The sequence below is a fragment of the Pezoporus flaviventris genome, unplaced genomic scaffold, assembly GCF_033815535.1.
Source record: "Pezoporus flaviventris isolate CSIRO_AGI_PZ_B2104156 unplaced genomic scaffold, CSIRO_AGI_Pfla_v1 ptg000176l, whole genome shotgun sequence".
Classification (NCBI taxonomy): Eukaryota; Metazoa; Chordata; class Aves; order Psittaciformes; family Psittacidae; genus Pezoporus; species Pezoporus flaviventris.
Genome location: NW_026892724.1, coordinates 202,521 through 272,128, shown reverse-complemented (window position 1 = coordinate 272,128; position 69,608 = coordinate 202,521). Strand labels below are relative to the sequence as shown.

The following is a 69,608-nucleotide window of genomic DNA, read 5'->3' as shown; positions in this document are numbered from 1 at the left end:
CGCACTGCTGAAACTAGAATATCTGCATTCCCTCCTGTGCAGGAGCAGAGGAAGGTGCAGGAATCTATTTACAGTGATGTTGCACCAGCCATAGCAGATCAAACCATGTGCTTTTGGGCTGAACCTTGAAAGTGAGAAGAGGACTATGCAAGTGGGCTGCACAGAGCTGCATCTAGAGATCCATGGAGGGTTTCAGTGCTCACAAGCATCACTGTTTCTCCAAGCTGGTCTTCTCCCTACAGCACTGTACACTGAAGTACTCTTTAATCCACAGAAGGAGCGTGCACCACAAGCAGCTTCTTGTGTTTGCCTGCTGCAAAAGGTCTCATTTCTACCTTGACACTGGTACCAGGGGCAGTTTGGAACGTGGGGCTGGCTGGAGGCAGCACAATTCCCTCTTCATCTTGTCACTCGGCCCCAGCACTTCTAGCCTAGGTGAATTATTGGTTGACTAAGTAGGGATCTCAGTCCCACCTGAGAGCAAAGCTTGGCTAAGTTCCTCCTGCAATGACCTGCCTGAGCATGGTCACTCTGGAGCAGGTTTAGGCAGGGTAAGAGAAGCCAAAGCACAGAGAGACACAGCTCTGTTCATGCTGTTGGGATAAGGCCAAAGGTATCCAGAGGTCTCCAAGAGGGACATTCGTTGGTGAAAATCTTGCTGGTTAGCTCCTGAGGGTCGGCAGGGTCTTGCAGAAGAGAGCCCTGAGGTGCAGCCTTTGGGTCTGTGTTCGCACACAGATAGGAAAGTTCACCCCCTCTATGTATAGAAAGCCTAAATGTGGCGTGTGTGTCAACTGCTTTTTCTGTATGTGCTCACATACACACGGTGACAAATATAGACTGCGTTACACAGTCATCCCTTCTAGACATCCTAGACTCATGCTAATGTCTGGGTCCCGCAATAGCTGCCTCCCACAAGAGAGAAAAGCCAATTTCATCATTCCTCAAAGCGTGGCTGCATCTAACCCTGCATAACCCTCTGGCAGTGACCATCACCCAGATCTCACTGTCAACTGGGCAGCCCAAGCATTTGGTAGAAAATTCAACCCAGATAGAAGTGAGGCAGAAACGTGAAGGACATTTTGAGCTGAGAAAGCCTGGTGTGTTTTCCTCAGCCCATAATAACTGCTCAGCTTTGTATTCTGTTATTTAGCCCTTTCACTGTCATTACTTGCATTGGGCGTTGGGTCCGTTTTTAGACAAAGCTCTTTTTTCTAAGCAAGTGTTGAATGTTTAGGTCCTACACCTGGGTGGGAGCAATCCCAGGCACAGCTACAGGTTGGGCAGAGAAGAGATTCAGAGCAGCCCAAGGAGAAGGACTTGGGGGTGTTGGTTGATGAGAAAATGAACATGAGCCGGCTTCAGGGTGCGCTCGCAGCCCAGAAACCAACCGTATCCTGGGCTGCATCCAAAGGAGCGTGAGCAGCAGGTCATGGAGGTGATCCTGCCCCTCTGCTCTGCTCTTGTGAGACCTCACCTGGAGCATTGTGTGCAGTTCTGGTGTCCTCAGCATAAAAAGGACATGGAACTGTTGTAACAAGTCCAGAGGAGGCCAAGAGGATGCTCAGGGGCTGGAGAAGCTCCTGTATGGAGACAGGCTGAGAGAGCTGGGGCTGTTCAGCCTGGAGAAGAGAAGCTGCGTGGAGACCTCAGAGCAGCTTCCAGTGTCTGAAGGGGGCTACAAGGATGCTGTGGAGGTACTCTTCATTAGGGACTGTAGTGATAGGGCAAGTGCTCCAGCCCCTCATCATCCTTGTGGCCTCATCTGGACTTGCTCCAACAGCTCCATGTCCATGTCCATGTCCACGTGTGATGTTGAGGACACCAGAACTGCAGACAGTGCTGCAAGTGGGGTCTCACGAGAGCAGAGCTGGCCCTGCTTTGGGAGGGTTGGTTGGACCAGATGGCCCCCAGAAAACCCTTCCAAATGTATTCTTCTGTGATTCTGCAATTCCTAAACAAGTAAGAATGAGTTGGCCATTCAGGGTTGAACTGAAGTCCCAAGGGATTGCTTTGGGAGCAAGACAAGGCTCTGATGGACTTGGCTTTGAGTGGTTTTTTTCCCAGTAGTTCTTGCCAAAGCACTGCTGCCACTCACTGCTGCCATGCCAGAGCCCCCTCCACACAGGCCCTTCCTCAAACAGCATCTTCAGTGAAAAGCTCTGTGCATCTCCCTCCTGCTGCAGTTTAGCTCACTTGGCATAGTGAAGAGTGATGAAAATATGCCATCTCTGTAAGTTGGTCACAGTATAATTAGAAGCTTAAGGTCGGTGTATTTTTAAGATAACAGATGCAATCATCTCCATCTTTTCATTTAACAGCAGGAAGAAGCCTGCACAACTACAAGGGGAAAATCAATGACTTCTCCGGAAAATGCAGTGAATTGGATGTTGCAGACATCCCCCTGCATTAAGGCAGCACAAATCCCTGCCAAGTCAGTTCCAAGGACAGTTCCGTGTCTACCAGCTGCACATCCCTACTTGCAGCTGTGTTTCACTAAGAGGTGAAAGCCACACTGTTGTTCTCAGAGGTCTTCGGATGAGCTCTGGGAATAGGGAGCAATTTGAAGTCAGGTGGAGCACAGTTCTCTAAAGCAATGGATCTTGCGTGTCACCAAGTGGTCTCTGGCCATATAAATGCCAGGCATGTCCTCTTTTAGTTCAGAATAGAATCAGAGAAACAATTAGGTTGGAGAAGACCTCTAAGATCATCAAGTCCAACCAATAAACCTATGCCCCGACTTCTTCTGCAACCAAAGTGTCTCACATGGAGAGTTTTTAGCCTACTACATCCTCTTATGCTTCATGGCTCTTGCCTCCAGCCTTTGCTTGTTCACCTCCTGCTGCTGCAGTAAGACCTCCCCTTCTGCACCCAGAACTGCAGCTCTCATTCCTCACTTCATAAAAGCACTCATTAGATCAATACGTGGCTTTTGGACACCCCAGGGCTGTCGATGGGCTACGGCATTCTGTTTCTAAATGAAGAACAATTATTGATCAGTACAAGGGGCAAGATCATCATAAGGAGGCCCACAGCGGCTCAGGAGTCACACACTTCAGGCAAAACCAAACTACCAATCATTGTAAAAGCAGTTATTGAAGAGGCTCAAAATAGGAGCAGTACAAACGCCTTTATGGGAGGAGTACAAGTGGCTTTACAGGAAAGAAGTCATCTCCATTCAAACCATAACGCTCTCCTGGGGAAGTAACTACAGAACAACCACAGGGAGCACCTCCAGAGCATTGCTTTGATGGTTCTCATGGCCAGCACAGGCCTGGACCAGTTAACTCTGACTCTCCTGCACTGTGCAGGATGCTGTGGCACCTGGGCCTGCCGGATGACTGGAATTAGAGTGATGGGAAGCAATCATGGCCTTGCCTTCTTTTCATTTACTTCCCTCCCAGGTTCACAGCTCTGGAGTCTGACATTTTACTTGGCTGCTCATCCCCTTTTTTTACCCTCTGTTGGTGCAAAGGATGAGCTTGATGCAGGAGCATGTTTGCACTGCATAGGAAATATCCACAGTAGAGTGAATCAGAGTTTAGTAGAAGTGAGGCTCCAACGCAGCCTAGGGATGGAGAGCATGAGCAGAATTGCTACTGTCCCAAAGCAACTGGGATGTAAGGAGCTTTTTGCTATCTGTTCATGGGGGAAATCCCATGAAATACATTAGGCCTTTGTGGTTTGTCACTCCCAAGTCAGGCAGAGCAAATGTCTTGATAGAAGGCATCATTCTGATAAAGGTTTATAACATAGCTCCATGGTTCTTTACGGAACCTGTTTCTCACACCTCCTAAAGGTTTCTCACAAGCAGGTGGGGTTAATCTCAAGTAACTCTATATAATCCTCTTGGTACCCTAACCTCATGTGAGGGTTGCTCAGCTGATTGCTCTTGGATGTCCAGGTCACCCCTCAGGTTGCTTTGTTCCTGCTGACAATAAAGCAGAGCAGCTCAGACTGAGGGAGGAACCCTTGGATGCCTGCAGCCACCTGTGCTGAGAGCTTCGTTTGCACCGCTCAGAATTACCATCAGGGGCAGGATAAGGACCATCTGCATCAAAAGCAAGAGTCCCTGTGGCTGGATCTGCTCTGGCACTTGACTGCAGTTGCATAAGTTAGCTAAGACATGGGAGAGAGACACTTCCAGCCATGGGTGTTCCTCTCAGCAATGGACATGCAAGGGTTGAGCATGCTCCACTACCTGTGAACTAAGTGGGTTTGCTCTTTGGGAAGCAGCTTTGAACCCTCCTGCCAGCCAGAAAAGCAGAAGTTTGCCCTGGGGAAATGAGCCTTGCAGGATGCTCTTCAGACTGGAGGTGGCTTGTTCTGGCCACGGCCATGGTCCAGCTTTGAAGCCCATCTGAGTGTGCTGTGGGTCATTTTACTGGAGTCCTTTAAAAGAGAAAGATGTTTCTATCTCTAACACTGTGCTGGCTGGACAAGGACTGGCAGACCCAGTTCATGTTGTCCTTCGCTCCTCTGACACCTTGGCCTCTTTCAAGGGCTACAGAGAAACTCACAACCATGGGAGGTTTCTGATGATCGAGCTACAGCTTTTTGCTAGGAACTGTGGTTTGTGCTGCTTGAGGTCCATTTGATACTCTTTGTATCCCCCTCTTCTAGAAGGATGTTTGCTTTGCTCCTTGAAGAAATGCAGTGAACTACAGAACAACATCACCCGTCTCACAAGTGAGACATGCTTCATAACTGGGGGAATCCTGCTTTCACTGCAGCAGCGTTTGATGCAGCAGAGCCTCATCACTCACTTGCTTTGTTAAGTCTTGTTCCAGCTCTAATGATCATGTAACACAAACCAGGCTGGTCTTGGGCAAGCACAGCTGATTCCTACAGCCGACGGCAGAATCTGCCTGTTCGCATAGCTGCCGTCTCGAGCACATCTGAAGTGACAGCACCCAGCCTGCTCAGGAAAGCAAACCCGACACACTCAGCACAGCACAGCCTTTGTCTAACAGCAGGATTGCCTCGACTCCTCCTTGTTCCCATATCCACAGATTTCAGGGAACCTGAAGCCGAGAGTCTCTCTGCAGTTCCCCACCGCAATGATGTATCCCTGTCCCTCTTGGGGATATTCCTTGTCCGGGAAAATACCTATTCTGGAACCATTATTCCTTTAAACAGCAGGATTCAAGGGCATGGCTGGTTGCAGGCTGGGGTTTCTGCATGACTCTCTAGTCGTGCCAGAAGCTATAACGTGCTATAGTTATAACAACAGTATTGCAGGAGAAGAAGATGCTGACAAAGCAATTCCTACAGGTCCTTAACTCTCTGACCCATTGTAAGCTCCCAGGTCTCTAAATGACCAGCAAGCTGGTTGTCAGTGATCTCACTTGCACGCCTTGTTCGGATGCTGCAGGTTTCACTGCACAAGAGAAATGCCCGAGCATGCGTCTTGCAGGTTGGACTGCATGGGAGATGCCTGTTTTCCACCACAGGCCGTTTGGGATCCATGCAAAGGGGTGCGATCTTCACATGGGCACTGAGAGGAGACCCAGGAGCACCAAGGAGGGCTGGGGCTTGGAAGGGTCTGGTTTTAGTCTGCTCCTCTGCCAGGGAGATGCTGGGGACAGGTACAGTGGGGGATGCAGTTGCACTGCGGAAGTGGGGGATGAAACCAGTTGTTTTGTCTGTTCCAGAGCTCCCCTTAGCAGTGAATTCACTGAAAGGTGCCGTTAGCAGAACCCAGGGAGGGCCTAGACCTGATCAGTCCCTTCTTGGGAGAGCCTACATCTTGCTGTTCCCAGGGAGTTCAGGTGACTCATTCCGATGTAGAGGCTTAAAGCGAGTGATGCAAACCCTGCTTCATGAGCAGGCTGAAGAAGGGAGGGCTGAACAAGTGCAGATGAACAAGCAATGAGAGTGTGGCTTCAGCCGCAGCAAGGACAGCGAACAGCACCCCAGCAGGGAGGGCAGTGCTCTACCCAGGGCAGTAACAAGCAGTGTGCTAGAGCTCAGGTTAGAAAGGAAGCTGATTGTAAGCCCTGTTCCTGGCTAGAAGCAGGAATCAAAAGAGGGAAATGGTGCGATTTGTAAGGAAACTTGCTGTGGGAGAAAGCCAGAGAGCCCGGATCCTTCCATTGGGAGAACAGAAGCGTCTGCAGGCTGCTGGGCAACTGCAAAGGAGCTTTTCCTGCATCACAGGAGATCTGAAGCGTTTTCAATGGGAGCGTTTCAGGGATCAAGCATTTGCCCACTGATGCTGCATACGCATGACTGCAGCCTCTGCTCCCACAGAGAGGGGGTGATGGGTGAGTGCTGAGGCCCCAGGGCAGCCACGGTACCATTTCCTCTCACCCCCTTTTCCAGCAGGCTTTGCCATTGGGAAGGTGCTGGCTGTGTGTTAGGGCAGGGACAAAGATCACGAGGAGGAAGTGATAAGTAGAAAACCCCCTTTAGACATTTACTTGTCAATAGCTTCCCTGCTGCCCACTCTGATGTGCTTTATGGGTTTCACCTTAGTATGGATTTCACCTCAGTATGGATTATGGATAAGGTTTCACCTTAGTATGGATCCTTAGTGTGGATCCCCTTGTGCTTAATCCTTAAGCCATGTAATATAAGGCAGTCCTTACTCCGTGCGTGTGCCTTGAGTGGAGAGGGGAAGTGCATGCTCCGTGGGGCAGTGCTAGTGCTTGTCCTGTCTCCGTGCTCCCATCACAGGGCACCGTGGTCCTGGCTGAGGGGCTGGGAGCCGAGCAGTTCTACTCCTGAGGCAAAAGAAACAGCACCTGCATCTTTATATTTAAACGTTATTTTAACGCTTAGCTCTTTTTTTGCCATATTACAGGTTTCTGAGGTGTTTCATCCAGTGCCGTGAAAATGAACATCCTCATCTGTTGACCTTCATGAGCAAAGCATTTATCTGCTCTAGCTGCCTGCTAGGATTTGAGAAGTACAGTCCCAAGTTTCTTGAGCATTGTGAACTGCCTCAGTGTGGTTGGGGATGCTCAGGAGAAAACTGGATCAGACCCAAGGGAAACATCCAAAATACCTTCCTTTAATGACAGCGCCAGATACTGAAGCAATTACTGTGAAAGCCCTGGATTTAAATACGATATTAAAGTGAAAGCAGCTCCGTGGTTATAAAAAGAGAGACAGTAACACGGACATCCATGAATAGAAAGCAGCCCAGGCTCAGACGTTATCTAAGGTATGGTACAGATAGAACACAAGGAATCTGCTGTCTTTATGTCAATGTCCACCTCACAATAAAAGCAGCCTGGTTGCTTTGGCTGTCTCTCTGTTGAGAGAGCTAAAGGAAGCTCTGCCTTCCTCTGGGTGCAAGGGCTCTGCCTGCCAGGCAGCCCCAGTGGAGGAAGAGGCTGCAGGGTAATGCCACATCTGGAAGGTGCTGCTAGGGCTCTGGAGGCACAGGCACTGATGCCAGATGTTGGCCCCGTTCTGGCTGGGCAGATGGCTTTGCTTTGCTTTTGATGGAGGGGACTTTAAAACAACCAGTGTCATTAGGGGCACGTTTGTAAGCCCGCAGCTGGGTCTGAAGCATGAACTGGAAGAGGAAAGAGGGCTGATGCCCCTTCTTTGTGTTGCATGTTCTTCTAGGGGACTGGCCCTCCCCTGGCAGTTTGGCTTCAAGGAGTCTTGCTTTGAGACTAGAGACCTCCAGGGACTCCTTCCAGTTATTCCATGATTCAACCCCGTTTTCCTTACACAGGGGCTGTTTCAGAGCCTCTGACACTTGCAGCCATAGCAGCAGAGCTGAGATGCCACCACCACAGAGGACATCCCTGCTTTGTGCTCATGTGCCCTGTCACACTGCGTGGCACAGTCTCGTGTGCTGCAGCTCTTGCCTGGACAGCAATGGAACATGCCCTTCCCATGGGCTGCTTTTTCTCCCAGCTTTGAACATTTGGATTTCTCTTAGGAAAGCAAATTGTTGGGGATGTAACGGGAGTTGACAGGGACAAGTGGCTCTGTAAAGAAAATCCAAGTGTCTCGTGCTTCAGTATTCAGGGTTTTCTCCTGCTCTTCTCTCCACACACCTCATTTCATACTAGAGAAGGCAAACAACAGGCACAGGTCTGTCACTTCAATCAACAACACAAATATTTACCCAATAACATTTACATTACTGAGCACCCGGGGCAGAAGGACATTGCAATGTTGACTCGGCTTCTTTATAGCCCTTTGCTTTCTCTGCTGTAACTGATGATTGCTTTATGAGCCCAGACCTAGTGCCATGGTTTAAGCCCAGCTGACAGGTAAGTACCACATAGCCCCTCACTCACTCCCCACATCCTCAGTGGGATGGGGACGAGAATCAGGAGGAAGGTAAAGACCCTGAGCTGAGATAAGAACAGTTTCACCATTGAAAAGCAAGTAAAATATAATAGCAATAAGAATGATGATCATAGTGAAATAGAGAGGAACAAACCCCAATAAACACAAGTGATGCACAATACTGTCTCTGCTCCTTCCTGGCCTCTTGTGCCCCTTCTCACTGCAGAGCATGAGACCGAAAAGTCCTTGCTCAGGGTAAGTGCTACTGAGCAACAACTGAACCATCAGTGTGCTACCAGCGGTACTGCCAGACTAAAGCCACAACCCAGCACTGCACCAGCTACTGGGAAGAGAATCAGCTCTATCCCAGCCAAAGCCAGGTCACCCAGTCAGCAATGGATGCTATGGCAGTAACCTGTTGCCCAGGCTCTGGGTGCTCCTCTGTCAGTTCTCAACGTCTCTGCCCACGACACCCCACGCAGTCTGTGTCTCACTGAAGGGGGGGTGCAAGGGATGTGCTGCTCTGCTCCAGGACACGTTTTACCTGGGGGGATTCGGGAGTTATGATGACAGCTCACGGCAGTTTCATTTAAACCTCTACCAATCGAGTGATTCCTTGATTCCTGGTGACCTGCACCTGTGGATCTGAGCTGCCTGAAGGCAAGGACCCAAGTGCTGTTAACCTAGAGACAGGACCCCACGTATCCTGGGAGCTGAGCATGGACACTGAGAGCTGACATTCCATCTGTGTGAGAGCTGGGGAAGGCTGCCAGGGTGCATGACTGCAGAACAGCTCTGCATAGGCAGCTGTCACGCAGAATTAAACTGCTGTGTGCTGCTGGTGTGCCTGCATCTTTACCGCTGCTCGTCGGGGCATCCCCCCTGCGGAACGGAAGAAAGTTGATTTCCCCAAATCTGGTTTTCCATGGAGCTTTTTTCCCAGCACTGGGGGGACTGAGGCTCTTTACTCGGCCTGTTACAAGGTGAGCAGCAGAGCTCCTTTCCAACCCTTTCCAGTGTTTAACAGCCACTTTCCAAGAGTGAACATGAGAGCCTCAGCCAGATGAGTTTGACAGAGCTCGGCGTGTACCACTTTGCTCCTGGACATCAGCCACAGGACAAATGTGAGCCCCAGGCCATGGCCAGGACTAACTGGCAGTTCCTGAGCACCCAAGAGAAGGACCCTGCCTGGGAGCTCGCGCGTGAGGCTGCTCTCACATCATGAATCATTCAAAGCTGTTGCTATGCCAGGCGATGCTTCTGCTCTTGTTCCTCTGACTGCATGCTGCGCTTGGTCACAAGGCTGCTTACACACTAAGCAGACTTGCAGCGTGCCTCCAAGTCCACATTCCTGCTTCCATCACTCAGTGGGTTGATCTGCACCATCCTGTCCTCGCCATACTGCCAACTGAGACTGCCCAGCGCTGTAATGAATTCCCACCTTTGATTGTTTTACTCCCTTATGACAACTGAAGCTATGCAGGAGGCTGTGGGACGGGAAGGAGCTCCCGCTCTCCCTGGGTTCTAGTTGGGATTTCCCTTGCTGCATCGTGTGTCTGTTGCCCTTTCACTGTGCACAGCTAAGAGCCTGGCTTCGTGTCCTCCCTACCCGTCAGTCAGCTGAGGACGGCACTTGGATCCCTCTTTCCCTTTTCCAAGATGAGCCCCTCAGCCTCTCCTCAAGCAACGTGCTCCAGTGCCCTCATTGCCTTAGTGCCCTGCAGGGGGGTGGCTCCATCCCTCAGCCAGCACCATATGCACCCGTCAGAAAATCACCCCCCAGCCAGTGGAAGAACAGCGCTGAGAGAGGCTTCCTCTTCCCTGAGGAAGGAAATCACTGCTTACCTGCAGCAGGATTCTTCTACGTGCAAAGGCCTGTGACCACATGGAGCTGCAGTGACCAGACACAGCTCCGTGGCAGCTGGGCGTCCTCCTCAGCCGTCTGATTCAGGATGTTCAGGCAGGTTCACGTCACTCTTTGGGGAAGCCAGCTCCAGCAGAGCAGCTCCGGGCCCTGACAGGAGCTACCTCAGCAATGGTGACACAGGTTTTGTGTTTTGATACTGCAGAAGAAAGCTTTGTGAAGGCGAAAGAAACCGGGAAGTGGTGCCTGAAGAACTGACTCCATATGCCAGCATCTGCCTGTGGGATTTGGAATGTGACAAAACCATGGGATTCAGAGGGAAATGACTCATGTGGGAAGAGCGAGTGCTGTGAGTCGCCTTCTTTTTTGGGTCTTTAATTCAGGTTTTAACGTTGAAAGTGAGAGGACAGCAAATACCAAAGAGCAGGAAGGAGGAGGGACCTCCCTTGCTGCATCGGCCTTCCTTAGCCAAAGTGGGTTTCTTTGACAAGAAGCCAGCCCCTTTTGCTGTTGGTTGGGTAACCTCAGGGAAGGAGACTGCTGGGCTCAGAGGAAATAGATGTAAATTAGCAATGAGCAAATGGAGGCTGCAAACCTGGAGGGTCCTGTGTATTAGTGCTCTGGCCATAGCAGGGAGCAAAAGTGGTTGGTTTTGGGGGACTCCTTGTACCAGGATGAGATCAGCCTCCCCTGTTCCCCTCTAGTCTAGGCTTACAGCGTGAAAAGCATCCTCCCTGTGCTCCTGCCCTATCAAAAGAGCAAAAAGATAGCATATCTCAGAAAGGAATAGTTGCATTCTTCTTTCTAAGCAGGACATTCAACACAGGATATTAAATACAACACTGATTTTGACCTTATAGAGCAGGAGTGAAATGAGCTGGAGCTGTTATTAAGCAAGGGAGTGTCTGGATGATTGAAGTCAGAGGAGAACACCCAAAAGCCAGTTTTCATCCCCCAAATTCCCTTTGGTTTTCCCAGTCAGCCTAAGGAAAAGCCAGCAGGCACTTCCCTTCTCTGCATGGAGTTCCTGTTCCTGAACAGTACCTAACATCGTAATGGTCTCTTCCTCTACCGGACCCTGGAGAGGCCACATCTGGAGCACTGTGTCCAGTGCAAGAAAGGCAAGGAACTCTTGGGAAGGGTCCAGTGGAAGCCACGAGGATGCTCAGGGGTCTGGGGCATCTCTCTGATGAGCAGAGGTTGCGGAGCTGGGCCTGGTTAGCATGGAGAAGAGCCTGAGAGGAGACCCCATCAATGCACATCAATACCTCAAAGGTGGGTGCCATGAGGATGGTGCCAGCTTCATTCCCTGTGCTGAGGGGTCTGTCCTCTGGTACAGGGTCCCTGCTCCTGCTGAGTGACTGCCCTTGGGTGGCCACAGCCCATAGAGCAGCTCCTGCTCTGCTGCCAAGCTCGGCAACATTCCCTCCGGTATCTCTTGCCCTGAGGGTGGAATTCATTCCTCGGTTGGAGACAGGAGAGAGCCAACTCCTTCCCTTGAGCATTGTATCACAGCAAACACATGCTCACCCACGACAGGACACCCACATTGTTTGGAAGGAAAACAAACCAAGAGGCATCTCCTCCAGACTTTCGAAGAACATCTATTGGAGCTCCACTTGTCTCTAGGGAATTCTGGAGGCTCAAAAGACCCACCACATCTCCTCTCCCAGCCTGGAAGGGAAGTGATGCTGCAGGGAACTGGGGGGGGGTGTCCCTGTAAGATGCATGCTGTGGTGATGCATTTCAAAGAGCCCCCCTTTTCTTCTCTTTGTGAAGGGAGGCTGCAGCTTTATGACCTTCACAAAACACATTCTAAGTCCTAAGCGGCACTGGGGAATCGATGAGATGCTGCTGTTCCTGGAAGTAGCTATTGGAGGAGGTGAAGTTGGGAGCAAACCCCCTGAAATACATGGACAAAGCACGACCTCAGGGCAGCTGCAGCACTCTGGGGCTTAGTCACAAACCTCGTGAGTGTAAAGGGCATCCCGCTGGTGCAGGGTGATGCAGGCTATCCGCAGCACGAAGTGTGCAGGAATCATGAGAGGATCTGGGTTTGTTGAAACGAGTCCAATATGCAAATTGCTGCCAGAGGGAACTGGAGGCAGCTGCTTGGCAATGGCTGCTTGAAAACCTGCTGAAGGCCAAATGACACCGCAAAGGTGCCATCGCTCCTTCCAAGACCTTGGCTCTATTGGAATTGCTCCCATAGAGATGTTTTGTGGAGGGGTTGAACAAAGTTGTTGCTTCTCTGAAAAAACAAACCCCACCAGAACAGCTTTCATTTCTGAATAGAGACTAAACCCGGTTAAAACCCACTGGCTGCATCTCTCTGAAGAGCAGGAATCGGCACTCTGTGTCTCCTAGGTGTGGATGCAGGAGGTGCGCGGCTTAGAGGGGCCACGAGCCTGCGGCTGCAGGTAAGCTGACGGACAAGCCCACCCAGCCAAGCTCTCCGGCCACCTCCACGCCTGCCCCTCGGTGGTGCCCTTGCAGGGCATCACCGTTACCTCACTCTGTTATTTGTCTAAACCCCACTCGGGATCCCGGCGCCGTGGCCCGCCCGGGGGATGTGCCACGGCCCCGGGACAGGGCTCCACTCCGCCCGCCTGTGCCAGGATCACCGGCGTGGGGAGCTGCAGACTCGAGCCCCAGCCCCAGCCCGGGGCTTCCCTCGCAGGCATCGTGAGCGCCTCCGGTGCCGGTCCCCGGCTTCCCATGGGCAGAGCCGCGGCCGGCGCCGGGACTGAGCGCGGAGCCGCCGCCGGCGCGCCCGGTGCGGAGCGGAGCGGAGCTGAGCGGGACGCAGGGGCTGGAGCTGGCGCTGCGAGCCCCGCCGGGGCCGCGGGTATTTAGGGCGGGCGCCGCCAGAGCCGGGCGAGAGCGGGACGGCGGGGACCGAGGGTGAGTGCGGGGCGATGCCGGCGCCGACGGGGCGGGGAGCGGGGGCAGCCCCGGTTGAAGTTGGGTCTCCGCGGAGCTGTCGCCGCCCCGGAGCCGGTGCCGGAGCCGCGGTGGGGCGGGAGGAGGAGGCCGGGGCCTGCGGCGGCTTCGCCCCGGCTCGGTGGGTGCGGGTGGATGCGGGTCCTCGCCGGCAGCGCCCAGCCGGCTGCGGGGAAGTCGAGCGGCGGCGGACGCGGGCACCCGTCCGTAGTGCGAGGGAAGGTTCCCTTTCCTGGGCAATGCAGTTTGAGACGGGCGCTGCGGGTCTGCCCTCCAGGCACCGGGCGGTACCGGGGAAACGAAGCGACCGCTTTAAAACCGAGGTTGTTTTGTGCGGGTTGCACCGGGGAAGCTCTGGGGCACCGCGGCTGGGAGATGGGTCTGGCTGCGGTTGTCCCAGCATTACCCCACACCATTGGGGTTTGTTTGTGAGTGACCCGGCTGCCTGGCTTCGTCCTCACTCCTGTGTCAGGTACGATGGTGACTCAATGTCACCCCCATTCAGGTGCCAGCACAAAGCCGGGAGTCCTCACCCATCCATGCTCATGTCCCTGCTTGAATGCAAGCAGGATTCCCCGGGCAAAGCCCACCATTCTCTCACTTGGAGCCAATGGACTGTCACCATGCAACAAATGATGAACGTGGACCACTTCTGGGATGAGCTTTGGCACTGCAGCAAAGAGAAGGAGCCAGTCAAGGACAAGGACTGCCAGCATTGCCCTGCCATCATGAGATGGTCCTGATTCTTCCAGGATACTGCAGGAAGCAATGCATGACAAAGACTTCGAGGGGAATAACGTTTTCCAGAGACACAGTCCTTTTCCCAGCTGTAAGAATGACATAAACTCCAGGGAAGAAACTTCCTTCCCAAAACTAAGTGTCCAACTGACTTCAGAGTGATGGGAATTACTTTGCCAGTCATTGTAACTTCCTCATCACAGGAACTGTTGTCAATGGAAGCAGTGGCTGGGATCTGTGAGGTTTCTCAAGGCAAATTTGCTTTTCTTTTTCATGTTCTCCCCGAAGTTAAGGTGGCATTATAAGGAAGGATGTTGGCTGTACATCATGCGTGCTTCTCAAGTATTAAAATGAACAAACATCAGGCAAACCTCTTCTTTTTCATGTTGCCTGTAATGCGGTTTCCCATTTACTCCCAGACCCTGACAGTCTCAAGAAGCATCCTCACCAGTCATCCTTCATCTCTGATTGTTCTGGCTCCTTTGCAGCTGATGGCTGCTGCCTTGGTTTCTACAGCTGGAGAAATCTGGACAGGTCCTATATGGGAATGCTGCTTCATAGTGCCTTACAAACGTTCAGGGATCAAAGGAACAAGTGGTGTGTATCAGGGGACCTTGTGTCTGTATCCTAGGAAATGAGTGAGGCAGCAGAGGACTATAGCAAAGTTCAGTGCAGTGGGAAAGGAGGGTGGAGAATGAGTAGGGAGCGACAGTCAGAAGCCAGGGACACATGTGAACCACTGCCAGGGCTGATGCTACAGTCTGTCAGAGAACATTTTGGTACATTCTGCCCCACACATGGCGCTTCCTTCCTCCTGTCCGTGCTCTGCAATGGTGGAACCTGGGGCTCTGGTACCCCAGTGCACCCAATGACAGCTATTGTCAGCAATTGTGTACCCTTACCATCTGCAAGCTGCTCCTAATGGCTCAGTCTTCCTTGTTTCAGTTAAATCCCTCTCCTTTCAGGGGTATTAGTCACAGCCACGGGGAATGCACTGTTTCTTCCTGTTCCGCAGCAAGCTTTCATGCATATAAAGTCTGCTGAGCATCTCCCTCAGCTGTGTCCTTTCAAGCCCAGACATCCCTGCTCATTCTCTTCCCTGCTGAACGCAGGGCTCTCATTTAACCTTGTCCAAGGTGAACAGAACAAGATCTATTTGAAGTCTTCTTCCTAGTTACACACCAGTCAAGGTCTTTGCCCTTTTGCCAAGGCACAAGATCAATGGTACTGCCGACAGCGCAGGCTGGTCCTACACTACACAGAGCTTTTACCTAGCTGGTGATTCTCCATCACACAGCACAGGGCAGCTGCTCGTTTCTACCTGAACTAACTGCCTCTTGCTTGTTCCTAAGTTTAATCTTAATCCTGCTCCCTGGTGTGCTGGAAGCCCTCCAGTGTCATTTCACTGGATGAAGCATGCACTGACTTCATCACCCAAACCATTACTGACAGTCCCAGCTACCGGGCCTCCTTGTTCCCATCACGGTAGAATTGCTGTGTGCTTCTTTCTGCATGTGTAGGTTAAAGCCCTGTGTGTTCTCTGACACATCCAGCCGCCAGCTCGAGGTCATTCAAGCAAAAGCTGCTCCCAGTTTCCTCCTGAATTGCCTTCAGGACAGAGGGTGGCTGAGTTCCTTCTTCCATGAAATGTAAGCCCATGTTTCAAAGTGCACTCTGAATTGGTTTACTGGGTGAGGAAGCGCTGCCTTCTGAACCCGCTTCATTCTCTGTGTTGGCAATAAGGGGATATGCTCTGATTACGTGTCTGTAGAACAATTCTACCACCCTTTCTATGCCTTTTTAAGGCTTGACTGTTTATTTGCATACAAGGATTAGCACCCCAGTAATGCATTAAACACTTGGAAAAGTCCCTGAGTCTGCAGAGAGCACTCTGTAGGGAGTTATACAGTGATTCCCCATTCTTTCCTAAATGGGCTCCATGCTTCATGGCAGGAGACCCCTGTCTGATCTCCCATCTCTGCCCCAGCTCTCCTGCTGTCCTCCACTGTCTCCAGACCCAGGCAAGGCTGGTAGGTTCAAGCTGGACTTTGAAGTGCTTGGGGTTCCAGGCTTCCTTTGTAGGCCATGGAAAGAAACGGGCACCACCTAAACCAGGCTTCAGGACAGAAAGGAAGAAGAATCTCCATAGAGGGAGCCTGAAAGCGTGAACCACGCTTGAGATTTAACCACTCTTTAGATGTCAGATGTGCCGGGTCAGGCGTTCTGTATCCGACCATTGAGATCAGAGTCAGTGTCCCCCTTCTTGTCCTGGATTCCATGTTGCCCACATTTGGACACAGTCTGCACTGCAATCTCACAGCCCACGGTGTTTCATTTGCCCTTGCAATTCTTCTTGTTATATGACTTCAAATCATAGTGGGAAAGGAAACAAGAGAAAGAAAAAGCTTATTGGAGGTTTTGCACGTTTGTCATCACAGACTTTATGGCAGTCTAGGGAATGCCAGAGCTAAGAGCTGCAGCCCCTGCTCCCTCTGAAGGAATGATCAGTGACGTTGCGGTGTTGGATTTGCCGGCACCACTGCCCAAATCCCAACCTTTCCCTTTGACAAGTGACCACAGAACAGTTCAGGCTGGAGAGGACCGTAAGTTCACCTAATTCCAGCCCCCTGCCCTGTGAGGTGTAACAGCGGTTGTAACTTGGTAGTCAGCAACAGGTTGGAGAGCTGATGCATGTTGCTGTGTATAAAGGCAAGAGAAAACAAATATCAATACTTCCTTGAAAGCTGAGCAAACGAGAAGGTGGGAGAAGGGAGAGGAGGAGTTAAACCTCTCCAGTATTTGCTTGCCAGTTATCATCATTGCTTATTTAACATGGGAAATGTTCTGTAGGTATCGTATCTATTTATCATAGAGCACTGTTCTCTGTATCAAAAAGTAAACCCGAAGCAGGTACACCTGATTTCCTTCGAAATAGTCACCCTAAGCCTAGCATTAGAGACTGAGCTGTGCTGCATGAACCGTGCTGCAGCGAATGTATGCAGCCTCATGTATACTCCTCCAGCAACACGAACTCTTTCGCACCAGCTCCCCTTACAGTCAAGCAGAGAGATGCTCAGCACTAAAGGGCTCAGCTGCCTGCTGGGGCTGAGCAGCTCACAGGGAGTTTTCACGTGTCTCAGTGGACTGTGATGAATTCACCTCGGCTTTGGTACTTTGTGATGCAGCCCTGAAGGAGGGGGCAAGGAGAAGAAGGCAGAAAACACTGCTCACCTCACTGGTTTTATAACCAGTGCAAAATGTATACATGTAACAAGCAGAACCCAGGCAGCACTGCAGACCTCATGTAATCAAGCAAAGACTTGCTTTTCTAATCAAAAGTTCAGCAAATGTACAGTTCCTTGTATCCTGACCAACCCAAACCAGTGTTATCCATCAACAGTTGGTCCATACTTATGGTACTTGAGGTGTGTTGTTTTGATTTGTGATGAGCTGGACAACTCATGAAGTGCAACAGCCCACTGAATTCAGCTATAGTGATGCAGACAGAGCACAGGGAGGTCAGGAGGGGGCAAACTAGCTAGAGTATGACAGCTCTGCTTCTGGAAACATGGTGTGGTGTTAAAGACTTGTTTGGTGTGATGTGAAGCTCACCTGAGATCTCAGAAGCATCCTGGATAATCAGAATAACCAGTGTAACCAGTTACTTGCTGCTGCCTGAACACCGGAGAAATTCAGGTGCAAACTCAAGCTCCTGGTTTCAGGTCGGGAATAAAATCATCTTTTATTCCTAACACAGGTACCTGCAAAAATCAGGAGACAGGATCCCGTGTGAAACGGCAAGGTGGGAGGAGTAAGTGAAAACCTGAGGTGTGAGTGGAGCTGGGGGTGTGCGTGGATGCGCTGCCTGCAATCCCTGCCCGGCACCCACCCAGGAGGAATTCACCCTTTGCCCTGTGCTGAGAGAGGAACTCGCTGAGCAGTGGCCAAAGGAGAGCCTGGCCTGGGGCAGGACCCTGTGCTCTCACCCTGCTTCCTCCTGCCGAAGAAAGTGGTCCTGCAGAGCTGAGCCTTGCTCAGTCCTCCCTGCCTGGAGCACGAGACAGCGCAGGAGCTGGAGGCAGAGGTGTAGGAAATGTCCCTGCCATGCACAGCAGTGGGTGAGAACAGGGGAGCAAAGGCAGGCCCTGCACGAGGGCTGCCCGGCTTTCCTGTGGTCACGAGGGTTGCCACTTCCTAGCGATGCTCTGGGCTTCTCCCAAGAGCCGTGCTGTGCTTCCAGCTCACCCCCCTGCCCTGAGCACAAGAGCAGCACTTGCAGTGATGCCCATCCCTGTCTCCAGGGACCTGGCAGCTTGTTTTAGGGACACCTTGTTTAGTGTGGGCGATGCTGAAACCGCCTCATCATAGGAGAGCACTCACTTCTATTCTAGATTACTCTGCTTCCTTTTCAAGGAGCTGACTCCAAGAGCCACATGAGCTTGTAAGCAAGCTCCCACTGCAGCTCGCAAACCAGTCCCCCCAGTCACTCCTTCATTTCTGATGGCAATGCGGCAGCCTGTCAGTGCGCAGTGCAGCCGAAGATGACTTGATTGTATGGGGTCCATATAGATTTTATTTCCTGTCACTTTTAATCTATCTTATTTATAGCCTTTGCAGAATGCTCTGTACTTCAGGGAGCTTAATCCAAAGCCAGGAAACGTGGCTCGTTTGCAGCTTACTGATGCACGCAGACGTTATACAGATTGCACACTACATTTGACAGCTTTTCCCCCAGTTTTTACTTTCACACAGGCTTCACCTTTTCTGTGGATCCCATTCTCCTGTGCAGGGCTCCCTGTCATTGCTTTGTTTTAATCCTGGAAGCTGCATCCTGACTTGATCGGGATCTATGGACTGGCAGATTCCTACCGCTCATTCTGAATGCATTCCATTCGAACAGGGCTCCCACCTCCAAGCTGCACTCCACAGATGCTCTCATGCTGCCTTGAGTCAATTGTCCCTAAGACGCAAGAACTCGCTTCAAAATCTCCCCCTCTTGAGCTCTCCCACGAGCTGCCTGTGCGCAGTGATTCCCGTTCGCAGTGCCATCTGCTGCCTGCCAGCGCCTTTACTGCTGCTCGGGGCTGCAGCGGGAGAGAGCAGACCTGTTTTACCCAGGGCTCTACCTTGACCTCAAAGATCAGAATCGGTTGCACAAGTTGGGGAGAGCCGCTGGATTTTCAGTATTTTGCTGAACTTCAGCTCTGCTCGCAGCCAACCCTTTGCGATTCCCCTGGTTGTTACCCAGCTACGAGGGGGGGAGAATGAATTCCCCAATTCCTCTCCCTTCAGCGTGACCTTGAAACATTCAGCTCGCTAAAAGACATTCCATCTTGCTCTCCATTTTCCCTGTTCTATTCAGTGAAAGGGCAATTCTGTATTTTCATCTCAACACACTTACTGGTGTATCCATGACTTACTCCAGCGCAGATCTGCAGGGATGCACCAACGCGTTCTCACTGTGGGGTCAGCTGCACCATTCAAAGCCAGGCTGGATGTGGCTCTGAGCAGCCTGACCTAGTGGAAGATGCCCCTGCCCATTGCAGGGGAGTGGACGAGATGAGCTTTGAAGGTCCCTTCCAACCCCAACTATTCTGTGATTCTGTAATTCCATGAAATCGTTGTCTAAAAGACTCCCCCCGTTCTCCAGAAATGGCATCTGTGTTCCAGAAGGGTCAGAAATGGGTCATGACTTCCTTTACTGGATGCACATCCTTGGCCTCTCTTGGTGCAGGGCCGCAGCTCCATGTTGGCACAGCCCACACGATGGCACTGGGTCATAACTCAGCCTCCTGCTTGTGGCGTTGCCCTGCTGCAGCTTGGTTTCTCCTCCAACTTAACCAGGCTAGAGACCCTGCCCTGCTGCCTTGCCTTCACCGTGAGAGCTGAACTGCAGAGCTGAACAGCAGGCAAAACCAGGAACCAACAGAGAAGATAATGACCACAGAGAAACCAGATGAACTTTACCATCCCTGCTCACTAAAGACTATTTGGAGGATGGTTACAAGTGGAACCTTTATTTCTGGCCAAAGTGAACAACATTAAATCTTCACTGTCACACAGTGCTCAGCTAAAGAGTTCAATGCAACTCAAGATCCAAAGTGCAATGGTATCAGCAAGGCTGTTCAGTCTCTACTTAAAACTCTTTTGGCACCTGCATCTGTGGTACCAGTTTCCAAAGAGATCCGGGCAGCTGCTTATCCACAGGCCTGATGTCTGTACCTAGCCAGTTTGCAAAGGCTAGAATGAACAACAGGATCACTGTACACGTAGCAGATATGGTGGTTTGGGGAACAGGAAAAGGCCAGGCTTTTGCAAAGGTAAGTTATACCTCCGCAGTCTGTTGAAGTAATTACAAAAAGCTGATGTGTACTGAGTGAACTCAGTGCCAACCGATTTAATTACTTGGACTCTCAAGAGACTTTAAGTGATCTGGAAAGTACACGAATAGTGGGGTGCTGACATCTGCTGATGAAACAAAGCTCTTCAGGGTAATAAAGACAAGGACGGACTGTGCAGAGCTGCAAAGACCCTTAGTGAAAAGTGGAAGAAGGAAAACAAGACAGACAGATGCAAAAAGTGAGCAAAAAGTTAAAAATGCTGATGCTACCACTCATGGCTTTGGGATCATGTTAATTGGGACTGCTCTGTGGGAATGTCAGATCGGGCCATGGAATGATTAAAAAAACCCAAAGTAAATCTCAGAAATCATTAGGCAAGAAATTGAGACGAGAACAGAAACTATCATTATGCTGCAGTAAAATCAGTGGTGCGCCCACGTCTTCAACACTTTGTGGTTCTGCTCGCTCTGTCTCAAAAAGAACATATTGGAGTTGTGCAAGCATCACAAAAAGGCAGCAGGGCTGAGCCATTGTCAGAGAAAGGTGACTGGATTTGATGGACTTTGGTCACTATGGACATTGTTACGTTCAAAAGTGGAACCTTTGCTCTGTCACAAGAATGGTCATTGGGAAGATGGGTTAGCCTTCCTGGTAAAAACCCCAGGGCATTTAGTGTGAAACAGCAGACTCTTCTAGGTCCCCTTATTGGAAAAGCGCACCTCAGAAGAAAAAGTATCTTTAAAAGCAAGTTTGACTCACAGAAGGTGGTTGCTTCCAACAAAATCAAACACTCAGACCTGACAAGTGTTTCTTAGGTCAGGATTCAGGAGCTCAAGAGAGGCTGTTTGACACCAAAGTGTCAGTGTTTCATGTACATGATGCTCTTGCTCCACAGATTCCTAACCAAGTGACTCTCAGCTCTGTTTCAGATGTACTGGTTGTGAGTGACAGAGGTTTCTTCTCGACGGTTCAGAGGAGGCTGGCCGGGTGACTATCTCCTTGGAGAAGTTCACTGTCTTTTTAGCCCTCGCAGCCATTCATGGACCATATTCAGGATCTCTTTCAAGAAGGCTTGGGCCTGGCATAAGGTAAGTGACATTCTGGTACTCATGGGGGGAACTGAGTCAGAGGTCTCAAGGACAAGGGGTAACGGGTTAAAACTTAAGCGGAGGAAGTTTAGATTGGATCTAAGGAAGAAGTTCTTTACTGTGAGGGTGCTGAGGCACTGGAATGGGTTGCCCAGGTTGATGGAATGCTCCATCCCTGGCAGTGTTCAAGGCCAGGTTGGACAGAGCCTTGGGTGACCTGGTTTAGTGTGAGGTGTCCCTGCCCATGGCAGGGGGCAGGAACTGGATGATCTGAAGGTCCTTTCCAACCCAAACCAGTCTGTGATCCTATGATTCTATAAACCTGTCTTCAGATGTTTTCTTCAGGTTTGTAAAGATTTCAGGTTACACCAAGTGAATCTAAAGAAAAGCGTGGCAAGCCTGTAGGCTGTGATACCTCAGCGACCACAACTCTTCTATCCCCATTCTGCACTAAAAAATCTGCTTTCTTTTTCCAGAACCCCTTCACCAGCCTGTTCTTCCTCCTTTGAGGGAATCACTACTCCAGAAGTCATTCCAATCATTGACCATGTCAGGAGCATCTCAGTTCTTGGAACATGCTGTGAGCTTCAGTGCCAACGCATTGATTTCTGGTACCCAATACCTGACTTCAGCATTTGAAGACTGAATGTTGACGAGAAAACCCCACTGCTCTGGAGGAAGAAATGAAAACCGAGCTCTGAGCTTTTCAAAAAGAGGTCTTGATTTACAGTTCTGGCACAAATGATGGCTACAGAAGGAATGCAGACAGTATTGGTCTGTATCTTGGGTGCTCTGCTAATAAAGTGTCCCTTATCAATATCAAAAATGTGACATTCAGCTAGGAGAGAGGAAGAGAAAATACTCTTGAGGGTGGCTTTGTCCCAAGCACAGGGGCACCAATTACATGCCCACATGTTTCTTTTTCGCTGTCTCACTCTTCAGTATTTATGGATGCAGCTTTGCAGATGAGTTGAGAAAGGAGGTGTGAAGGAAAGGTAATAAAGAATGATTAAGTCACCTGCATGATGAAAATGAAAACCACCTAAATCCCCACCACTCACAGTACTTGCGTTGTGATAGTGCTTGTATTTGTCAGACACCAGAATCATGTCTGGATGATTATGTTTTGCTTTAACAATGATGTCATTGAAGTGATGTGATGGAAAATGTAACTTCGGAGAGCACCTCATCTACTGTGTAAGCTGAAGTTTTCAACAAGTTAATATTTCTTCCATGTTGGGTTCTAGTATGAGAAGTTCTATTTCAGCAGAAAAGTAAGCATCTTCCCTCAGCATCCCAGAAAGGCTACACTGGGAAGTGAGAAGTGAAATCAGAGCAGAGGATGACTCAGTATAACCACTCGGCAGAGCTCCCTCTCCAGAGCTCAGCAAACAAGTCATTAAATTCCACTGAAGCACCGCTGGCTTTGGATGAAGGGACACTGTTAGGGCTGAAGGTTTCCTTGTCGGTCCTTCTGTCCGTTCTAACTTTGGCAACGGTCCTTGCAAACGTTTTTGTTGTCATTACCATTTTTGTGACTCGAAAGCTCCACACACCTGCGAATTACCTCATCGGCTCCTTGGCGGTGACTGATCTTTTAGTGTCTGTCCTAGTAATGCCCATCAGTATTGCTTACACTGTCACCCACACATGGGCCTTTGGCCAAGTGCTGTGTGATATCTGGTTATCGTCAGACATCACGTGCTGCACAGCCTCAATCCTACACCTCTGTGTCATTGCACTGGACAGATACTGGGCTATCACAGATGCTCTGGAATATGCCAAACGCCGGACCACAGGCCGAGCAGCGCTCATGATTGCTGTGGTCTGGATGATCTCTATCAGCATTTCTGTGCCACCATTCTTCTGGAGGCAAGTGAAAGCTCCTGAAGAACTTGCAAAGTGTACTGTGAACACAGACCAAATTTCCTACACGATTTATTCCACTTGTGGAGCTTTTTACATCCCAACTGTGCTCCTCCTCATCTTGTACGGGAGAATTTACATAGCGGCTCGATCCAGGATCCTGAAGCCACCCTCATTATGTGGGAAACGCTTTACCACAGCACACCTGATAACTGGCTCTGCTGGGTCTTCCCTCTGCTCCATTAATGCCAGTCTTCATGAAGGGCACTCCCATTCAGGTGGCTCCCCAATATTTATCAATCACGTTAAAATAAAGCTCGCAGACAGCATCCTGGAAAGGAAGAGAATTTCTGCTGCACGGGAAAGGAAAGCCACCAAAACGTTAGGCATTATTCTGGGAGCTTTCATTTTCTGCTGGCTGCCTTTTTTTGTCATGTCCCTAGTGCTGCCAATCTGCCGAGATGCTTGCTGGTTTCATCCCATCCTCCTGGACTTTTTTACGTGGTTAGGTTACTTAAACTCCCTGATCAATCCAGTCATTTATACGGCTTTTAATGAAGAATTTAAACAGGCTTTCCAAAAACTAATTCATTTCAAGAAGTGCTCATCTTGAGCCTCTCCTGTCATGTTAGTGAGCCTTGTGCAATCGTGCAGCCTACCTGGAAACTTCCTGTGCTTTTATTCCTTAAGGTACAGAGCCATAATTGCCATCTCTGCTACCTACCCTGTGCTGTGCATGTAACTGGGAACTTCCTGCCCATTTGGTACTTTCTGTCTGGAATCCTCCATCCCATAACAGAACGTGTCTGTGGTCTCTGCAGTGATCATCTGTGTCTGTAAGATCAACACATGAAGTAAGCTCTGTAACAAGTGATGGAGCTCAGAGAGCTGAGTTTGTGTGATGAAACGATACCCGATTCTGCCATGCCTTTGTAACCGGATGGGAGGAAAAGGTGTGTGTAGTTGCAGGACAGTATTCCTGCTGTATTCTACTAACAATTTAGGTAGGCTGAGAAAGCCTCTGGAGAACAGGCTCTGATGTCTGCGTTTCCTATGGCACATGCCTAGCCATCTGACACTGATCAAACCTGTAACTTGGTGTGATACAGCCTGACTGAGCAGCAGGGCATAGGAGGCACAGCAGGTGTGCAAGTGCTGTGGGCATTTCACAAATACTGCATTTCCAGCTCTGCTTTGGGTGAACTGTAGAAAGAAGGTTCATTTATTTAAATCATTTTTACACATTTTATCATTAATAAAATAGCAGAAACACTACAAAATAAATAGCATGAAAACGATGGAAAAGTATTTCAATCTTGTATTTCTGGTTTTTTGGTTTTTTTTTTTGCATGCACAAACTGAAAGAGGAAATTATAGTTAGTGCCATTGTGGAGTGACTGGGACTTCAAAAAAGAGCCAGGAGGCGATGACAAGAAATGGAGAGGTAGAGAGGAGAGAATTAAGTGACACATCCAGGCCCACTACAGCCTTTCAGCCTCTCATTTACATCTCTTGCACGATCTTGCAGCTTCCTCCTGTTGCTGGTGCCTCTGCTGAGGACTGGACCATGAAGCGATTGCCCAGGAACACCCACGGCAGAATCAGAGCAGTTGTATAGTCCTCTCAGAGCGCACACTGAGGGCAATTGAAGCTGCCCTGTTTGGGACACAGCTCCTCTCCCCTCCCAGGAGCGAGCTGACACAGCTCAGCCCAGCTCAAGAATTACCTGGCCATGTCCCCCCAGTCTGCTTCCAGAGAGGATCCACAGCTCCCACTGGCAGTGGTGGTTCTCTCACCTGTGCTCACTCCTTGTGCACTGCCTGGGGACACATGAGCTGACACGGGCCACAGCCCATGTGGGCACTGTGGACACTCTCCTTTCAACTCAGAGATTATGGGGTGTTACTTATCTTTCATAGGAAGATGATCCACTACTATTCTTTGGGCTTTTCTAAGACACGGTTCAATTCAAGAGCAAACAGAATTCACAGTTCAATGCAAGAGGCCCTGTCCTTAATTAGATCAAGGGCTAATTAAAAAGGGCACATGGTCTAATATTACACCATTCTTAATGCTGGCAAATATTTGGCAAAGTGCTTCAGGAACTCATACTGGAAAAAATAGTAATATGGAACTGGCACATGAAAACACCAGCTAAGGATCACAAATGAAAGATAAATAACACCCCATCATCTCGGAGTTGAAAGGAGGAGGTTATCATGGCCCAGAGATCAATGTCCGTATTTACCATGTCATTAATGCTCTGTGGATTGCAGTCAGGACACAAATGCACTTCACAGAAGGCACATGGGGGCTGCATGATTTCTAAGTGCCTCTCTGGTGAAGTTCTTCCAATAGTGAGCACATAGGTAAGTTAAAAGACCTTTTTTTATTTGCACAGAGGTACCTATTGTGGCTGTCCCACCATAATATGGATTTTATTGAAAACACAAGAAATAGCTAAACAAAAGTCAAAGCATGTCTGCGTGTTCACTGCAGCACCCCACAATTACATTTCAGTGTGGGTTATTCCTACAGCTGGGGAAGGGGATGAGTGTTAGCAATGAGGAGTCACCATGGCTGAAGGCTGGCAAGACAATGGAAGTGGAACCTGCTCACTCCTCCCAGGACAAGCCTGAATCTTGCAATGGGAATGGAAGATGGTCATGGGCAGTGTAAGTTGAAGCAATACTGCCACGCTTACCAATGCAGAGATGGAGGAGCAAATGTTGTATGTGTAAGACTACTCCCTCTGCAGTAAACCTTAAGAGCCCATGAAGGAATGCCAGGAGGGGTGGCTGTAGGCACGGTTCCCATACAACCTCCACTATGCCAACCCGGCTACAGGTGCTCAGTAGCTCTTGTCACTCAGAGGTGAGGAATTCCCAGCAGCAGCCAGATGCTTCTGCTGAAAACTCCAATGACCAGACACATATCCCATACACTTGTCAATAGCAGGTTTTGCATTTAGGCTTCATCACCGGTGAAACAGGAGGAGGAAATGTAGGTTAATAGGTAATGAAGTCAAGAGCCCTCTCAGCAGGATTTCCTCCAAGCTGCCTTATTCACACACACACACCCTCCAGCTTCTGGTGGCAACAGACACATCTTCATGCAGTTGTGTTGCCAGCACCTTGCTACTGAGAGGGAGGCCCCTTTCCCGAAGGACCCCATAGCAGCTAGTTGCCAGTTGGGCTGCATATAGCTGATATGACCCCTTCAGCCCAACCATCCACCCCGTTTCTCACTCACTTCACACTCCACTTACCCAGTCCAAATGTCACCAACTTGGCTACAAGTAGACCGCTGGGAGACCATGTCACGACAAAGTCAAGGCTACTATCAATCAATACAACACCAAGCGCCCTCCTGTTGTCCACCCAGGCTGTTGCTTCACTGTAGAAGGTTGGTCATTGGTAAATCCCTGATGGCTGTTCCCAGTCATTTTCTTGTCCTTCACATGCTTTGAAATAGCTTCCAGAAGGATGTGCTGTCCACTCTTCAGGGACTGAGTTAAGGCTGACCAGCTGGTAGCTGCATGGATCCTCACTGCCATTCCTAACAACAAGAATGACATTTGTCCTTTCTTCAATCATCAGGAACTTTTCCCAATTACCAAGACCTTTCGAAGATGAGAGAAACCAGTCTTGAGATTACATTGGCAAGCATGCTTGGTACCCTCAAATGCATCCCTTCTGGTTCCATGTATAGGCCTAATTCAGCTGACATTTTTAAGATGTTTGCTCCAGGAAGGAGTGAAACACCCTCTAAACTCAACCGAATTTCATGACAAAGAACCCCAAGTGCTCTGTGACCAAGAGGAAGATAGCAGCAGTATGAACAGAATAAGACAACGACCTGCTTCTGATGTTGCTGCTTGTTCCTGAGTGCTTTTGTTACTAACCTTGCTATGGCTGCAGGATCCTAATGGTGGCATCCCGCTGATCCTAGGAACAAGAAACAGTTACACACAGAGAAATAACAACAAACCAAACCAAACTTACGCTGGCTGCCACACAGAGTCCTGATAATGCTGTGCCTAGCAAGCTAGACGGCAGCGCTGCCCACACAAGCATCCATCTATTCCTTCTTCCTCCTTACTGTGTTTAGGAATGTTCCTAAACCGTGTGTGGCACCTAGCATAGGCTTCAGCTCTGTCAGGAGCTTTTAGAAACCACTTCAGTGTCAGGAGGTTATCATGACTCTCACGTTATAAATACTTAAAGCCCGAATATCAGCGAATAACAGAAGAGGCTCCACTTCCATTAAAAAATAGTAATAATACGACTAAATCTGGTCTTTGCAGAGAGAAGGCAGAGATCCTGACGTGATGGAGAGCCCCGGCTCGGGGAACAGGGCCCCGCTGAGCTCTCGGAACTGGCACAGAAGCGCTCGCCCTGCCTTCGTTTTCTGCCAGCCTAACCAACGGACCCTGCCTTCCTTTTCTGCCAGCCTAACGAACGGAGCCCTGCCTTCGTTTTCTGCCAGCCTAACCAACGGACCCTGCCTTCCTTTTCTGCCAGCCTAACGAACGGACCCTGCCTTCGTTTTCTGCCAGCCTAACGAATGGACCCTGCCTTCCTTTTCCGCCAGCCTAACGAACGGAGCAGTCCCCCGGACCGGCGCACCCGGAGCAGCGCGGGCACACGAGCGGCTCCAGGAGGGAGGCGGAACCGAGGGCATCGTTCCCGGGAAGCTGCTGGCTGAGCGCAGACACCTCAGGGGGACGCACCAGAGACAGCAGGCACGGAACAGCAAGAACACCCGAGGAGCCAGCCCAGGGCCTGGGGAGCTCGCGGGTGACTCAGGCGTTTGTCACAGCCACTGCTGCTCCCCAGGAGCTTGTTTAATCCCTGCCCAGCCTCCCGGCCCTGGTGCTGGGGCACCCCGCAGCCTCCCGGTCCTGGTGCTGGGGGCACCCCGCAGCCTCCCGGCCCTGGTGCTGGGGGCACCCCGCAGCCGCCCGGCCCTGGTGCTGGGGGCACCCCGCAGCCGCCCGCCTCTCAGCTCCCCAAGCTGTGCAGCGGCTGCAGGAGCCACTTCTGTTGGTTTAAACCTGCTGCACCCCTCCGGGCTCCGCTGCCGCAGGCGCTGACAGCTTCGGCCGCTTCCCCAGGTTACGCCCGGTTTCATGGGCGCTCGTCACCTCCGCCCACACCCTGCACCCCTGGAACCGAGCCGCCTGCCCAGGAAGGGCCCTGAGGGGGGGCGGCTTTCGCTCCGCAGGATCCCGTCAGGAAGGGATCGCTGCTTCCCGGGCTGCTCCTCCCCAGCGCACCCCACCGCTGCCGTACCCCCTCCTCCAGCGCTCCCCTCTGCCCATCCCAGGCCCTGGGCTGGAGTCTTCCCCCCTCCTGGTCCCCTTGACTCTTCAGTTGGGTTCCCCCCCTTTGCTCCTATTTGTATGGCTTTTATTCAGCACCTCCCAGCCCAGCCAAGCGCCGGATCCCCTCGTTACATCCCGCATTCCACTCGTCCCTTTCTGTCCTCCTGCCTCGTGCTGACTGCGCCAAATGCCCATGAATAAACCCCAAAACACTTCCTCCTTCCCCTCCGAGCAGCCAGCGCTTCCTTCCTTCTCCTCTCTCCACTAGGTCACGTATCCCATTTCCTTCCCCGGGACAGACCTCGTCCATTCCCCAACCTCGCACCACCGAGCTCCTTCCGCCGCGGTACCCGCCCCGCGCCACAGGCACCCGTGCCCCTTCCAACGCCTCCACGTCCCCCCGGCGCTGCCGTCCCAGAGCCGCAGGGTCCCGCACCCCCTCCCTGCCGCCCCCCGCAGCCCTCAGACGGCAGCGCCCGCTCCCCCCAAGATGGCCGCCGCGCCCTCCCGTCTCCCCGCGGAGCCGCCCCGCTCCGCTGACGTCAAAGCGCCGCCCGGTCCCGCCGCCCTCCCCTCATTGTCAGCGCCCGCACCCGCCGCCGAGCCCGGAGCCCCCCGCGGGCTGCGGCTGCCCAAGCCCGGGCTGCCCCGCCGGCTGCAGCGCGCCGCGGGCGGCAGGGACGGAAGGGACGGGACGGGAGGAAGGAGCGAGGCCCGGCCGGCTCCCTCAGGTAGGCAGAGGTGGGCGACGACGGGGCGGGCGGGGGGTGCCGGGGACCGGCGGGGCGGGGAGGAATGTGAGGCATCCGCTTTGTCTCCGCGGACCCAACGCCGCCTTCCGCGCACGGGCGGGCGCCGCCGGGCCGGGGCTGACCCCGCGGAGGCTCCGCCGCCGCCGCCACAGCGCGGGTCGCCCCGGCCCGGCGGCGCCCGCAAAGGGCCTTTGGGCTCCCGCTCGGAAATGGAGCCGCCGCCGGGCTCCTTCCGACGTGACCGGAACAGCGCTTTCCTGAGCCCAGAGCGGCGCGGTCCCCGCCCGGGAAGGTCGCGGTCCCTCGGGGGCCGTTGCGAGCCGCCTCCGGGGAAGGTCGCTGGCACCGTCGGGGTTCGGCGGAGCTGAGGTCCAGAGGCGCACAACGAGGGCGATTGCTGCGGATACCCTTTTCCAGGCTCCTTTTCCATAAACTCCTTTTCCTGTTGCTTATTTTCCTCTGAATTTCTCTTTTTTTTTTTTTCTCCCCAGCCCACCCACATTTATCCCTATAAAGTTCTTTTTATCTGCGAGCTTTTCCGATGCGCTGCCTTTGTTAGTTTTTAGCTGCCTTTGCTCCCCCCCGGTCACGAGGGAATTCATTGATGGAGAATCCCAAACCCTCCTTTTTTCCCTTCATAAAACTGCTTACAAGTGCCCCTTTTGGCTTCGCCGGGTGTCCCACGTGCTGGCACGCAGAGCGAGTGGGAGACCAGACCGGTGCTGGTTGTCCTTGGTGACCGCGCTTCCATTGCAAATCTGCGCTGTTTTCCCTTCTAATGCTGCATCCGAAGCCTTTAAACCAATTAAACCCAAGTTAAAGCGACCGTCCCAACTAATTGGCACATTCACGTTAGGCGCAGGGGGATTAAGGGTTTAATTCTGTTAAAAGCACCCACAAAAATCACGGGCAGGAGTGCTCAGCCTTGCAGTGTGTCAGGGTGGTTCCCCCCTGAGCTGCCTGGGGCCGGGGGGTGAGCCCCTCTCCAAGCGGTGCCACACAGCAATGACAGTGAAAGGGGAAGTATTTTTACAGCCCTGGAGTAGTCTCAGGCATTCAGGGTTTAGGAGGAAAAAATGCGTTTCCTTACCGCATGCCTCCAGTCTCTTGGCAGTGCTGTGCATCTCCTGGTCTGCTGGAGAACGAGCAGGGGCAGTGTTCCTCAGTGCGTCTGCTCTCCGGGCAAGCCCAAAGCCAACAACTGTGTGCTCTGGGCAGTTGCCTGCCCAGCCGGTGTGTTTCGGAGGGGCAGAGCCCTCCAGGACTGTCCTGCATCCGCGGCACTTGCAGAAGCATTATTCCTCCATTGTGTTGAGTCTGTGGCAATAAGGGCAGCAGAAAACCATCATGCTGACCCCCCCCTCCCAGGGGCTCCGATCCATGGGGAGGGCTGGTGTGCAGGACCCTCCGGCACAAGGGGCTCCTTTGCCAGGTTGCTTTCTGGCTGCCCCAGGCAGTCCCCTGCACCAGGCCAGGCACTGCAGGGAGGAGGAGGCCGTGGAGTTGGTCGCTGTGTTTCGTTTGGATGTGTGGCTGCAAGGTCTGCAGTGAATCAGGGTAATGGGGTGTGGGAGAGCAACTCCAGAGTGGGCAGGTCCCCGTTAACTAACCTCCGTTCTGCTCTGAGCAGCCCTTCAGCCTCAGCTTCCTCATAGCCCTGTGGATGGTACTGTTTCTTCAGTACAGGGCAGCCTGACCAATTCCTACTTTCTAGGAAGTTAAGTTCTGGCAATGTGGGCTCTTTGCTCGCCCTCTGGCTTTCTCTGTGCTCTGAAAACAGCGCAGCTGAGAATAACTTACTGAATTTCTTCATTTAGAGTGAGTTAGGAAGTGCAGACAAAAATAGCTCTTGTTAAAAACAAATACTCTCAAATGTGGCCATTACCAGAAATGGTAATGTTTAAAAGCCTGGTATGCCTTATGATCTTGACCACGTTATTGTGTCTGTTCAGATGGGTTGGTGATTGCACCTTTGAGCATGACCTTACCTTAGGCTCACTGAGGTTATGCTCATCCTCTGTGAAACCTTTCTTTCCCACCGAAGGCTGTGGTCTGCGAGGAGCCAGATGATACGTGCCTGCTTCCTTGTGGAAGCTGTGCAAGAAGTGTGGCTGGTGTGACTGAGCCACATGACAAAAAGGACACCTTTATACAGTTGTTACATGAAAATGAAGCAAATAGTCTTTTTAGGAGGCCATTTGGATTGGAAGATTCATGTGATGGTCTAGCAGCAGTACTATGGTTTGCAGTAGCTAGTGCAATGAAGGTGATGGGAACCCTTAAAACGTATTGGAAGGGAGAGCACTAGTTGTGGTGGTTATGGCTTTGTTAGTTACAGTCTCAGTCTTTCTGCCTTGGGTAATGTTTGGATCTGCACACGTGAAATAGAAAACACAAGTGTTTTCAAATGCTCGGTGACAGCTGACAAGCAGGTGTTGCTTGCCAGCACCTCCTGCATCCTTGGTGCTGGTGGTCTGCTCCATCCTTCCATACTGTCACTCCCTCTGCTTCAGGCAGGTTGCATCTTTGGAGGGCTTTGAGTCCTTTGAATTTGATCTCCTCCCCATAGTCACCAAAGGAGGGATTCATCTCCCTGTCCATAGTGGTTTGCCAGGGTAGCAGGGGAAGGCAGCCTTCTGCTGGTGGTGGCTGTGGCCACCCACTGCAGGCACTGTGGACAATCACATGCATCCCTCTGGATTTGAGGCGTTAGAGCTGGTGACAGAATCACTTTGGTGGGAAGCCCACAAGCTGTTTGCCTTTAATTGTCCAGGTTTCGGAGCCTTCATAACCACCCTGACTTGGAGAGGGCACTGTGGGTGTGCCTTTCCCATGGACCCAGTGGGGTTTGGGTTGATTCAGCAGCCTGACAATCCGAGTGCTTTTCGATCTGATCAAATATGAGGCGTGGCATTGCATGTCAGCCACCAAAACACGGTGGTTTAGGCCTTAATCTTCTTGTGTCTCTGGCTACCTTCTTAGGTTTTGGCAATGATGTTCCCCTGCTGAGGCCCTAATCATGGCAGATAAAGGGTTATAAGGCACCGTTCAGCCCCATGTTCTTTAACCTCAGCAGGGTGGAGTAAGATACGCAGGTGCAACAGCGAACCTTACCCAAGCACAGCGCCTGTGTGCTCACAGGGGCATAAACACCGTGCACGGGCAGTTTTGTGTTTCCTTCTCTGTACAACGGAGCTGAGGCTGTTTTGGTGCTTTCTCAGAGTGGCTTGTGCAGCAGATTGAACGTTTGCACTCCTGAACGTTTGAGGTTCTCACAGGAACACGATGCAGAAAGGTGAATGCACAGTGAAGGGCTGAAAGGAGAGAGGTGGTTAGAAAAGATGAGTTCTGCTGTTATACATAGTGATCAGCTTCCACTGTGGCCTTTTGCCAGAAGAGATCTGCCAATGGTGGAATCTGCTGGCATCCACACCAAGAGCCCAAAGAGTAAAATGGGTCATTTATCTGCTTAGGAACAAGGTTTCCAAAATACACAGCTGTAAAGTGCAAGGAAACAGCAGCTGATAAGTTTGTTTCTATGTGACAGTGGGCAGATGAGAGCTGCTGCTTGCTGCTGCAACTGTCAGCTTGGAGGAGAGGTAGGGATTTCCACATCCTCTCAGTCATGGCTTTGGGAAGCACTGCGTCTGTAAGGGTGGGCTCTGTGGCTGGAGGAGGTGGGCTTGTCTTTCCACTCATCCTGGCTGCTTCTCATAGAATCCCAGCCTGATTTATGTTGGAAGGGACCTTAAAGCTCCTCCAGCCCCAACCCCTGCCCCAGGCAGGGACCCCTTCCACTGGAGCAGCTTGCTCCAAGCCCCTGTGTCCAACCTGCCCTTGAACACTGCCAGGGATGGGGCAGCCACAGCTTCTCTGGGCACCCTGTGCCAGCGCCTCAAGCACCCTCACAGGGAAGAGCTTCTGCCTAAGAGCTCAGCTCAGTCTCCCCTCTAGCAGGTTAAAGCCATTCCCCTTGGCCTGTCCCTACAGCTCCTTGTCCCAAGCCCCTCTGCAGGTTTCCTGCAGCCCCTTTAGGCACTGGAGCTGCTCTCAGGTCTCCCCTTCAGGAGCCTTCTCTTCTCCAGGCTGACCCAGCCCAGCTCTCTCAGCCTGGCTCCAGAGCAGAGCTGCTCCAGCCCTCACAGCATCTCCATGGCCTCCTCTGGATTTGCTCCAACAGCTCCATGTCCCTCTTGTGCTGCTGCCTCAGAGCTGGATCATGACTGAGGGGAGTTCTCTCCCTAAACATCATCCCCAACCATCAACCCTTTGCCCCCCATCCTCTTTAACCCTGCCCAGTTCCCAGCCTGGTTGCAAGGTTGCTTTTATGTGGCCAGGATTGAGGAGCACAGGGCTAGGAGGAGGCAGGTGAGGTGCAGAGCCATCTAAAATGACCCTAAAACTTCAGATAGAGGATCTGGTCCAAAGCCTGTGAGGTCACTTGTGCAGTGCTAGTATCCCCCGAGCACAGGAGGTATCGCTGCCTGTCTTTCTAACTCTCCACCAACTTGCTTTTATGGTGACTTTGGCCCTGCTACCTTTGCAGTCTTCCTTCTCACACAAAGCACTGCCCAGGTTTGGGCAGCAGGAGTAGGCACCATGTTCAGGGGACTTGAGTGGAAAAGTTCCTGCATTTATTAAGTCCCAGCAATTTTGGCCCTTTTGGTCCAGAGCTTCCCTGGATGGGGCAAACCTGAAGTACCTCTTCTCAAAGGCGCTTCAGGGCTGCATCATCTGGGGTCTGATCAGCTGTGTACTCAGCTTGGGGCAGCAGAGTTCACTGGACTTGTGTGTGTCAATGCATTGTGTGAGCTGGATGCTTCTGTGCCACTGCTCCTTGGCCTGCCACAGCATAACCACGAGCCACCTCATCCCCTGTGCTGCCCTGGCCCTCGGGGAGCCGCTTGTCCACAGCTCCCGGTTGTGATGTCAGGTTGCAAACTCGGTGGCTGGGGGAGTGTTGGTGAATATAAATAACATTTATATGGACTCGTGTTCCTGGGATGGATTTGTGATCCTTTGGCTCAGAAGTAGCAGGACAGATTTCGTTTGGGCACCTTGCAAACAGCGCTTGTGGCCAAGACTGGACACGCATCCTTGAGTGTGAGCTGCACAGCTCTGAGAAAGGAGGAGATGGAAACTTAGCTCTGGTAGGAGCTGGCTTTGATGGGTAACGTTACAGACCCCCTGCAGCTTGGGGCTCATGTGTGAGGCTGCATGGTAGGAGAGAAGAGCATCTGCTCCTGCAGGCAGGTGGTGTGAGAGGGCTGCACCACGCAGAGCGGTCCTCCTGGGCAGCCGGGGGCACGTCACCACTCTGGGAGGCAGCACATAGCAGGTGAGCCCAGCACTGCTCGTGTCTGCTCCAGGGGTAGAGGAACAGGCAACAGCCAGGACACTGCATTGGGTGTTCAAGTGCCACAGTAGGAAAAAGGTGGAGGAGGGACAAAGGAGCGAGCATGTTGCTGTGACGTGGTCAGACCTGTGCTTGTGCTTACAGAATGGCAGGATGGTTTGCCTTGGAAGGGACTGTAAAGATCATCTAGTTCCAAACCCTGCCACAGGCTGGGACATGATCATATTGGCTTCAAACGTAAAACAAGGGAAGATTAGGTTAGATCTAAGGAAGAAGTTCTTTACTGGGAAGGTAATGAGGTGCTGGAGTGGGTTGCCAAGGAAGCTGTGAATGCTCCATCCCTGGCAGTGTTCAAGGCCAGGCTGGACAGAGCCTTGGGTGACCTGGTTTAGTGTGAGGTGTCCCTGCCCGTGGCAGGGGGGTGGAACTGGATGATCTTAAGGTCCTTTCCAACCGTAACTATTCTATGGTTCTGTCTTAAGGTCCTTTCTGACCCTAAGTGTTCTATGATTCTATATATGTGTAGGAGTGTTCTAACTGACCTCTAAAGTGGTAGCTTCATCCTAAGGTGAAAATGTGCCTTTTTATGAGCCTGATTACGATGAGCATAAGCTCAGACAACTTTTTGATTAGCTTGACCACGTTTCTCTTTACCTTGAACCTTTACTTCTTGTGTTCTCCTCTGTTTTCTCATGTGATCCAGATGCTTGCATGAAGGTAAAGCACCTTGGGGCTGTGCAGGGTGGGTTCCTGGCAGCACAGCTCTCTGTGCTTCCTGCTGTCATCGGCTCTGCCACTCCATGCTGCATGCAGCACGCCATCGGACAGCCGGGAATGACGGATTTTGCTGCAGTGCTACACCCTCATTACGTGTTGCAGCAGAATCCGTCAGACTTTGTTTTCAGGGTCATTCTCATTGCTTTCATATAACTTACTTGTTAAATGCCTTCTCTGGGGTTTCAGCTACAACTGGCCTGTGGCTTCCACCTGGGTTGGTTTGAAAATCACAGCATGTTTCCAAAGCTGAAAGGAGGCTGCAGAGGTTCCAAGCTTGCACTGATCATCTGATTCCACTGCAGCGCTTTCAGCTGCTTGTGCCTTTGAGGTGCCTGTACCTCACGTGGGAGTGCAGTGGGTTACCTTAAAGGGAAAATCTGATGAAACTGCTTCAAGAACTTGTTGTTACATGCGATATCTTAGTGGAATTTACCAGAATAGAAAGGAGATTCCTGACCTAGGATCTGGAACATTGCTGCAAAAACAGTAATTCCTCAGGTAGTGTGAATCATTTGGAAATAAGTCTGGTTTTACTGGGGAACAATAATTCCTGTGGGATAATAGATGTGCTGCATTGTGGTGTGAATCTCAACTTGGCACGTTGAGAGATCCTAATGAATCTTCTCCCTCCACTGTTTATATACCATTCTGTGTAGATACTGTTTGGGATTGTTTTTGGTGTTGTTGAGCGTGATTAATGCCTTAGCATAAAGGTATCCTGTGTAACATGTGGATAGTGATGTTTGTGTGTGAAATTTGGCTATAGTATATTATACACTGCCTGCATATGCTCTTAACTCCTCTGGATGTTGCCTTCAGATAGCTTTTTGCACTGGGCAGAGCATAGCAACGAGCAGCACGGTTTGGAACAGGGCGTTTCTTTTTGCCTGCAATGAACTGTCACAGAGGTGCTGTGAAGGGGAGGGTGAATATTCTCAGTGTTTTGGGAAAACTGTGGCACTGTGTGTGAAGGTGAACGTGGGAGCGATGCTGTGGAGGCGGGGAGACGTCGCTTTGGGTGCTGAGTCTCTGCAGAGCGTAGACGGCAAATGAGCTCCTGAGAAATGAGTGTGAAATAGCTGGGATGGATGGATGGATGGATGGATGGATGGATGGATGGATGGATGGATGGATGGATGGATGGATGTGAGGCTGGCCAAGCAGCAACTGCTGAGTGCAGGCAAACAGTCATGCCCTGCCGACTGCCTTGGTTGCTGTGTGGCTCTCCTTGAGCCTCAGTCACCTTCCCTGCATCTCCCCCAGCAGCAGCAGTGGCAAGCCCCACTCTGTAGCTTGCTTTCCCTGACTGTCTTGCAGCAGGAACATGCTCCCAAGCCCTTACCAACAGGTCACCTCTATTCCCATTTTCCTCACTGAGCTGATTTGCAGAGTGGGGCTTTCCTTCCCCACCCCTCTCTTTCTTCTTTTTTTAGGGATCTCTTGCCTGTGTGCCTCCAGTGACCGCTGCAGCATCTGGCTGAGAGTGCTCAGTGCATTCCTTGCCTCGGAGCCCAGCCGTGCTGTGTGTGAGCTGGTGGGACACAGAGGGCACCTCTCCTCTGCAAAAGCAGGTCTGATGGCAACAAGGCGGTCAGGGTCAGCAAAGTCTTGGTGGCCCGGCAGTGCCTGCATCTGGGGCAGTGTGAGTAACAGCAGAGTGGGCAGGTCAAGGGGGAAGGTTGTTCTCTTCTGCTCAGTAGTGGTGAGGTGGTGTCTGCAGTGTTGTCAGAGGTGGATCTTCCACTGGAGCAGCTTGCTCCAAGCCCCTGTGTCCAACCTGGCCTTGAGCACTGCCAGGGATGGGGCAGCCACAGCTTCTCTGGGCACCCTGTGCCAGCGCCTCAGCACCCTCATAGGGAAAGATAGGTTCTTTATGTCTGATCTAAGTCTTACCATGTTTCAGTTTAAAACAAGTGTCCCTAGACCTGTCACTGCAGGCTGTAGTTAAAAGTCTCTCTATATCTTTCTTATAACCCCCCCCCCCCTTTACATATTGAAAGGCCACAAGAAGGTCTCCCCAGACTTCTCTTTTCCAGGCTGAACAACCCCAACTCTCTCAGTCTTTCCTCACAGGAGAAGTGTTCCAGACCTCAGACCTCTTCTGTGGCCTCCTGTAGACATGCTGTAGTCTTTCTGTGGACCCCATAGCTGGATGCAGTACTCCAGATGGGGTCTCATGAGAGAAGAGTAGAATGCAAGAATCACCTCCCTTGACCTGCTGGCCACACTTCGCGCTAATGCTGCCCAGGACACAGTTGGCTTTCTGGGCTACAAACACATGTAGCTGGTTCATCTCTAATTTCTTATCCCCCAGTACCCCCCGTCTCTTTCTCTGCAGGGCTGCTCTCGATGCATCCATCCCCCAGTCTATACTGATGCTGGGGATTGCTCTGACCAAGGTGCAGCAAATTGAAACGTGGTGAATTCTGACTGCACCTAAAGGAAAATAATCTTCCCTGCAAGCTTGGTCCAACCTGGGACCAGGGCTCCAGGCCTTGTGGTATCAGTCCTGAGCTATCTGCTCCAGCTTTTAATGTTAACCCCACCTGGAGCAGGAGCTGGATGAGGTTCTGTAACACTTGGGGTTCATTTCCACCCTCTTACTAGCAATGGCGATAGAAAATGTGGATTTCCCACTCCTTCCCTCCTCTGTAGAAAGGAACAGTGTAGTGGGGGAAGTGGTGTGGTCCTGTCTCAGTACAGCCAAGCCAGTCCTTCCTTCCTGTGAAACATCCTTCCTTCCTTCAGTCCAGGCAGTACAAGGGGGGAAAGCACACATAAATAACAGCACGATGGAGCGAAGTTAGCCAGCCATGCTTGGAGAAGGGCTGGAGGGAGACCCTCTGCTGCTCTTTGTGACTTAGGCTCTAGTTTTGCACTCTCCACGTTGTTAAACGTGCTGTAAGGAAGGCATGTGCCCTTTGCTCTGATCTTCATTTAGGATGGGATTGAGATAAATTAATGCTTGGCATTAAGCCTGCAGGTTTCCTCATTAGCATCTTGTGTAATGCTTGCAGGAGAACACGTGCTTCAAGAGCAATAGCATTTGTCTGTTTTCTGTCCAGAGTACCTCTTGTCCATTAGATACCAGTGGACTTTAAAGCGGGCTTGGCCAACAGAACTGCTTCTTTCTTGTTAATAAGAGTATTCCAAGGCTGTTGGACTTCTAGCAGTGTGAAACTGAGAATTTGGGACAAAGACCTCCCATGTAGTCATGGCACCTTTAAAGGTTGGCACCTTTAACCCTTTCATGCCCTATGGACAAGAGTCTGGTAGGAGCTGGATGAACTGGAGTTGGTGAAGAGGACAAGGGGTAACGGGTTCAAACTTAAACAGGGGAGATTTAGGTTAGACATTAGGCACAAGCTCTTCCCTGTGAGGGTGCTGAGGCGCTGGCACAGGGTGCCCAGAGAAGCTGTGGCTGCCCCATCCCTGGCAGTGTTCAAGGCCAGTTTGGACACAGGGGCTTGGAGCAAGCTGCTCTAGTGGAAGGGGTCCCTGCCCATGGCTGGGGTTGGAAGTGGATGATCTTAAAGTTCTTTCCAGCCCAGGCCATTCTCTGATTCAGGCCTGTCTGTGAGAGAAGTATGAATCAGCACCTTCCTAATGGAAATCCTGTTCCACACCACTTAGTCCCTAAACAGCTTCTTAGCTGCCTAATGGAGGCAGCTGGATGCTCAGGATGATCTTCTCCCTTGGATATTATGGCTATTCTTCTCCTGTGTAAGTGCCCACACTAGTCAAAGGAGTCACTTTATGCAAACAAATGGGGAATAACTCCATCCCATTCCTGGGAAAAGGGACCAGAAATCAGGTATCCCTCTGCCATCTCTCTGCATTAAGGAGAATAGCAGTAGTGGCTACTGGATTCCCTGGCCAGCCAGCGGACCTTGGACCTCTAGCTTATGGAGGGCACCGAGTGTTTAAGTCCCCACAGCTACGAGTGTGCTCTCATAAAGGCGAGCTCCTTAAAAGATCCAGGCTGTGATTCGTTTGTCAGTGTTGTTTTATTTACTTTTTTGATACCTGAGGCTATTGTCAGCAATAAATTGGACACAAAAGACTCCTGTTAGAGTCTTCCGATCCACCCGTCTGTCTTCATTGAATAAATCGCATTTAAGAGAGTGACATAAGCTCCCGAATACCTCCTTTCGGTTGACTTTGCGCATGCCAGTGAACCAAAAAGACAGTTTTGAAGCTGCAGGGTGGGAGCTCAGAGGGGGAAAATAATGCCTGTTGTTACAAGGGGGTGTGAGATCCCAGTGAATGTTCATGGCACAGCCAGGGGACAGGGAGAGTTTGCGCTGGGAGGCTTTGGAGAGTACTCGCAGTGTGTTAGCCAGCCAGCCTGCGGTTACCTCAGGGATGATGCTGCTGGTGCAGGGCTGCATGCTGTAACCCAAGCCACCAGCCTTCATACCAGAGGCATTTCAAATGGCTGACTGATTCCTCCCGGCCTCTTCCTGCCAGTGGTGTTAATCCCTGCTGTTCCCCAGCTGGCTGAGCAGAGGGATGCTGCTCGTCATAGAGTCATGGCATGTTAAGGGTTAGAAGGGACTTACAGATGGTCTTGTCACATCTCTCCCCTCTCTAACCAATGCTTGCATTTGCATCAAGGAGGCGTCAGATGTCAGCTTCTTGCAGCTGAACCAAGGGAAGCAGCAGCAGCAGGAGCGTGCCCTGAAGGGGGGTCCCCCCAAGCAAGAACCTTCCAGAGCCTTGGGGTAAACCTGACTGATTTTGGGTGTGCTGTCGAGTGTTTCTTCTAGCGCAGGGTTGGGGTTGTTTTGTTCAGTGGGTGGCTCGCAATGCTAATGGTTTATAAAGTGGACCTGCAAAGGAGCAGTTAAAGCTACACCTATGCTTGAATGTTGAATTTTGTCTGCTGAGGGTTATTAAGTTAAAGAGCTCTTAGTAAAGATTCATGAACGGTAAGGTTTAGACATCCGTTTGAATCTGGATGCTCGTTTTGAGTTCAGGTCCCAGTTTATTTCCTGGTGCTGCGGGGCCAGCTCGGGACGAGTTCCTGCGTGCGTGGAGCGGAAGGAAGTGTGGGGTGAAGTATGCAGAGGGGACAGGGCGCCTTTCCCGGAATGGAGCTGAAAGTGGGCTGTTTGTTTAAGCTGTTCCCAAAAGATTTTCCTTTCCTAGTGCGAAGGAGTCCTGGAGGACAGTCCTGAGCCATGGATCACCACCATCAGTGCAGCTTTAGGTTTGTGTGGTTCTTGGCACGGCTTGGCTTGGACCTTCCTGGCCAGCTCCTGGGGATGGCTCATGAGTTAGCAAGGGCTGTCCCATTTGGAGGCAGAGCAGGTTTAAGGGGGCACGGGGGGCTTGTTCCATTCTAGTTGGCCTTGGTGTGGAGGACAGACCTAAGCAAGGCTCACACATTGATAGAGGTGTACCCCTAAGTGCTGTCTTCGGTGAGCAGAATGAGAGTGCAGACTCCAAGGGCCCATTCATCCACGCACTCTTAGGCAGCAAACTGGGATCAGGGTGAAGGGTTAGACCTGTAAGATCATCAAGTCCAGCTGTTTCCCCAGGGCTTCCAAGTCCACCACTGAACCCTGTCACTTGCAGTGGTGGTGACTGCAGCCCTGCCCTGGGCAGCCTCTTCCAATGCCCGAGCACCCTCTGGGGCAGGAATTGTTCCTCAGCTCCATCTAAACCTGCCCTGGGGCAGCTTGAGGCCGTTTCCTCTTGTCCCATCCCTTGTTCCTTGGGAGCAGAGCCCAGCCCCTCCTGGCTCCATCCTCCTCTCAGGCAGTTGTAGGGAGCCATCAGGTCCCCCCTGAGCCTTCTCTTCTCCAGACTGAACCCCCCAGGTCCCTCAGCCTTTCCCCATCACACTTGGGCTCCAGGCCCTGCACCAGCCCCATTGCCCTTCTCTGGCCCCGCTCCAGCTCCTCAGTGTCTCTCTTGTAGTGAAGGGCCCAGAACCGAAGACCGGCTTATCTGACAGTGCTGCCCACTTGCTTCTTCTTGTCTGTGGAATATGCCTGAGCCCTTTTATAGCACATGCGCAGCTTTAAGAGGCTCAGTTTTGGTGACACTGATACTGTCCAAGGAGATGGACCATTCAGACAGAGAGCTAGGCTGGTTCTGTACTCAAACCATATAGAGGTAGGGCTGAGTAGGACCTTGAGGTCAGGCAGTTGGATTTCCCAGTGTCAGAGAGCTGGGAGGGATGCCAAAGGGCTGCCTTCAGTGTTCAGCAGCCCCTTGGCTACCCATGATGTTGGCACTGCAGGCCCCAAAGAAAAACTGCTTCTCCTGCTGTGTGTACAGCTCTTCCCTTACTGCTTCCAGAGCGTGACTTGCCTTCTTCACTAAAGGTGGCCTTGTAGGTGGGTGGAAGCTCACTCTCACCCCTCCATATTTGCTTTCTGCTCCGAGTCCACCCATTCTCTGTATAGGTGGCTCACTGGCCTGGGGTCAGGTTTGGTCTGGACTCTGAAGTATTTTCCCTGTGTGTCAGGATTGTTTGGGGCTTGCCATTGCTCTCAGCTTGGAGGCATCTGCATTGTCCTGGACTCCTTTCTGCTCCATCACCTGTGCTGCCCAACAGGCCCAATGGAGGGGTTGTGCTGAGATAACATAGGAGAGGAAAGATCACTGTCTGTCATGTTTCTTATATACTTCCCAATAACCATTACTAGCGGTGTTCAGTGACAGATTTTGGGCTACACAGGCCTTTGTCTGGCTTCCCACAGGAGTTCTTACCATCTCTTTATTACTGAAAAGGCTTCTCATTTTTACATGGAATCGGGGGACAATTTCAGCCACTTGTGGTTTCATATAGCCATGTGTTTCCCTATTCTGCTTATTGGAATCCATGTGTGAGGCAGTGTGAAGTGTTAATAAAGTCAAAATACCTTGGGTCTGCTGCTCCTTCAGCTCTTCACTGTGACTTTACCCAGTTTAGGAAGGGTTAAAGCAGTTACCAGCACAGCTATGGATTTCAGTATCCCAGTTCTTTTGCTATTTTCACACACTTCTGTTCTTCACGCTTCACACTTCAGCTTTGTGAGAAGCCTCCTAACCTGGGGTCAGTCTCCTTTCTCAGCGTTAGGGTGGTTAGGATTGCGTGCTGCTCTCGATGTTGAGCAGAGGCTGGTGCATTGTTCACTGGGGCTGCTACAAAACTACCTCCTTAAAAACGAACCCACGCCAAATCAGGTTGTTAAATAATCTGTTGATAGCTCTGTGTTGGGTTGTGCCGTGAGAGCAGAACACTCCCTTGGTGAAATCACGTGTGGCTGCCTCTGCAGAGCCTCTGCCTCTGAGCAAGTGTGGAGTCACAGCCCTTCTGAAGGAGCAGATGCTGACCAACGTGGAAGTGAGTGTGGAGCTCCCCGTGTCCAGCCCCAGGCCATGTAGGTGAGTTGTTGAGCCATGCACAGTCCTCTTGGGATTCCAAACACCAAGGACAGGAGCAGGTCAGATGGGTGTCAGCTTCAGGATCATAGGATTTACCAGCAGATTTGGATGCTGGCTTTGCTTGGCTTTACCTGGCAGCTCTGCCCACCTCCAGGAGCGTGCTGAAGGCTGACGTGTGGGTGAGATGAGCCCGTTCCTCACCCTTTTGGTTAAGCCGTGCTGTTGTGCCGTGTGGGATCCCAGGTTTTTACGTCTGGTTGAAGTCATAAGGCAGAGACCTGTCAATGAAGAGTCACTATCCATGGTTTCCATTTGTGCCGTGATTCTTGTTTCACCCAGTTCCTGATGCAGATCTAGCAGGACAGCTCTTTTCCTTCCTTTGTGATTACAAGCTGGGCTTGACTTTCCTGCCCAAGGCCATTACGTTTGTCCTGCATCAGAGCGCAAGTGTCTCTAGCTCAGGATTTTTGCAGTCACTGCTGTGGCAACAGATCTATCATAGAATCATAGAGTAGTTTGGGTTGGAAAGGACCTTAACATCATCCAGTTCCAACCCCTTGCCATGGACAGGGACACCTCACACTAAACCAGGTCACCCAAGGCTCCTTCCAACCTGGCCTTGAACACTGCCAGGGATGGAGCATTCCCAACCTCCCTGGGCAACCCATTCCAGTGCCTCACCACCCTCACAGTAAAGAACTTCTTCCTTAGATCCAGTCTAAACTTCCCCTGTTTCAGTTTTAACCCGTTACCCCTTGTCCTGTCACTGCAGTCCCTAATGAAGAGTCCCTCCCCAGCATCCCTATAGCCCCCCTTCAGGTACTGGAAGGCTGCTATGAGGTCTCCATGCAGCTTCTCTTCTCCAGGCTGCTTTATTTCAGTGGGAAGTCTAAACCCAAGTTGACCACAGGCCATGGTACTAGCTGTGCATTGCTGGATTGGCATCCAAACAGCGGTGCAGGCGTCAAGTGTAGCCTTTCTGGGGTCTGTATCCTGCCTTCTTCCTTCAACTCTGCTCTGTCCCTGCTTTTGAGACCTGCTGGGAGGTTGCTGACTTCCCTGCTAAGGCTGGGTGGGCACCCACACCCAGGCTGCTTGCCTGCCTGTTCTTTCAGTTCTGTCCAAGGCAGGAAACAGATGGTTCAGTAGCTGTAGTAGTTGAGGGCAGTCAGTAGCTATAGCAGCTCCCCAAGCTGCTCTTGTGATGGGGTGAGGGAGCTGAAAAGCTTTCGTTTTAGCACTTCTAAGCTTCATTGATTGGGTTCTTCCAGGAAGAAAGTTACAAAAATGACCAGTTTTCTGTGCCTCTGGGTCCATGAGCTCATTTCTTTTCTGGTTTGTAGGGATCCCTGTGAAACATCTGAATGGCTGAGCCAGGCTTTTGGCCAGGAAAGGTGACAGCAGGCAAAGGCATACTCCTGTGAAGGAGCTGGCTCGGATGTTAGGAGCATGGCATACACCCTGTGTCAAAGGGGTGCAGAAATGTACAATACCTGATATTTTTTATGCCGACAGGGGTGTATCCAAGCCAGTGTGGCTCTCGGGTGTAATGGTAGGAAGAATGTGCAGGTTACAGCTGCCTACACCTGCTGAGCAAAATAATTCAAGAGTATTTGAAGCTGATCTTACTAGGTGTGAGGTACCAGGGATGCCTCTACCACCTTTGTAGATGTTCCTGGACAGTAAATTTTGTGGGTTTATGCTTCTGGGTACTTAGCCCACTTGTAGGGTGGCACTTGTCACATATGCACCGTTAGTCCAGTGTGACCTGGGTAGGTGTTTGGGAGAGGACAATACAAGAGCTCAAGCAGATGAGAAGAGCTCTATTGGATGACAGTAAAGTTTACCTGCCCTGTATCCCATCTAGAAGTGGGCTTCCAGGAAGGAAGACTGGGACGAGGGAAGAGTGCAGTGATGCAAGCCAGAGGATTCTCCCAGCCTCCAAGTTTTGGCTCAGAGCTTTACTGAGCTAGGAGTGGGTCCCTGTCCCTGTGTGTATGACCTTGAGGGATTTTTTTTGTCCGTGAGTTTGTCTAGTTTCTGCTTTATGAACCCACAAGGACTTTTAGGTTCCGTGACATTCTGCAGCATGGAGTTCCTCAGCGTAACACAAGCAGAAGCAGAGTGCTGAAGAGAGTGAGCCCAACCAGAGATGAGCAAAGGCAGCAGGATGGAAAGGAGTGAAAACACCAGCAGGAACTGAGGGATGTTACTGTCCCAGTCTTCAGCACAAGCATGACAGAAGAGGGTGGAGAGAACAGAGCTGCTCTTGAAGGGTAAGGTTTGTGATGGCCAGATGAAGAGGTTAGAAGAGCAAGTGTAGGAGGCAAGCTTGCCATGGCAGTGTGGAAGAAAGGTGTGAAAAGAGCTTTTTCTGGGTGCTAAATATCTGAGTAAAATGAAAGGTTGAGAAGCAGAGAGAGGTAGGCTGAAGTGATGTGGGAGAGAAGAAAAGGAGTAGAGGAGAGGGCACGGTAAGTCAGACCAGGGTGCCTGTCTCCACAGCATCCTAGCTGCAGCAGGGACCAAAAGCAGCTGTTGGGGAGGAGTATGAGAATAGCTAATACACAGTATGATTCCCCCCTGCCCACTTCCAGGGACCTCCTGAGTCAGAGGACTTTGTGCTCTTTGCATTCAGTAATCTCCATACGTGTAGCCTTTCCGAGGTAGACAGCCAGGAGCCCTCAGCACTAAGCAGTATTTTTCCCTCTGGGTTCACGTTCCCCCTCTAAAACTCTAGTTTTTGTACTGCTCTTAACATTGAACCAATGTCTTCATCAATACTGCAGCATCGCTGAGGAGGCCAAGGCCCCTTTCCTCGACAGGCACAACGCTGGGGCATTACAGATAAAACCCAATGAGAACTGGGAACAAAGTCGACAGCAGTGACACACAAAACGCTGGCCTCGTGGCAGGACAGTTGGGAAACTTCAGCTGGACTGAGGCATTCCTGAAGTTTGGATCCTGTGGCATTCAGCCAGCTCATGAGCGGTTCAGGTCCAGGCAGCACCTTGATGATAGCACATGTTACGGGGGGAGAAGTGATGGTGACAGCCATGGTCCCTGAAGCCCTTCAAAGCTGAGCCTGGCAGAGGTGGGGTGGAGGGGTGAAGGACATGGAATACCTCCATGTCCAACAAATACTACAAAGGCACCACTGAGCCGGGGCTGCTTTTCCCATGCTAACTGCAGGATGCTGCCAAGTTTGTGACTCGCTGGAGAGATGCCTGCATAGTGTTTGTGAAATCAAATGAGACAGGAAAAGCTGCTTCTGAGGACAGTACAAGTAGCAGTACAGGACACTGAGGCAAAGAAGGAAAACATCTTCCTCAGCTTTGGTTCCAGTGCAGGATGAGGCATTTGTCTTGAAACAGCATGAAGAAGGCAGGAAGGTAATTCTTGAGCTCTGTGATGTGCTGAGGAGCCAAGCTGTCCCACCAACTCCTCTGCTTGCCTACAATACATGAAAATGTGGTGTTGAATTCAAATATAAATGCAAATGTAGAGCTTGTCAAAAGAGGAAACTTGTCTGTTGCATGTACCAAGCATTTTTTGATACCTGACAGATAGGAGTAGCATGCTGAGAGGCTTTGAAAGTACCAGTCCATTTTTGATCAAGAGCTCCAGAGCACTGGCTCCTTGCCATGGGGTTCTCGGGGTGAGTGTGCCTCCAGCCCCAGGGTTCTGTTTGGCACTCGTGCAGGTGGACACCACTGTGTGTTATTGGAAGGTGCTGCACCTCATCTCCAAATGCTCAGACCTGGTCTCAGTGAGCCTGGACTTGTGACTCTTTCCAGTGCAAGCCAAGCAGTGATGTCAAAGGGGAGCCAGAGGTGGGTGGTAGCAGCTTTGTGGAGAAAAGCATAATCTCTGCTGTGCACAGTAAAGCAGCAGCAACTGCCTCTGCCCAAACCCTAGTGCTCAGGGCATCTGCTGTGAGCAACTGGGGGGGACTTTTTGTGTTCTGCTGCTTTTACACTGGCACTGCCAGCTCCGTATGGAGAAGTTCCTTTTATAACGCTGGGAGCAGAGCAGCACTGGAGAGTTTGTGTGCAGTCAGAGTTGGCGTAGGGTCAGTGTGACTTGGTGATGTGCCAGACCCTTTCCAGCATCTGCAGAGCCTGCTGCAGTCTCCCACACTTGCCCTAGATGCTGTTTGGTGCCTTTGTTTTAGTCTCCTGCATCGTTGTGGTCGCTGTGGTTATTTTTGGCTGCTGTCTCATTATTTCACGTCTCTAGTCTAGCATTGTGTTAGTCAATATTCAAACCACTTCCAGATTGTTTAGCTTGTTCTGATTTTGAGAATTTCCTCTCCCTCTGCATGCAGACATTTCGTCCCTCAACATACAGACACTCCAACAAGTCACTTGGCATTTTGTCTGCAGCCCCTTACCCCACCCCATGTAAAACAACACATCGGCTGCCCCGCTTCGGCTGCCCCAGGAGGTTGTTAGGCATCTGCAGGTTTCATGTGGGGTTGATGACACATAGTGGACTCCGGCTCTTATTTAGTCTGAATGTCTTGGTTTATTTCCTTTTCCTTCTGGATTATTTTCCTCCTGTTCCCATGACTGTGTATCACTGTGTGGGGTCAAGAGCCGGGAGCTGGAAGGAGCTTATAAAAGACAAAATCCAAGTAAGAAAGATTTTTCTCTCTTTTCTCTTTATCTGACTGAAGGCTCTGGCCCCAGTTTCCTCATCTGCTGCAATTTTTGACATCCATGTCCTTTTTCTGCACAAATGGCAGAGAAATTTTGCTTTACAAATGAAGAATGACATGCTGGACTCCTCCCAGCCCATTCCGCCCTGGGGGAGGGAAGAAGAATCCAACTGATGCTCTCACCATGTTCAGCTGTGATACAGGCATGAATCGTCAGCAACATCACTGTGTTTGAGCATATGTTTACACTCCATTGCATACGTATGCAGCGCCAGAGCCCTTTAATTAAAACTGCAGATGTGTATGCACACGAGGCAGAATCCAACCAACACACTTAATACTTCAGGTGGAAGAGTATGTATGTGAACCAGAGCATGGTGTAATCAACTCTCCCCTGACCTGCTTGGCCCTCTGCAACTGGGAAGAGGAACCTCCTTGCTACCCCGGGTTGTGCTGGTGTACATCTCCAGAGTGATGAAGTGACTGTCAGCCTCCTAATGCAATCTGAACACAGTCTGGAGACATGGGTTGCCCAAGGCTCCCTTTCCCCACGTGTGTGCAAACCCTCCCAGCACTGTGCTCCGTGCAAAAATCCAGTTCCCACGGGGATTCTGAGTACTAATTTAGCTGCAAACAGAACAGGGAGGCTCTAAGCTCACCCCAGCATGTGGGGAGGTCGAGGGAGTAGTACCAGGTGTACGCCCCATCCATGAGGACATGGACAATAGCCCCACTCTGCTCCTCCCCTGAAACCAGGTCACCTGGCAGCTGAGGAATGCAAAACTCAGCCTGTGTGGATCTGACAGTGTGGAGGATCCCTAGGGCTCCAACCACGGTGGGGTAAATGGCTGTTCTTATCTCTGTGTGGAGCTGTGTTTGAATCTATTGATTTTCTGCTGCCTGGGATAAGTGCTGCTCTTTAACGGTCTTTAGGGTCTACTGGAAAAATCCCTACAGCTTCAAGAGCAAAAGAAGAAATTAATAAACCTTGGCTGTAGGCCAAGGCATTAATAATTCTCATTCATCTTTAGGACTGGGTTAAGGCTGAAACTTAACATACATGATGTGACATTGCCCTTTTGATGATGGGTACTGTGGCAGACCAGCGATGCCATCACTGGGGGCCCAGGCTTCCCCAACCATAGTGAGGGCTGTTAAGTTATCAGTATAAAAGCACAAGCAAAAAGATAAAAAAAATCCCCAAGATTAAGTGCAAAACGTGCTCTGAGATAGCAGAATCTTCTAGTTCTTGACAGACACACATGGCATCTGCCAGCATTTTTATCTTGGTGTAGCAGAGAACACAGTAGGAGTGGGTGCCAAAAGTTGTTCCCACATGGGGATGCTGGGGACATCCTGAAACCCAGAGCAGTAGACGCGGGTGGGACTCTTCCCAACAACCAGATCAGAGCAGGGAACACAACATGGGGGGTAAGATGCTTCTGTGCATCTGGAGAGGAATAGCGTCGTGGTCCTAAGGACTTCTGGCAGAGTTTATCTGTGTAGGTCTCAAGTAGTAGTCACTTAATTGCTGTTCCTGAAATAGCAGATGGTTTGCTGCCAATTCATAAAGTGTCTCAGCTAGCGCAAATGCCTCTAGCTAGAGGGTTTTTGCTCCATGCACAGCTGTGAACCGTCTCTGGTTTAGTGCAGAAGGGTGATGCAGTCCCAGGGGAAGGTTTTATCTAATGATGCTGCTGAAAAAGCGTTCTCCAGAAATCGTAGATAATGATGAGCAAAACTGAGTGTGCAGAAAACTTAAGACCACGAAGGGTCACTGAGAGTTATGGAAGTATTCTAGGAAATGTCCCAAATACTGAATTCTCGCAGCTGTTTAACGGGATGCTGTGGCCAAAACCACACAGAGGCAGAAGAGCCTTAAAAGACAATGTGTGCTAAACAGGAGGAGAATGGAATTGGTGGTAATAAATACATACTAGGAGATACATGCACTTGTGAGGGAGATTGGAAAACCCCCTGAAAAATCCATGGGGAAAAGAAGAATCAGAAGGTGCCGTTAAAATAGTGAATCCTGGTAAATTTACTGCAGTGGCTGTAAGTTACCACTCTGAACTGGTTGTGTGTTATGTTTCTCTTGTGAAATTGGGTTTGGCTTCATGTGCTACAATAAAGAACATTTTAGATCAGACAACATCTTCTCTCCCTGTAGGTATTTCCTGGCCACACATTTTGCCTTGATATTTGCTTTGTAAAATAGCTAGTTTGAGATTTCCCAGGCTTCCTACATGTCTCATCAGAAGCATTTGTTTCAAGAACTCAAATCCAAATGGGTGTTACTGTGGCTCTTGGCTTAATGCAGGGTTGCCCTTGTTGCTCAGGTGAAATCAGTGGTATCTTAGCATTTTAAAGGGTAAAAAAAGGACTCATGACCACTTTTCTGAGCTTTCCCAAACCTTTCCTCAGCTTTTACCGAACTCTGAGTTTTTAATGGCCCCAGGAGAGAGCAGGGCATCATTCCCAGGGGACACAACTGCTATCCAGCTATCCATGCCTGAGCCCATGTCTAGTTTCCCTTCATCCTCAGTGAGCAGAGTATGAGCCCTCCAGGAGTGATTCCTCCCCCGAGGAAGGTCCTGTCTCCCTGGGAAGGTGAGGTGAGGATGCTTAAGCATTGTGTAGGTGTCTCTCTTGCTCTGTGTCACTAGTTAAGCACAGTGAGATGTGTCAGACTTGGGTGTGTGAATACACAGTCCAGCGCACAGAATAACGTCATTTCTGCTGTGAGACTTCTGCTCAGTATTTCCTGCTGATACAGCCAAGAGGGTCTGCCCCTGAGCTGCAGCAGGACGTCAGCTGCTGCTGTAGATAAGGTTGCTGCTGTGTCCATTTAAGCTTTTTCAGTGTTTCCAGGCCTTCAGAGCTTTTGATCACACTTTATCAGTGACTCAGATGGCTCTGGTTAACCGAGCTGTCCTTATTGCATTTGCCACTGCCGCAGGTTTGGGGTTTTTTTGCTATTTCTGAAAGTTATCATCCTATTTTCTTCCTGTTTTTGTTCTTTTCTTTTTCTAAAAATGTAAAATAGAGCTGGAATGAGAACTGCTCACTTTGCAAAAAGAGAGAAATCTGAAGTCCATACATCCCCCGTCAGATTGTTCAGTACCTTTACAAGCTGAGCAAGTTACTGCCTTACCAGATTTAGCAAGTCTCGTTTAAGAGGGACTTTATCTATTAATAATTAGTATCGGTAATAGTAAGTAATTAATATCAATTAACATTAATAACAGTCCCAGTGTTCACCTCCTGCACCATTCCTTTTGCTTCTTTGATATCAGTGACAGGCTGGAGAAGAGCAGTCATGAGCACCCAGGGTGACTTAGGTTACCCCTAGAAGCCTCTGGTCAAAGCTCTCACTCAAAAGCATGAGACACTTAAAGCAGACACTGCATCCAAGGTCATGGTTTGTATTGGTCTGTTCACCTCAATCTTGAATAGATGCACTTCATTTTTAATACTGATGTGTTTAGGTTCTGTTGCAGGCACTGGGGTTAATTCTGGCTATGCCAGGAATTTTAAAGAGCCTTCTGCTAGAAGACTTCTCGTGGATACTTCCTCTCAACATACTTGTTTGTAGAAGCTGCTGCTGTGTGTCTCCTTTTTCTCATTAGATTAGGTCAAGCCTCTTTCATCTCTTCTAGTAAATTTTATCAGCTGGGGAAGTACTGAGGAGTTCCAGGGCTGCCTCTGGTAGAGCTTTGGGTACCTCCATGGACAGAGCTCCCACAGCCTCTCTGGGACCCTGTGCCAGTGTCTGACCACCCTCATGGGGATGAGGAAGAGTCCTCATATCTACTTGGAAGTTTTCTTCTTGCAGCTTTTGCTTCTTTCACTGTGTGCCTCTGTCTTCTCTACCCCTCCCGTTCGGCAGTGCAGGCAGCAAAAGGTCTTTGCCTTCTCTTCTACAGGCCGAGTAAACCCAGTTCTTTAGTGTCTCCTTGTACGTCCCCACAGTCATTGCAGTGGCATCTGCTGGACTCAGCACAGTGCGTCTGTGCCTTTCTCGTAGCGGGCAGGCCCAAACTGGACACTGCACTTGAGATGCAGCCTCACAAGAGCCCATCAGAGAGGAAGGATCACCTGGCTCAAGGTGCTGGCTGCACGGGAGGGCGCACTGCTGACCTCCCTTCAGCTTTCATCCTCCAGGACTCCCCACATCATCTTCTGTGGAGCTGCTTTGTAGCCACCATCCTGGTGACACAGGAGCCAGATTCGGAGTCATTTTTGCTGAGGCTGCTGTCTACCCCTTCCTCCAGCCTTTCAGGGTCCCCCTGAACTGCAGCCATGCCCTCCAGTGTATCAGCCATCCTTCAGCCATTCTGAAGAAGAGGAAGGAAAGGGAAGAGCAGCCCCTCTGCCCACCTGACTGTGGAGGTAGCTCTCCATTCCCCCCTCTTCCCAGGGAAGCAGGCTCTGGAGCTTTCTGAGCAACGTGATCTCTCTGTGGCAAAGAGCTACCCCCTTCCCACTTGGAAGCGAGCCCATTCTCGCTTCCCAGCCAGCGAAGTGGCACCAGGTTAACCATTAACTCCCTATTCCCAGGCCTGCTGGCACAGGGCTGTGTTTCCTGGGCACATTGGAGCTGCTCTCTTTGGCCTTCCTGGTGATGCCCTGGTGATGTTGTGGCATGGGCAACACAAGGGAGGGTGGCACCGGAGCGGGATGTGGGGATGGTGGGGATGGAGGGGACAGGCACAAGGCCAAGGCCAGGCACAGCACCACTGAGGCTCCTCTTGGTGTGGGGACAAGCAGACAGGTTGTCACCCTGACAAGAGGGAAGATCCTTCAAGAGGGGTGGTGGGGAGCCTGGTGTGCGCAGTGGTACCCGCTGGCAGCTGGCACCATCTCCTCCCCACATCCTGCTCTGTGCTTCTTTGCCCTATGAAGTGGGAAGCTCCAGAGTGTTTCCTCTGCAGGGAGCTCCACGAAAACGCTGGAGGCTGCAGTTTCCTCCTCCCCTCAAGTTTGCTGTGGTCCTGGTGTACACTGGGATGTGCCTCAGGCCCTGGATGGTGCTAATTCTGAGTGCCAGAGAGGGACTCCCAGCAGCCATTCTGCCATCCCTGGAGACACCCAAGGCCAGGCTGGATGTGGCTCTGAGCAGCCTGATCTGGTTGAAGATGTCCCTGCTCACTGCAGGAGGGTTGGGCTGGGTGGCCTCTGGAGGTCCAATCCAACCCAATCCATTCTATGATTCTGGTGCACTCAGGTCTCCCTCCCGGCTGCTCCCTGCCAAGCACAGAGGGTTTTTTTACTCCATGGGGTGCGTCAGAGCGTGCCTGGGTGTTCGATCGCCGCTCGCTCAGTGGCAGCAAGGAGCAGTGGTGGAACCGCTCGCAACTGCTCATCTCCTGGGGGGGCAGGGGGGTGGCAGCCAAGGGCAACGACAGCTTTTGAAACAGGAGGGAGAACCTTGGAACTCCACTGGCCCTGGTCCTGTGAGGACAAAGCAGGTGAAGAGCTTTGCTGAGCAGCCTGTGCTGCAGGAGGAATGCTGGCAGCAATGAACAGTGCCCACTGGCATGGCTCATCCCCACCGTCTGTGAGCTAGGGGTGAGGGGGCTCACCCCCATCTCAGTGGCCACCAAACGGAGGGGGGTTGCATTTTCTGTGTTCCAGGTCTTGTTTATGGTTCCTGAGTCTTCATCTCTAAGGCGTCTTCAGGAGACAGTGCTGAATAGAGAGGTGTCTGCTGCACAGCCTTGTCTGTGAGCAGGGACCTGAGTCTTGCACATGCATAGAATGGTTTGGGTTGGAAAGGACCTTAAGATCATCCAGTTCCAACCCCCTGCCATGGGCAGGGACACCTCACACTAAACCATCTCACCCAAGGCTCTGTCCAGCCTGGCCTTGAACACTGCCAGGAATGGAGCATTCACAACTTCCCTGGGCAACCCATTCCAGTGCCTCAGCACCCTCACAGTAAAGAACTTCTTCCTTAGATCCAGTCTAAACTTCCCCTGTTTCAGTTTTAACCCGTTACCCCTTGTCCCACCACTACAGTCCCTGGTGAAGAGCCCCTCTCCAGCATCCTTGTACCCCCCTTCAGACACTGGAAGCTGCTCTGAGGTCTCCACGCAGCTTCTCTTCTCCAGGCTGAGCAGCCCCAACTCTCTCAGCCTGTCTCCATACAGGAGCTTCTCCAGCCCCTGAGCATCCTCATGGCCTCCTCTGGACTTGTTCCAACAGTTCCATGTCCTTTTTATGTTGAAGACACCAGAACTGCACACAATGCTCCAGGTGAGGTCTCACAAGAGCAGAGCAGAGGGGCAGGATCACCTCCATGACCTGCTGCTCACGCTCCCTTTGATGCAGCCGAGGACACAGTTGGTTTCTGGGCTGCCTCAACTTCCACAACCCAAGACCTGCATGTGGGCAGCGTGTGCTGCCTGTTGAGCCCTGGGGTGAGGGTCTGCTCTTTGCTGTGTGCAGGCCGGCAGTGGAGGGCACTTCCTTCCCTCAGCGGCTGGGAAGAGGCTATTTTTGGAAATCCTGTATAAGCAAAGCAAACGGACTGGGGCGCTTCTCTGCAGTTTCTTTTCCCCTAATTCAGCACTCGGAAACGTATTTAATTAAAAAGTTATTTATGGAAGCCGTTATAGTTAACTTATCCAGTGAGAACATTCCCATTCCGAGCTCTTACTGTGATGTTAACCGTGCTTTCTTTCAGGGTGAGACTGCCTCTGTCCAAAGAAAGGGGAACACAGCAGGAATACACAAGGTGCTCAGGACCACGCCGTTCAGCCAGACAAAGCAAAGCCTTCACCTGAAAGGAGTAAAAAAGAAACATGGCAGAGTTCACAGGTCACAAGGAAACCTCAAATCGGCACCTGCGGTTCAGACTGCAGAGTCTCAGCCGCCGCCTCGATGAGCTGGAGGAAGCAACCAAAAACCTGCAGAAAGCAGAGGATGAGCTGCTGGACCTCCAGGACAAAGTTATCCAGGCGGAAGGCAGCAACTCCAGCATGCTGGCCGATGTTGAGGCCCTGCGGAAACGAGTGCTGAAGATTGAAGGCAAGGATGAAGAGATCAGGAAGGCTGAGGAGCTTTGCCGGTTAATGAAAGAAAAGCTTGAGGAGGAAGAGAGCCTCACCCGAGAGCTGAAGTCAGAAATCGAGCACCTGCAGAGGAGAATGGCAGAGCTGGAGAAGCTGGAGGAGGCCTTCAGCAGGAGCAAGAACGACTGCACGCAGCTGTGTCTGAGCCTCAACGAAGAGAAGAACTTGACCAAAAAGATATCGACGGAACTGGAAGTGCTCCGAGTGAAAGTGAAAGAGCTGGAGGCATCTGAGGACAGGCTGGATAAAAGCGAGCAGAGCTTGACGGGCGAGTTAGAAAAACTGAAATCCTTAGCGCTGAGCTTTATCACGGAAAGAAAACACTTCAATGAAAGGGAAAAGCAGAACGAAAAAATCATCCAGGAGCTAACGCAGAAACTAGAACAAAACAATAAGCTAAATAGGGCGGATCAAACCAGGAATGCGTCCAACTTGCTAGAAAGGTCATCAAACAACCTGCTAGACAGAAATGACTTGAGGATTGAAGATGACTTGACTTCGGCGTTGCCCTCTAAGGAGACCAGGAGGAAGGGAAGCGTGGATTACCTGAAACACGTCGAAAATGAAACCAGGAATAAGTCGGAAAACCAAAAGAATAAAAATCAGGAGGACAACAAAGTGAAAGATCTCACCCAAGAAATTGAGAAACTTAAAACTCAGATAAAACGTTTTGAATCTTTAGAAGAAGAGCTTAAAAAAATGAGAGCCAAAAATAATGACCTCCAAGACAGTTACTTGAGTGAGCAGAATAAAAACAAGCTCTTAGCGGGTCAGCTGGAGGAAATAAAACTGCAAATAAAGAAACAGAAAGATCTGGAGAATGGAGAGGTAGAAAATGAAGATACAAGCTTTGCTAGCAGGGGAAAACATGACAGACCTAAATACAGGGGTGTCATAGCTGATTTGACAGCTGCCAAGCACAAGCCAAGGGAGCTCTCGCCGCAGCAGCGCCGGGAAAGAGCAAGGAACAGAGATTTCTCTGTCAGCAATGACAGCTATGCCCACGGTGGGAAGCAGGTGCCCAGTCCAAGCTTAACAAGCAGAAAAGCAGGCAAAGCCTCTGGTGCCTCTGCCCTTTCAGACACTGCCGCCACAGACACAAAAAGACTGGAAGAGAAATCTTCAGTTTCCACTTTTTCTTCTGGTCAGAAGGAAGGCTGCGTCCCTCAGAACGAGGGGAAGAGAGCGAAAGAGCAGCCCTCTGTCCTGAGCCGATACCCTCCTGCTGCACAGGAGCAGAAGTCTTGGAAAGCACCTTCCAGAGCTGTCGGTGACCCAGGCCTGCGATCCAAAGCTGAGAGGCCACCTCAGGTGCTCCGTGGCAACGGAGCCGACGCACGGGATGAGAAGTCAAACAAAGGAGAATCGGTGGCTTCTTTGGCCGAGAAGCTGAAAACAAGTCAGGCAGAAGTCAGTGACTGCTCGGGGGACGCACAGCTCGCCAGGGGTAACCACATGTCTGCCAATGGCACAGGTTCTGCATACAAGTACCAGCTCTCCTCCCACGTGTCAGCATCTGACTCTAAAGTAGAAGCAGCGAACGCTCCTGCTGCATCGCACAGACAGCCTTCGGAGGGGAGGGCTAGAAGAGCCGTCATCTCCCAGGAAAAAGAATTTGCAGACACGTCCCTTGAATGCGCGAAGCCTTCAACGCTAACAAAGTGTTCGCATCGCTCCAGGAGTCAGGAGGACGTGCTGCAGATCGTCACAGGGCTCGAGAAAGAAGACACGGAGCAGTCTTCAACTGCAGTGACGGATCGTGTAAATGCTTGTTTAAAAATGGACCCCAAAGCCACCCAGAGTAGCCAAGAAAAGCTTAATTCAGATGAGGAATTGGGAAGGAGCAAAAAAACGCAGTCAGATTTTGAGACAAGAAGGAAAGTAAGTTCCAAGCAGTTCTGCAATTCCAGGGGAGTTTTTAGAGCATCGCTTTTTGAAAATGACAAAACCACTGTCAATGATGAAGACCCCACCAAGTGTATAAAACCACCCGATGCCAGCACTGGAGGACTTAAATCTAGAAGGTCGTTCAGCCCAAGAGAAGCTCTGAGATCAAAAGCTGTCATTAAACCTGCAATTGTTGAAAAGGATATGAAGGCAGTGATGGGAGGAACCGTTTCTGAGGCTGAGTCCGAAAAGCAAAAGTCTGTTTTTAAACCAGTAACAAATAAAATGACAAGCAGCATCACAATCTTCCCTTCTGAGCCAACAGCTCCAAGAGCCAGTGCAGATGCAGCAGCAAAGGAAAGACATGTTACCACCAGCAACATCAGAGTTGCTCCAAATGAACCTTCCCCAGTAGCAAACAATCTCCCCACGCCCGTTGAGATATCGATCAGTAAAAGTGCTCTGAAATCATCTGAGGCAGACAGAACTGGAGAGGCAGCGCCGAGAAGCAAAGCAGAAACAGTGGTGTCCAGAAGCAGCATTATGATAAAGACTTCTGAGCTCAGCGAGAGGAGCACTGAGCCACCCTCAGAGACAATCAGCTGGAAGAGCCATGGCTCTTCAGATGCAGTTTCATGTGAAACAAAGCATGTCACTGTGAGGAGTTCCTGGAGAACAAGACAAGGCTTACATTCCCTGGAGCACCCTCAGCCCAAAGGGGAGACAAGTGCAGCTTCCAGTACCACAGGCAGGTGTATGTCCTCAGTGGACCTCTCGGAAATGGAAGGGAACAATGCAAGAGCAAACGTCCTGGAGCAGACCTCAGCAAGGACCAGCGCCACGGCTGATTCCTGGAGTGCCCCTGAACTGGGATCCCGAAGGACCAAAAGTAACTTAAGTGCATCTGAACTGCTAACACGCAGGAGCTGTGCAAGTGATCCTCCAGCAGCTGCTGCTTGGCACCGGACCACACTACCTGTAAGTACCCTGAGTTAAACACTCTTGTCTGTCAGCTGGTGAGGTTTTCCAAGCTGCCTGTTGGTCGCAGGGTGCCTGATTTGACATTCTCACAGCTTATTTCCTGAAGTGCTTCCATCTTCCGGCTCCGCTGTCTTCAGTGAAGTATCTCCTATGTGAAGGACCTCATTTAGACTTCTTGACATTAGATCCATCTGACTGGATCTTGTAATGCCGTATGAATAACTATCTAGTAGCATTTGGTCTTGCCAGAAAACATAGTTACATGCAGGACATGGTATGCTTTTCAGAGTGGCTTTGCATGGCACTTTCAACTTGAAGTAGTAATGAAAAGATTATGGAAAAGAGCAGATTTTAATAGAGTTGTGCCTCAGGCAGAGCTGTAGCTCTAATGACAGCTGTAGACATGCAGCTCCTTTTGGTAAGAGCTGCATGGTTTCTCCATGTGAAACCAGACTCTGGTCTGGAAATGCTTCCCAGGCATCTCCTAAACAGATGGGTGCTGGCTGGTTACACAGGGCTGCTTCCTCCTCGGTCTGTATCAACATGCCACCTGGAAAGAAGCAAGAGGCATGGGGATGGCTGTGCTCTTTTCCTGTTCCGTTGGCTGGAACCAGTGAGGGGAGTCCCTCAAAGCAGGGCTGGCACACACACACACACAGTTGGAGCTGTACGTGCCACCGGAGCCACAGGCTCCAGCATATTTCAGCTGAGCTCAGGGGCACCAAGTGCCCCTCCAGGCCATTAAGCCCCATGCCAGCTCCTGCTGCAGCTCCTGCCTCTGCTCTTCACTTAGAGCTGCTCTAAGCAGCTGCTGCCACTGGCAGTCTGCAGGAGGAGCCCGGTGAAGCCATCTGAAAGGGCTGCTGGTAGAGGGGACAGATTCATAACCCAGTGCCTCTGGCCCTGACAAAGATGAGCTGGTGGAGATGTGAAGGAAGTTTTACATTTGCAGAACTTCTCTTCCACTTCTCTGGCAATGAGAAGCACAGAAGAATTTGCTCCATTGCTTTGTAGAGTCTATTGCCTGAGGTGTTACAAAGCACAGGTTGCCCTTCCAGCTACATTTGGACACAGAAGACATCATTTCTCTGGCCAGGGTCACTCGTGGTCACGGGCAGTCTGTAATTCCTTCGTGAATCCCGGCAGAGCTGACATGATTGAGGTTGTCCTTTTGCCTAATGGCAGCTTATGTGTTTGGGAAATGGGAGATCATCCCTGAGCCTCCCTTTATCCAGGAGCTGGAATTCCCAGCAGCCGCACCATTGGGCCTCTCAGCTGAAGAGGTCATCACTTGCAGCAGAGCTCACATAGGGTCAGCCATAGAGCCTGACAGCGTGGGCTCTCACGTTTCTGTCCCATCTTCCCCCTAGGGCAGCCCACCCAGGGCAGTGTAGCTCTGCAGTACCTGATACAGGTGGTCTGGAGGTCACTGTCCCGTCAAATGTGCCTACAGCGGCAGCTGAAGGGTACCTGGCAGGGCAGCCTGATCTCTGTGTGGTCATCCTGGGTATCAGGGTTAGCTGGCTTCCCTGTCTGCAGTGGCGAGCAGTCAGGAAGGTGACTGCGTGGATAGTTCATGCAGGGCTGGTGAGTACGGAGCTGGGCATCTCTCTGTATCACCCTGACACCATAGTCACAAATGTGAACCCTTGGTCATAAATTAAGTATATTTTTAACTTGTAAATGAGGAGCAGGAGGTTACCCTGAAAGACTGCAGATACACAGAGCAGATACACCAAATTTTATGTATTTGGGCAGCTCAAACTATTGCATGTGCCCTTGAAAAAAAACACCAAAGCATCGACATTTGAGGAGCATCTTCAGGGTTAGGATATGCCTCATATCACAAGCAGCTTGTTTCTGCTGGGATCTGAGTTGCAGTTAAAGATGCAGCTATTGCTCTGGCAGAAGGCTTGGCACTGATCTATGCTGACTTTGCACATTTAGCTTTCCTGTAAAGGCATCACTGTCACCTCTTCCCAGCCCCGCTGTCCAAAGTCTGAGGTTGCCTTAAGAATCCTATCTGGAAGCTGCGCTGGTTTTGCCAAAATACATCTTCCTCCCCTCCATGAAACACGATGTCTGATGCCAGGAGGTAACAGCAGCTCTTTGCAGCGCTTGGGCTATAGGAGCAGCAGCTCTTTGAAGCAATGCTTTGGGAGACCCAAAGGCAGTAGCTGCTGATGGCTGGATGCTGCAGCCTGAGGACCAGCTCCCTCTAGTGCCTGCAGCCAGGCTCGCGTAAAAGACTGGAGGAAACGCAAGACCTCAAGCTGTAAATCAGCTAAAACCCTAAAGGTAGGCTTGTCTTCAAACGAGGCCATGCTCACCTGTTTGGGGTGGCTGGGTCCCATGGAAAGGTCTCCCTGACAGTATCCAGCGATGTGCTGCCTCTTGCCCCTTCTCTCCTCTGCTTTATAAAGTGCATCCATCACCATTTCACCCTTGCTGACTCCATGTGAGCATCTATTTAAGCAGCTAACCACAGTCTGTTCAGAGCAGCTTCCAAGGGCTTGTCAGTGACCAGCTGATTGTTCTTTGGGGTGCCATGAAGCACACCATGCTCCACGATGACCCAGGCCTGGGGCAGTACCTGGAGGTACTGGTCTGCAGCAGCAACACATGGAGGGTGGCCATCCTGATGGCCCTGCCTCAGCTCTTTACCTATGAAACTCTTTGAGACCAGTGTATCTGGGTTGATAGTCACAAATTGAGACTGTTTGACAGCTGAGATGGACTGACACTGTCAGATGCCCAAGGGCGTGGAGCTCATATATGCTCAACCAGTGGCTTCACCTCTTCTCACCTGTATCAGAAATAGTGGTGCCTAGCCCTTGCTAAGCTGTCCAGGTCCATCAGTCACAGAACCCCAGACTGGTTTGGGTTGGAAGGGACCCTAAAGCTTGTCCAGCTCCAACCCCTGCCACGGGCAGGGACCCCTTCCACTGGAGCAGCTTGCTCCAAGCCCCTGTGTCCAACCTGGCCTTGAACACTGCCAGGGATGGGGCAGCCACAGCTTCTCTGGGCACCCTGTGCCAGCGCCTCAGCACCCTCACAGGGAAGAGCTTCTGCCTAAGAGCTCATCTCAGTCTCCCCTCGGGCAGGTTCAAGCCATTCCCCTTGGCCTGTCCCTACAGGCCCTTGTCCCAAGCCCCTCTCCAGCTTTCCTGCAGCCCCTTCAGGCACTGGAGCTGCTCTGAGGTCTCCCCTTCAGGAGCCTTCTCTTCTCCAGGCTGAAGCAGCCCAGCTCTCACCAAGCAGATCCCTAAAGGCTGAAGCCTGCTCTCCTGCAGTCCAGGGCAGTGACCTTGCTGCACACCCTTCTTGCTGCCCTAAGAATCTCAAACTCCCCCATTTTATGGTCACTCCAGTCAAGGCTGCCCTCTAGCTTCACACTCCCCACCAGCCCCTCCCTGCTGGTGAGGACAAGGTCCAGCATAGCCCTGCTTCCTGATGCTTGGAGATCAAAGTTGTCATCAACAACTCCAGCAACCTCCTGGATCACCTGCGCACTGCTCTGGTGTCCCTCCAGCAGACACTGGGGTGGTTGAAGTCCTCTATGAGGACCAGGGCTTGTGAATGTGAGGCTGCATCTGTCTACCATCACGATGAATGGCATTCATTAACTTACAGTTACTTACAGTTAACTTACATTAACTCACTTTTACAAGCAGCCTGGCCCGTCATGGTTACCTCTGGCCCATGGTTGGTTGGAGGTCCCTGTCCCTGTGTTGTGCTGCTCACCAAGGTGCTGCTGCTGCTCACATCTCACTTCTGTTGTAGGGCTTGGATCACAAGAGGAGGGGTCAGGTCCAGCGTTCGCTGGATGTCATCCACAGCAGGGCCAGCTTAGGCAGCTTCTTTCTGAGAGCCCACCAAGGCCTGGTGTCCATCTCAGAGATGCTTTTGTGCCAGGCACGGGGCGGGTGCTGCCTCTCCCTTCCCTGCTATCCCTTTTGCCACAGGGCAGGGACTGAATCTGTTCTGCCACTGCCCACATCCCCTTCTCAGGGCTGTGCTCTGCGTGGCTCAGCAGACACGATGCCAGAGCACAAAGGCTTCAGGAGTGCAGTGCCCAGTTCACCAGTAATGATTTGCTCTGGTTCCCCAGCCAGCCATAAGGCAGACTGTAGGTGTCTGAATGCCAGGGTATGATCCCATAAATGTCTCTACAGACATTCAGGAAAACTTTAGTCTAAGAGTGCCATTTAGATGCTTCTAGCAGGAAAAGAGTGCAGAACACTCCCACATCGTGTCCTCCTTGACAAGAAAATGGGAGATTCAGGTTGCTGACCACCCTTCAGAGTTAATAGTTACAGGAAGCTCCTTCAGTCACTAAGCTGTGGGGTTTTCTGCTGCTAGTCCCTCATGGATACAAGCATTGAGCCCAGTGAGCCATGCAGGCTGAGCACAGGTTTGTGCACAGGGCACTCAGCTCACCAGAAGACTGCATCTAGAACTTGGGTTAAAATTACTGGGGAGTTTAAAAAGAAACAGCACAGAAGTGAGGAGATGCCAGAGCTGGGCTGGTGCCTCCAGGCCCTCCTGGCCAGAGGGACTCAAGCCAGCACCTCACCCTGATAACCCTGGAGCAGGAGCCCAGTGCTGTTCCCCTTCCCAGTCCCCAAGTTCCGACCTGCTTTGTTTTCCTTCACACAGGATGAAAGCAAAGATTTTGTGCCCAGTTCCAGAAGGAAACAGTACGGCTCCTCTGAGTATCTGTCACAGGCTGACACAGCAGGGAAAAGGCCAACCACCAAGATGGAGCTGCAGGACCCTGAATCCAGCCCCCATGCACCACTGAGTCTCCAAGGGGAGGAGCAGGTATGTGAGTTGAAGGAGCATGCAGAAAAGAGAGTGACAAGGCAGGAAGCCAATATCTGAACTGCCCCCCCAGGGAGATAACTTAGAGAACTTGTCCAAAGTGAATGTAAAGCCAGTCTGAAATCAGCACTGCCCAGAGGTGGGGTGACTCCTGCCTTGCCTCCATAGAGGTGGGGTGTCTCCTGCCTTGCCTCCGTAGAGGTGGGGTGACTCCTGCCTTGCCTCCGTAGAGGTGGGGTGTCTCCTGCCTTGCCTCCATAGAGGTGGGGTGACTCCTGCCTTGCCTCCATAGAGGTGGGGTGTCTCCTGCCTTGCCTCCATAGAGGTGGGATGTCTCCTGCCTTGCCTCCATAGAGATGGGGTGTCTCCTGCATTGCCTCCATCAATTATTCTACTCATTCCCTGTAACATTAAAAACTACTACCTTATTTTCTTTGTTCTGAACTTGTTTCAGCTAGTTTTGATGCTAAAAACAGTCTCTAGGGAATAAGAGGCACTGCTTCTAGTCATCCTCTGGCACACACTGGACCATCAGGGATGGGAAAAACAACCCATTTGGAGAGGCAAAATCAGAGTCCCTGCTTCAGCTGGCTGCTGTACCCCTAGGGTGCTTGGCTGCTCCTACATACCTGCTACTCTGCCTCCTGAGCCACGGCTTTCTGGAGACATGAAGAAGTGGAAAATGGGCCACATTAGAGTGACTGGGACTTATTGCCTGAAATAAGCCCCCTTCAAAAGAGACAGGGATCTAGGCCTTTCATTCCTAGGTGCACAGCCGTGCTTATGTCTGTACCAAAGACTTTCTTTGTCTCCTGGAATTCCTTATTTGCCTGTGCAGCTGCCCAGAGCAGAGTGCATCTTGCCATGTATGGATCAGCCGCAGCAGGAAATATCTTAAGACCTCAGTCCTGTTGTCAGTGCATCTTACTGGAGGTGCACAGGAGCTGCTGAGTCTTGCTGTGAGAGCAGCAGAACTGCAGTGAGGCAGCCCTATGTACTCATACCTCTGGGTGAAGCTACACAAAACAACCCAGAGGGACGTGGTCCCAGCTGAGTTTTGCAGACTGCCACTTAGAGATAGGTAATGTTTGCAGGAGAGGGTAGTGAACTTTCACTGTCCTTGTTGGTAGCCAAGGAAACGGACACCATAGGGATGCTCTCTGTGGTCACTGAGAGCTGTTATGCAGATGCAGACTCCTGTACCTGAGGCTGTGCTGTGCTTTCTTTGTCTGCACAGACTGGGTCAACAAGAAATGAACACTGGGGTAAAGTCAGGTCCCCACAACATACACACTGTCATTTTGAGCTTCTGTCTTTGCCCAGACCTCCAAAACTGCAACAGGAGCCTGAACACCTTGCACATGAAAGATGTGCTCTGACGTTAGATCAGTTCCATCTCCTCTGTGTTCTCAGGTGCATCTTACTTGTAAGAACCACGTGCTGGGTGTGACGTGGGTGCACTGTATGCTGCAGCATTAAAAAAGCTAATAGGTCCTGCCTGGGCAGGGCAGGGCTGGGTCATTCTGCTTTGGGCTTACTGCACTGTAAGCACTGACAGAACCTGCATCTTCCAAACTGATCCTGCCACTGCCCTCCCCTGCCCCACCGCTGGGCTAGGATCCTGATGGGCTTTGGGACTGCTGCCTATGGGCTATCACAGTGCTCTTCCCCAGAGCAAAATTGCTGCCAGAGGCAGCTGCAGGTCCTGGCCAGTCTGTGATGCTGCGGGGCTGTGTCTTACAGGGTGCTTCCCGGGCCTGCCGGACAACATCTCGGAGATGAGCTGTGTTGCCTTCCACCCAAAGAACACGCTGCACAGTGGAGCAAGAGGCAGGACAGTACCAAGCTCATGGGTGTCCCACCTGTTTGTAACCTCTGCACAGGCTTCAGCAAGCCTGAAACCCATTTTCTAATGCGATTTGCAAGGTACAGGAGCTTTACCAGTGAATTCATTTTCTTCTTTGCTGAAGAGGCAGCTGCAGAGACTTTGCTCAGGGGACTCCCACTTCTCATCTCTGTACCTGCAATCTTACATCTGCTCCATAGGATGGTAGGTCTGTCTCCGCATGGAAGTCTTGACTGCACAGCCACTCTGAACGATGGTACTGCCTGGACAAGAGAGAACTTCTTAATCACTTGCATTTAGACAAGATCCCAGCGGTATCCCTGTGGCTGCAGTCCACCAGCCCATGACAGCTGTCCTGCATGGCTCCACATCCAAAAGCTTTCTGTTTCTAGGGAGAGTTTGCATTCTCCTAATACACCCTTGTTGGCTTGGGTTGTGGTCACCTCAGTACCTGTGTTCCCAGCACCCTCTGTCATAAGGCAGGAGGAAACCATTCCCCACTGGTTGCTTTACACATTAAGAGTGAAGGAGAGCAGAAAATGTTTAGAAGCAGCTTCCTCCCTACTGCTGTTGGTCTCTGCAACAAGCTTTGCATGACCTGCTCATCACAAGCTGAGATCTTGCACCAAGAAGTCAACCACTGAGTCAAACCAGCATCAATTCATGCAGCAGTGAAACTCCCTCCCGACTTGGACTGGGGTGCTTTTTTACCTGAAGCTTTATGTCTCTCGTGCTCCGCAGGCAAGAGCCCTGCTGCACTTTCTCAGCAGTTGTGCTCTAAAAGAAGCACAGACAAGCAGAATGTCCTTGTTCCTTTCAAAAACAGGGTGGAGGCAGTGGGGTTGGAACCTCAGATGAGCTCCAGTAAGGCTATCTAGGCAGCCTTGGTCTGTGCACTTCTTCAGGACCACCTCATCTGCCATGTCTGGGACTCGGGTATGGTCAGAGACTGCTTCAAATAGAGGTATGTTACCCTGCCAGTGCCCACAGGCAGATGATGATGATGATGATGATGATGATGAGGGCAGATGATGTTGCTGCTGGGGGAGACACCGACCCCACAGCTCCAGGAGATGCTCAGGTGTTGGAGCAGCATCTGCCCTGAGCCAGGTGATTGCATCTGGCTCACACAGAGCTCTGCAGGTCCTTCCTTCACATCCCACCACCCCGCTGCAGGTTCTCCTGTCCTGCCTGTTGGGAACAGCCACCCCTCTTTGCTGAGGGACAAGGACAACGCTGCAGAAGGGAAAAGGTCCCTTGTTTGCTTTGGAGGTGCTGCAGGAACAGCTGTGCCCCAGCAGCTCCCATATGCGCCCCGCTCTCATTCCCACAGCTCGCCTTCCAGACGAGCAGCTACCACAGCAGTGACCCAGGCACATCCGTGCCACTTGTCCCCCCTGTCCCTTGGAATTATGCCTCAATTCTGAGAGGCAAATGAATTAAAAAAAAAACAGCTGGTTGGAAAATATCTATGAAAGCATTTATATAAAAAGGAAAGTGTTTCAATGCCGTGATTTTTCTTCTAATAAAGATTGTTCGGAGGAAGGGAAAAAATATTTTTAGGAAAAAAAAAAGTTTCATTTTGCAATTTTTAGATGGTTTCCCAAATTTATATTTTTAACCCTTTAGTTTATATTTCGTGACATGTCCAAGTGTCACATTAACAAGACAAAGAGATAATGCTGTCTCCTACCATTTCGTGTCATGGCAGTGCTCGTAGAGAAGGGGATAAACAGATCATCACCTGTGATGGGAAAGAATTTTCAACTCAAAATCCAAACTGAAAGTAACTGAGGTTAATTCAGATTTCTGCACCGCCTCCCCTGCCCCGTGTTTATGGGGGGGGACAGATCAGTGCGGGTCTGGCAAACTGAAACCAGAAGGGGTTGGGGTTTCTCTTTCCCCCAGCCTGTGGAACCGCAGTCTCCACCCTGAGCACCCTGCTCTGCTCAGAGGTTTCTGTAGGGCAGGATCATCCCTACCCCACAAAGACATCACTGAGATCAATGGCTTGAGCAGCATCAGCTTCCCTCAGCTCCTCATGCAGCCCTGCAAGCTTTCCCGAGAAGCAGAACTGCAGCCTGACCAGAAGTGCTCCATCTCAGCAGTGCTCTCAGGACTGGCTCGCTGCCCTCTGCCATTCTCAAGATGCCACCTTCTGACTCCTTCAGGGTAAAGAAAATATTTCCCTTCAGACTAAACGTGCTGTCTCAGGGCCTCTTCCACCCGTTGCATGGGAGAAGCTGCTGCAAACCCCTTCCAAGCCACTGCAGCAAGTGGCTCTGCTGCCTCCTGCATCACTTCTTGCTTAACCTGGGAGGTCACATCTTGGCGTGTACCTGCCTCTTCAGACATCCCAGCAATCATTTACATTCCCAAACCTGCTGCTGAGCAGCTCTCCAGCCATACAGCACATACCCACTTAGTCACTGTGGAAGAGCCACTGCTGAAGACCTGCTTGGCATTGCAGTTCGGTCTCACAGAGCAGCAGCATACTTCAGAAGACCTCCCCCTGCCCTGTGTCACTGCTGCCCAGGACTTCCAGCTTAGTTCTGCAAACATCTGGACAGCACATCTGCACTGCAGAGCAAGGATTGCTTTGAGCAGTGACTGCATGGCTTTTCTTCCAGCGAGGAGCCCCGTCCTGCCGCAGGACAGTGATCACATCCTGTGTGCCTGCACACATCCACCAGCCCTCGCCTCCTCACGTTCATGGATCCAGCTTAGTGTGCTGCTTCCAAAGCTTTTTCCAAGGGAACTGGCTTCAGTTCCGTCCAGGAACGCTCTGCACCTCTATGACACAACATGCTGGGTTAACACAGGCTTCCCTGTACTTCTCCACAAACCCCAGTCAGCTTTTCACCCCCACAGCTCATCCCAGCAACGCAATCCCCTGGCTAAAGTGCACCAGCAGCAAGAGCTGTTTCCTTTCCCCCTCTGTCAGCCGGGACCAGGTTTTTCCTTAGCCATGGGCTTCCCACTGCTCTCGACTGAGCCCTGCCTGCTGTCCCGCTGTGCTCTCCCCAGCTGCTGCTCACAGGTCATGTCTCCTTCTGTGGCTGCATCAGGCGTCGGGTCAGTACTTCACAGCACACACCTTGAACTCCTGCTCTAGACTCAGTCACCACTTGTACATCGTGAACACAGGCGTCACTCAGTAACTACACCAGGTTGGCTTTACCACAGCCGAGATGAAATCTAAGCAAGAAAAACCCTCTTTAAAATGGAAAGGGGCCATGCCCTGTAATCTTGAGTGCAATAGGAGCTGATTGTATTATTAAACTTATAGCAATGACTTCAGGAAACACAATGTGTTTTACTCAAATTGCACACTTTTTTTGAACGGCTGTAAAATAGAGTATATGTGTAAATATTGCCATCACTGAAGAAGTATTTGTAATTTTAGCATATAAATATAACAGGCTTTTCAGTGGGCTTGATGATGCCCCAGGGCCGCGCATCAAGCTCTCGGGTAATCCCAAAGGTGTAAATGTATTTGCTGTACAGAGGAAGTGTCAGCGCTCGCTTCTCCCAAGGGAACGGAGGCTCTGGTCGGTCCCTTTTGGAGGCCATCCCGGCGCGGCTGGCACCGGCCCGAGGGCTCTGCAGCTTCCTTTGCGCCCAGTAACAGCCCTGCAGCGCGGTGCTCGCGGTGCCATGCACTCACCCAGCCACGAGGAGAGCCCTGGGCCTGCTGCACACCGCACCTCCGGGACAGGGAGCACTGGGCAGGGGCGGCCCCCCCTTGGTGCTTCAAGAGACGCTTGGCATGAGCGATCTCCTAGCTACAGATCAAAGCAATAGTCACACTGATGGCATCTCTAATAGAGTAGACCTCATCTGCCACCCTTGCACATCGTTGGAGTGGTCAAAGCGCTGCTCCAAGGCCAGCCTCCAGTGGACTGCACTGTATGTGATGAATGAAGCCATTGTTTGCAGATGCCTCTGATGGCCAAGTAACCCAAGGACCCAAAGGAGCATCTCCCTGGGCTGCCGGCATGCAGTGCAGGTTCCTGCCTTGGAGAAGCAGCACTCCAGGCTGCATGGAATGTATTTTTAAGAAAATAAATCTATTTTTTTGTATTTGCAGACATATATTTGGGCTAGGGCAGCTTAGCTAGAAGACAAATACTGCAAGAAATCCTTTCATAATCACAGACTCATCCAAGTTAAGCGAATTTTCCAGGGTTCCAGTATTGCCTGTTTCCCTAAACAAGCTGTGTCCAATAGCTCGGTCAGCACTGTTTCCCCCTCACAACTCCCTGTCTCAGCTCCGCAGAGGGAAGCCAGCTCTTTCCTCCCCAGGCTGCCCATGCAGTGGATACAGATGGTGCTCACCTCCTTCCAGTTACAGTGCTCTTTGCATGCCAAATGTAAACACACACTTATCTGCATGTCTCTCCTGACTCGACCGCTGTCAGCTCTACAGTATATAACCAATAAAACTCTTCTCTTTTTACACGTTTGTGATGTGGTGCTTGGAGCTCTGCCTAAATCCCTGCACAGGGGCCGGTACTCAGAGGTGCTGATGCCCACCGGGGAGGTGCTGCAGTGGCTCGGGTCTGCAGCACTGGGTTAGTGCTGAGTCTGCCCGCCTGGTGCTTAGGTTTTTGCCTGTGTCCAGGCAGGTCTCACTCATCCACTCCTGGGCTGTGCTCAAGTCATGGACAGTGCACACACGGCCCATCAGGCTGAGCACAGCCGCTCTGCACTGAGATGACCTGGATCTGGCACTGGTGAGGGCAGGTCGGAGGGTGAGCGCCCAGAGGGAAACAAGTCACCATTTCCTCCATAGAATGGTTTAGGTTGGAAGGGACCTTAAAGCTCCTCCAGCTCCAACCCCTGCCACGGGCAGGGACCCCTTCCCCTAGAGCAGCTTGCTTCAAGCCCCTGTGTCCAACCTGGCCTTGAACACTGCCAGGGATGGCAAGGAACTTCAGGGGATAAAGTGGTCGGGTGCTCTGCCTGCATCAGTGCGTATCTAAGAACGTGATGGGGCTGCACTCGGGGAAGTGCAGATCCGAGAAGCCTGGGCTGCATTCCTGATGTGAATATTTGCAGGGGATATTCCACTGCATTTGCCAGCCTCTGTGAGGCTTTCCAGGGAATTTCTCACCACGTTGACTTGATCCCTATTAGCACCTACAAGCAATGGACAGACTCCATTACTTAGTATAGAGTCATAGAAGAGTTTGGGTTGGAAAGGACCTTGAGATCATCCAGTTCCAACCCCTGCCATGGGCAGGGACACCTCACACTAAACCAGGTCACCCAAGGCTCTGTCCAGCCTGCCCTTGAACACTGCCAGGGATGGAGCATTCACAGCTTGCTTTGGCAGCCTGCGCCAGGGCCTCACCACCACAATGGCACCAGCATTGCCCTTGGTCCTTGCTTTCCCACCTAAACCTCCATCTGCCCACATAAACAAGATCCCTAAGGGCGAATGTTCAGACCTGTACCTAAGTATTCTGCTAGCAGACAGGGCCACACACAGTGACCACAGTGACCACACACACAGTGACCACACACACAGTGACCACACACAGTGACCACACACAGTGACCACACAGTGACCACACACAGTGACCACACACAGTGACCACACACACAGTGACCACACACAGTGACCACACAGTGACCACACACA

At 51.2% G+C, this 69,608-nt stretch overlaps 2 protein-coding genes and 1 long non-coding RNA gene across 6 annotated transcripts; 2 read left to right on the top strand and 1 right to left on the bottom strand.

Moving 5' to 3' along the window:
• Positions 1–20,766: 20,766 nt before the first annotated feature.
• HTR1D (5-hydroxytryptamine receptor 1D) lies at positions 20,767–23,826 on the top strand. Its single transcript, XM_061480185.1, has 2 exons — positions 20,767–21,295; positions 21,563–23,826. The coding sequence occupies exon 2, from the start codon at positions 22,573–22,575 to the stop codon at positions 23,707–23,709; it is 1,137 nt and encodes a 378-aa protein (XP_061336169.1). The 5' UTR covers positions 20,767–21,295; positions 21,563–22,572; the 3' UTR covers positions 23,710–23,826.
• Positions 23,156–27,285, bottom strand: LOC133283443 (uncharacterized). 2 transcript variants are annotated; one of them, XR_009747799.1, is made up of 4 exons: positions 27,001–27,285; positions 25,801–26,718; positions 23,821–23,930; positions 23,156–23,427 (listed from the first exon to the last, which is right to left on the bottom strand). It is a non-coding gene; the product is annotated as an uncharacterized LOC133283443 (long non-coding RNA). The 2 variants fall into 2 exon arrangements; XR_009747798.1 differs by lacking the exons at positions 23,156–23,427; positions 23,821–23,930 and having other exon boundaries at positions 25,471–26,718.
• Positions 27,286–29,000: 1,715 nt separating this feature from the next.
• On the top strand, positions 29,001–63,998 carry LUZP1 (leucine zipper protein 1). Of its 3 annotated transcripts, XM_061480330.1 has the most exons (4): positions 29,002–29,153; positions 54,036–57,288; positions 61,951–62,115; positions 63,859–63,998. In XM_061480330.1, the coding sequence occupies exons 2-4, from the start codon at positions 54,154–54,156 to the stop codon at positions 63,895–63,897; spliced, it is 3,339 nt and encodes a 1,112-aa protein (XP_061336314.1). In that variant the 5' UTR covers positions 29,002–29,153; positions 54,036–54,153; the 3' UTR covers positions 63,898–63,998. The 3 variants fall into 3 exon arrangements, with proteins under 3 accessions (XP_061336312.1, XP_061336314.1, XP_061336313.1); XM_061480328.1 differs by lacking the exon at positions 63,859–63,998 and having other exon boundaries at positions 29,001–29,153; positions 61,951–62,215; XM_061480329.1 differs by lacking the exons at positions 29,002–29,153; positions 63,859–63,998 and adding an exon at positions 35,694–35,805 and having other exon boundaries at positions 61,951–62,215.
• The last annotated feature ends 5,610 nt before the right edge of the window (positions 63,999–69,608 follow it).

What these genes read in the sequence shown, in the direction of transcription:
- HTR1D (XM_061480185.1), top strand. Translation starts at nt 22,573, where the DNA reads ATGACTCAGTATAACCACTCGGCAGAGCTCCCTCTCCAGAGCTCAGCA.
- LUZP1 (XM_061480328.1), top strand. Translation starts at nt 54,154, where the DNA reads ATGGCAGAGTTCACAGGTCACAAGGAAACCTCAAATCGGCACCTGCGG. An exon ending in GGCACCGGACCACACTACCT is followed by an intron (nt 57,289 to 61,950) that starts GTAAGTACCCTG and finishes TCCTTCACACAG; the next exon opens with GATGAAAGCAAAGATTTTGT.